Genomic DNA, 72089 nt, shown 5'->3' on the forward strand with positions numbered 1-72089 from the left:
CAACTAACAATTAAGATATGGTAATTTTCAGAATTCCCATAAGAATTACATAGTTTTTTTTTATAACTATCCCACCACCACTTAAGATAATTTAATGATTAAGAATATTAAATTGCATATATTTTTTAAGGATTTACAACATGGGTATAGCACAGACTAGGGATTAAAAGTTTTGTTCCCTATAGTGACCAAAGTTGAAATAAGTTATTTACTACTAACAACTTAAGACAGATTTTTACCTATTTTCAACCCCATACAACACGTTTGCTGTATATTTTTTTATCTTAAATCATGAATAGTTTATAGATAATACAGTTTCAAAGGTTTGTACCAAATTCGGTCTAAATTGGAGGTTCAGAAGAAAATTTACAGGGAAAATAGTAAGGTTTATTATTATTTATTTTTTTTGGACGCCATATTGGAAAAACCCAATTTCCGAGACTCCGATTTTATTAGACTTTTAGTATGTTATTTAACATACTTTTTGGAAATGAAAACCATCAAAAAACCTTTTAGAGCAATTTTTTTAAGGTTAAGGGTGTTTTTTTCATATCTTGACTAGACTATAATGTTGATGTCTGAGGAGATGTTTAACTGTGGCGCAATCAACTCCTTTTGATTTCTTCAACTCCAATGCTTGTTTGTCTTCTTCATATAACCATTTTAGAAGAGTTTAAGAATATAATTTTGGTCTTAAAACACAATATTCTTACATAATATGACCACCTAATTTGTCTTTAAACTTTCCAGTAACTTATTTATTTTTATCAGAGTATAAACAATGGTCTTTACTATATCCAGAGGTATCAAAATATACTTTGATTATCGAAAGAATGTGCCTTGGCGTAGCGGCCGCGCGGCGATCGATTTTAAGTACAAACATTCTATTTTACAAACTTGTGGAAACGTAAAAAATAAAGTTAGAAATTTCAAATAAACGGTGTTTAAATATTCAGTTAAGCACGTTTTCAGCACATGTTTTATATATTTTTTTATCTTATTTCGATGAATTAATATTTGTAGATATATTTGTAAAAACACGAATTCGAATTACATTTTTTGCATTCGCCATGTTTTATGTAGAATAACTGCGACTAGAATCATCGGAAAAATATTTCTTGTTGAGAATTACTAGTCGACATTCTTAGAAACAATATATTAAAAACAAGGATCCCCACGATTACAATTAACGACGTTATTATTTTTTCCGAATGCACTGTTAACTCTGTTATTTTTAGTCGTACATAAATGAGCTTCACGTGACATTTTCTTCAAATAACATTATTTATAACGAATTTAAAAAATTAATTTTTCATGATAAAGGATTACTGCAATGGATTAATATATATAGTGTGACCATTTTATTCGCGCATTCCACTGCCAACCCCACAATCTCGGCCTTTCCTGGACACAAATGGCAACCGCTTCCACGAAAACTGAACCGTTATGCTTACCCTAAATCTGGGGAAAATTTCTTGCTTTTAGTTTAGTACATGCGGTGACTGAGTGATGTTCGTGCGTGTGTTATTATTATTCTTCAGTATAAGTGATAGAATGATATTATTTGGTATTTTAATTGTAATTTAACGTGATTTAAAGTTATTTTGTGAACATATACCTTACTGATTGAGAATGGAGCAACCTAATGAAGATGTGCAAAGGAAAAGTAGAAGAAGACCTAGGACTCGAACGCAAAATAAACAAAATATTTCGGGACGAGGCGTATCTCTGAAAGTACAGTTGAGAGAATTTGTGTGCAAAGTGCGGGAGTATTTTGACAGAGAAAAGGCAAATAAAGGCCCTTTGATTCCAGTTAATATTTCAATACAGCGAACTGCAGCTGCACTTAAAATACATAAAAATACAGTTAAGCGAGTTTGCAAGGAAAAAAGATTTGAAAATATTACAAAATGAAAATAATAATCAACTTTTAACTCCAGGAAACGGGGGAAAACTGTAACAAAACTTAATGTATTTCAGGAAGACGCTATACGAAAACACGTGTATTAATACTACATTAGAAAAGAATATCCAACCTTGAAAAAAACTATTATCATCGTTGGGAAAAGAAGATCTGTTTAACGGTAGTCTGTCTTCCCTTAGAAAGATAATAAAAGATTTAGGATTTATGTGGAGAACATTTTCGGGTAGAAAAGTGATTATGGAGAGAAGTGACATCGCTGCCTGGAGATGCCGTTTTCTTCGCCGAATAAAATACGAGAATTTCGATGGTATAATTTGGCTAGATGAGACTTGAGTCAATGCGGGTCTTTGTTTGAAAGAAGGATGGACTGATGAGTCACTGCAGGGGACAATGGCAACACCTGTGGGAAAAGGTGAGCGGTTAACATTATGCCATGCTGGATCTTCAAAGGGGTTTGTTGAAAATTCCCTCCTACTATTTAAATCAAAAGGAACTGGTGACTACCATGAAGATATGGACCGCGACAAGTTCTACAACTGGTGTTCTGAAACCATGCTAAATAACCTAGAAGAGCAATAACAATAATAATAATAGTAATAATTAATAGTAATGGACAATGCTCCATATCATACAAAGCAAATTGATAAAGCTCCTACAAGCAAAAATAAATAATCAGACATAGTTGAACGGCTAAATATAAAATATATTCAAGCTACAGAAAATGTAAACTTTTGAAGTTAGTGAAACTGCACCAACCACAGAACAAGAGATATTATGTAGATGAATTGATCGAGAGCAGCGATCACAGAGTGATACGTATACACACAAACACCTTCCCCACACATCTATCTGAATCACAATACCAGACCAAGCACAGCACAAGCCGTACTACGGAAAACCTGAGAATCAGAGAGATCCTCGAGCTCCCAACGCACACAAATCTCGGGATGCTCCCCCACCCCAAGCAGCTGAACAGACTAAGCCGTCCAAAGTCACCAAGCCTAAGTCAACTAAGTCCCCCCCCCAACACGCTTACACAAAGCAAGTGCTCAGCAAGTAGACGAGTCAAACGTCTTCAAAGCTTCCAACTTTTATGGGAGGAAGCATGTGCCAGATTGCTGATACCGTTTTTGTTAAACCTATGGTTGTGTAGGCATATTTAAGTAAAAATCAAAAAGTAAAAAGCGGCAGAAGATACAGTGAAAGCACTTCAAAATCGCAATTACTTTGAAAATGTTCTGAAAGGTCAAGATGTTGATGCTGCTTATGGAAACATTTCCAGCAACGAAGATGCAGTGCTAAATAAAAAAAAACATTCTCGACAATCAACACACTATTTTCTCTCATGAAACTTTCCCTGACAATGAAGAAGATGTAAATAAAATAGGCATGGTGTCTGACAACTACAAGCTCAACATTTCCATAAACGAAGATGCAGTTGTAAATGAGGAAAGCATGAACGACCAAGATGAAGTGTTAACTAATGTAACCTTCCCTGACAATAAAGAAGACGTTGATAAAATAGACATAGTCCCTGATAACAGGTTCATTATTTCCGACAGTGAAGATGCTGTTGCAAATGAAGGGAACATTAACTGCAATCAAGAGACTGTTTTAACTGATGAAACCTTCCCTGACAATCAGGATGAAGATGATATACCTATGGTACCCGAGAACCAGGCGGATGAGGAAGGTAAAAAAAGGAGTAAGAAGCCCAATACTTCTACATGGACTCGAGTTTTAAACAAAAACAACAGAGAACTAGGCGAAGAATATTCTGGTATAAAAAAAGTTGGTGATAGATGGCATTATAATATTATGAAACCTGCAAAAAAAATGAAAAGCCACTGTAATTGTTCCATGAGCACGAAAAGCAAAAACATTAACTGCAATTTGTTTACTGAAGAATGTAGGCAGGAGTTATTCAACATGTTTTGGAAGAAAATGAGTTGGGAGCAAAGAAAAACACACATACAAGCTATGATAGACTCTGATTGCACCAAAGACTTGAAAAATCAACAAAATGATGTCTCAAGGCGTAACTCATCTCTGTTTTATCATTTTAAGCTTAATGGGCAACGGATACGAGTATGCAAAACATTATTCACCAATACTTATTGCATAACAGATTGGGTGATTTCAAACTGGCTTAAAAAATCACAGGATACAGTAACTGAGGCGGGGAACAAAAACGTTGAAAGCAAGAAAAGCAAGAAAAGGAAATCTAACAGGAGCGAAGAATATCAATATACATACCAAGGAAGGATCAGTGTGATCTATGCACTAGTTATAATATGAAAAATTGTGATGAAGAGACTTATGAAAATCATCTTTTGAAAAAAGAATTGTAGTAGTGAAGACCATGTTTTAACAGTAGACAAACAAGCAATTCTATTAGCTCCATCATTGAAGGCGTCTGCATTGTATTATAAGTCAAAACTAATTGTGCATAACTACACTGTATTTAACAACAAAACAAAAGATGTGTGTTATGTATGGCATGAGGGGGAAGGGGGGGGGGGTAAATTCTAATGAGTTTGCGTCAATATTAACCCATCACATTGAACACCATTTGCAGCCCTTGCCTCGTGAAACTGCAATTGTATGGAGTGACGGTTGCTGTTATCAAAACAGAAATGCCAACTTGACCAACAGTCTTTTAATACTAGCTGAAAAAAGAAATATCGTTATAGTTCAAAAATACTTGGAACATGGTCACACACAGATGGAGTGTGACTCCATCCACGCCCAAATAGAAAAAAAGTTAAAAAAACAGGGACATTTTTGTACCAGCTAACTACATAGAAATAATGAAAACTGCTAGAAGGAACCCAATGCCATACAACGTCAAGTACATCGATCATGACTTTTTTATGGACTTTTCCAAATCCATAATATACAGCACAATAAGACCTGGCCTTAAAGCAGGAGATTCAAAAGTTACAGATATCACGGCTTTAAAGCATACCCCAAACAAAGAGGTGTTCTACAAATTGAGTTTCGATGAAGAATGGGCATTGCTTACGAAAAGAACCAGAAAAAGTGCTTTATTTGAAAATCCAACAAAACTTTACAAAGAACCACTAAAAGTCAAGCCATACAAGTACCAGCATTTGCAGGAATTGAAGAGTGTGATTCCAAAGGACTTTCATGGTTTCCATGACACCCTAAAACACTGATGGACGCTGATGCACTGACATGCACTCGCTTTTTTACTTATTAACGCTCCTCTCAAGGGTCATAGCAATTTGTAATTTGAAACAATTTTAACAATGTCCAATTATTTCACTCTAAGCATAGTATTTTATAAACAAGGTATTTTATTTGATTCAATGTGGTCAAGTTTCATTTATACAAAACCTCGTATGTCTAATAATCTTAAATGTAAAAGCTTGTATGTCTGGCAACAATAAAAAATAAAAATGTCATCCCTTTGTTTTGTTGCCATAGTAACTGAAACTCTGAAATACTCAATAATATCTCACACTGTTTCCAAAACAAATTAATTTTTTTAAATAATTAAGTTTTTTTAATCTTCTGAAAAGTTGAAGTGTTTGGACTTACAAGGAAGCCATCGATTTGCATTTGAGTAATGGTGGCCATAGACTGCAATTCTTTTCCATTAGGAGTGTTTGTACAGTTGGTGGTAAATATCTATTTGCTGTTTTTATTTTTTCCTAAAGGCATTGTCTCATTCTATTGTAAGCTGAGCATTCTGTAATGATGTGTTCCATTGTTTTTATGCCCTGGTTCACACCAGATGCAGTATGGAGATTGATTTAATGAGTTTAATTGATTTTATGCAACCAATGAAATACACCATATTTTTTGATTATCACAAATTGTTTATTAATTTTAAAATAGCCTGTTAAAAATCCTACTTTGACAGTTATAATTGTGTAGTGTATCACTGATTTTTGTTGATGCTTACTTCAAATTAACTGTTGTCGTAATTGCGAACAAATTTAGGCCGGTGCTCCACTAAGGCCCCGTTTATGCACCAAGAGCGGGAGCGGTAGCGACAGCGATTTCTAACACCATTGAGTTAAATGGGGCTGTTTATGCACCAAGAGCGATAGCGGTTGACCTCCCGCTGCGGTTTCTAATTCGCCCGCCCTGTGACAGCAGATGCATTTGAGTCGGACCGGCTTCATCATGCGCGGCGGCGCCGCAGTCTTTTTAAGTGAGCTCCACTGTGCGGTTGTGCCGTGGCCTGTCTACTCCAAATTGAGCCAGTAGCGAACGTGGTGCTGCACGGTGGTCGTGATTTTGTGTGACGTTTCTGTGCTTTGTTTGTGTACCATGTTTGATGTGGACAAGTTTATTGAACTTATAAAGGACCATCCTTGTTTGTGGGACAAAAAAATAGAGGATTATTCAAACAAAACTTCTCGTGATAAGGTTTGGTTGGAAATAGGTGAAGCTTTTTATGATGGCTGGAGCGAACTGGATTTGAAAGTGAAAGATGAGAAAGGTAAGAAGATAATTTTACTATATTACATTTAATGTTTCAGAGCCCGGACGCTTATACTTGCTAAGTTCTCCTACAAATGATACTTTCCTTGGAAGTGCACTGCTCCAGGACCCATAAAGTAGGATGCAAAGTTATCTCTTACACATTTGCCACTTCCACGAGGTCCATGTCCGAAATTGTTGATATCCACAAATGGATGTGTTTCTGCATCATCAAAGTTTACCCCATCTCTTCTACTTACGAAATTATGCAACACACAGCAAGCTTTAACAATATCATCAATAAAGTATGGTTCAACTAAGATAGGGGTGTGAAACACCCTCCATTTGTTAGATAACACTCCAAAAGCGCATTCTACTGTTCGTCGGCATCTTGAATGTCGATAATTGGACACACGTTTTTGAGGAGTAAGTTGCCGTGCTGGGTAAGGGTATAATAGGTTGGTTAACAGCTTAAACGCTTCATCACCTACCAGAACAAAAGGCTGAGGATTGCTATTTGTACTAGGTAGAGCGCACGGAGGAGTAAAGTCCAATTTCTTTGAATAAAATTTCTTTCCAAAACTGCTGTCTTTGAACACGTTTGAGTCGCCATCTTTACCCAAAGCCCCAACATCTATTGCAACAAAGCTTAAGTTAGCATCTGCTACTGCCATGAGTACTATTGAAATAACTTTTTATAATTAAAGAAATTTGAGCCACCACCACAGGGATTGACACATCGGATGTGTTTTCCGTCTATCGCACCAACACAGTTCGGAAAGTTTGTTTTCACGTAGAATTTTTCTGCAATCGCCAACCACGTTCCCTTTGTAGGTTCTGGCATTTCTACTGGCTGCAGAATAATCCAAATAACTTTACAGCAATGTCGGACGATTTTTGGAATAGTTGATCGTCCAATACCAAATTCATATTGCAAGCTTGTGAAGGTCATTCCGGTGGATAAATACCTGTAACAAAACAAAATTATGTAATCCATGTAATTTTTTTTAAATATAATTTGTTATTTATTTTTTAGTGTAAAAAAGTATATTTTACAACAACTTTTTTTTAAGGGAGAGGAGGGAAAATGCTTTTACGCACACAGGTAGCCAGCCTGTAGTGTGAGACTCCTGAATCTATCGCAGAATACTCACTAAAAAACCCCCTCTACTCTGTTGGACACAGACCTGGAATTGTTTGTCACATTACTTCAAGTCAGGCCAACATGTTACCTAAGCCCTCAGGGCTCTCACTGTTTTTGGCATTTGGATACTTAATGACCTACACCGCATCCCGGTCAAGGTCGAGCTTCTTGGCGCGGAGAATACCCTGGATGTAATGTGACACACAGGTCCAATTGTCCTCACCCTTCGTCATCACCGGTATGACGTGGAACATTTTACAACTACTAGAATGCTACACAATAACAATTCGTAGCGTATTTATAATGTACAATTCGTAATTAAGATAACTTCTAAAAATGGTAAAAACGCATCTTGTCAGACAATCCTTAACCCTTTCCGCTCGTATGTCGCGGTGGCCGCGACATCCATTTTTGACGCTTCCACTCGAATGTCGCGGCTGCCGCGACATTGTTTTAAACGACTCTAAACTCACTTTATATAGTGCAGAAATGTTTAAAATGATAAGAAAAACTGATCAATGGTTTTCTCAATTTATTTTAGCTGCCCTTGGATCAAAGAAAACAACCACGAACGATTTAGTTGGCTTTGAAATAAGTTTGGTTCGTTTCGTGTTTGTTTACTTGAACGTCTGCTTCTGCTAGTTTATATTCTTTGTTCGCAGCGACTGTTATCGCGATTTTTATATTATATTTTACTTGTTTTGGGTAACTATTGTTTAGTAAACATTTTTCAGTGGTTAATTACCGATAATTTAGTAAAGTGAACGGGTAATTATGTTTATTTCACTTTAAAATGGATGACGAACTTTCTTTGTCAGACTCCTTGACCAGTAAATTATTTGAAGGAGGTTTGACTTCTGATGAAGAATCCGATTTAGATTGTGCTCCGGACTTAGATAATGAGGAAATATTGTTATTTGATGACAGTGACTTAGAAGAACTTGGTGATTTGGCCCATGATGTAAACTTTGGAGTTTTAGTACAAAGCCCAGCAAAAGCTGAAACTGTAAGTAGGCCTAAGCCTAGCCTTCATAGGTCTAGTTTTCTACAAGACACCTGCCCTTCAACAAGTCGTAATTTATTTGTTGATGATGACTTGCCTATCTCTGGTGCTCTATTACAAAGCCCAGATGAAACTTTACCTGTAAGTAGCCTACATGAGCCTAATGTTCATCAAGAAATCTAACCCTCAACTAGTAGGGATTTATTTGTCAGTCCAGTTATTGATGAATTACTTCCTGTAGTAGCGGTACCGGTACCACCAAAGCGTAGCCAAGGTAGGCCCAAAAACATACGCAGTTCTAAAACTCCAATTTATTCAAGAAAAAGGCCTACGCCTACGAAAAAGAGTCCAAGAAGCTCACAGCCTAAGCAACCGAAGAAACAGCCTTCCAGTGAAGACAAAAACTATAAACCTTACTTAGATTCTGACCCAGATTTTGATACTTTTCCCTATACTCTATTGTCAGGGTACAAGGCCCCATTGGGGCCACAACAACCTCAAACCCCTTTGGATTTTTTTCAATTATTTCTTACTGGGGAGTTGATAGATCATATTGTAAAAGAAACATATACATATGCATACGAGCACATTTCAATGGCTACCCCCTTGCAGAAAAGATCTATTTGGTCAAACTGGAAAGATTTAACTGCAGATGAGTTCAAAGCTTTTTTAGGCATTGTGATTAATATGGGTCTCAATCCTAAACCTAATTTACAGGATTATTTCTCTCATGAATGGCATAAAAAACAATCCTTTTTTACGGATGTCTTCTCCCGTGATCGTTTTTTTCAAATTTTTTGGTGTCTGCACGTGTCTAGTAAAACTCCAGCTGGCGTTTGCCCATCAAGAGGATCTAAGATTAGCCATTTAGTGACATATTTACAGGCTAAATTTTGTGAATACTTTGTTCCACCCTATGAGCTCTCTATGGATGAAAGCACTGTTTCCTTCAAAGGGAAAGTCCATTTCAAACAGTACAATCCTAAAAAGCCTATAAAGTGGGGCATGAAAGTATTTGTTATATCCGATTCAAGAACAGGCTATGTTTATACTTTTGAACCTTACTATGGTGCTGCAACCACGGCTATTTTGCCATTCCCTGAACATCAGTTCACCATGCGGATTGTGATGCTTTTGGCGGAACGAGTCAGAAATCAGTGTGGGTTTGAGTGCGGGTTCCACATTTATACAGACAGACTATACACCAGCTTGGCCTTAGCTCAGGAGCTCGCCAAAATAAGAATACACCTAACTGGTACGGTCCTAGGGAATCGACAAGGAAACCCATCTTCTTTTCAAAAGAAAAATATGAAGTCAAACAAGATGCAGTTACATGAAGTGCGTGCCTTTCGACACAAGGATAACGTTTTGGTATTGGCATGGAGGGACCAGAGGGACGTTACCATGCTTAGTACTGTGCATAACCCTTCAGTAGTGGAGATAGTGAGGAATAAAAAAGGAAGCACAGAAAAAGAGAAAGTTTTGAAACCCACGGTCATTATGGACTACAATGAGCGAATGGGTGGGGTTGATGCAGCTGATCACTATATATCGTCGTATATGTTTGTCCGCAAGTCCAAAAAATGGTGGAGAAAAATGTTTTTCTGGTTACTGGAAGTAAGTGTAGTAAACAGTTTTTTACTATACAACATGTATCAACAAAACATTGGAAACAAGTGTTGTGAATCAAAGAAGTTCAGGGAGATGCTGTTGTTACAACTTGTTGGGGACTTCCGCAATCCTAGTGGTAAAAGACGTGGTAGGCCTTCCACAAGCGACAAAGAAGAGAGGCTTAACCAAAAGCAGAAAAAGGACTGCGCTGTATGCAGCAACCGGAAAGTTCCTGGTCAAAAGAGGGAAACTCACTTCTTCTGTGAGACGTGTGAACGCAAACCTGGCCTTCACCCTGGTGAATGCTTCAAGCGGTACCATACCCTCAAAGACTACAAACCCTAGGTAGGTCAATAATTTAGGCCTATCTAAATATTAGTAATCTAGAATAACCTCAAGGTTCCAAATCAGAAATAATAGATATATTTGATAATTCAGCGTTTTTTAGCGAATTTATTACCGTAGGTCTCATGGTAAGACTTAGGCCCGGGACCGATTTACTTTTTCATTTTAATGTCCCCAGAGGCCAAAAACACCATTCGTTCAAATTTGTATATATGTATATATATATATATATATATAGATTTATATATATATATATGTGTCCGTGAACACGATAACTTGAGTAATTTTTATCCGATTTTGATGAAATTTGGTTTGAAGGTGTAAGGCGGGATAAACTTGAATGAGTTCGCGATCCAGCATAATCGGACCATGGGAACAGGGTTTTATGGGGGGTTTTATGGGGTAAAAATAGGTTTTTCTCACTTCTTACCCTCAAAACACAAAATTTCCCAATTTTTCTCTAAACCTTCTTAAAGAGCTTAAAAAAACAAACAATTCAGTATATCAAAGTGTTTTTGTACGGTTATTGGTTACGGAGAAAACTAAAAAAATGGTAAATTTAAAATTCCCATGTTATTCTTATGGAGAATATTGTAAAATGTTGTATAGTTTGCTTGTTTATGGATATATTTTGATCAAACTTGGCAAATTTATTTATTTTATAGTAAGCTATCAATATTTTACTAAAAACACACTACTTTATTAGTTTCCTTGTAGCAGCAAACCTAGGTACTCGTTAAACCTAATGTTATTTAAATAGATCAATTGAAAATCAATTCGGCCAAATGGAAATTCGCTTAGACGGCAGGTTTGCTGCGGCGGGGGTATTTTTATATATTTTTTGTTATATGTCGCTGAGATGACTTTCGAGTGGAAATATTAGAATATAAAAAGACAGAGTGTTGAAATAGAAGTAACTGTGTTATATTAAAGATCAGAATAGACTAGTAAACAGCATTTGATAATAAACATTTTGGTTGCTATGGTAACAACTACATATGTTCATAACATTCTCCCCCACTTAATCGCTGGAGAGCTTCCAGAGTCCTTAAGATAGGACGGAACCTTGCGCTGTCTGGAAGGACGAGTTAATTTGTTTTCTTTTTGTTCTGTGGCTTGAGGTCTGTCTAGATTTTCTTCCCTTAGAGTACCGTCTAGTTCTGTTGGATTGTTTGTATTTGATTCAGACTCTGGATGGATCTCTTGTGGTGGTGCTTGACAGTCTATAATAGGAATCCTTCTTGGAACAACAGAACTATCTTGTTTGTTTTGTGTTGTAAAGGTAACTTTCTTCTTGGATACAAGAGTCAAAATCAATTGATTTATGTGTCGTTTTAAACTTCGTCCAGAATCCAATTCAACAATGTAATGGTATTGACCTAATTTTCTCTTGACTGTACCAAACTGCCATATGTCTTTATTTCCCAGGTGAACTCTTGCCTGAACCCTCTCCCCCACTTTAAGAGAGCGGACGCAAAGAGGAGCAATCGATTTTGATGGAAGCTTTGCCTTTGGGTTAGGGAGAAGTGTGTCAAGTCTAATCCGAATCTTCCTGTTCAAATACAACTCTGCTGGAGTCTTGCCTGATGCCAAAGGTGTTGCTCGATATCTGAACATAATGTTTTGTAGCTTTGTGGTAATTGGGGTTGGATCATCGGCAGCAGCAATAAGTCTTCTCTTTAAAGTTTGTATGTTTCGTTCCGCCAGGCCATTTGTTGCAGGATGGTTAGGAGCAGTAAATTTTTGGAAAATCCCACGTTCTTTACAGTAGTTGATAAATTCCTCACTTTTGAATATAGTGGCATTGTCCGAGACCAAGAACGAGGGGTACCCATGGACCGAGAAAATGTTTTCAAGTAGTGCCATCGTCGTTGCTGAGGAAGGAGCATTTCGAAGAATGCGAACTTCTGCCCACTTTGATTTTGCATCTACACACATGAGGAAATAATTTCCATCCAATGGACCGGCATAATCAATATGCACTCTTTCCCAGTTATCACCAGGCTGATCCCACGGATGTACCGGAGCTTTTGGTGGATTGTGACGAACTTTAGCACAAGCTTCACTGCTTTTCACTAATCTTTCTATGTCTTTGTCCATACCTTCCCAATATACATATCCTCTAGCAAGCTGTTTCATTTTAGTAATTCCGAGGTGTGATTCATGGAGCTCATTTAGAATTTGATTTTGAAGACATTTGGGAATTACGACACGATCTGATCGGAAAAGTATGTTGTCTGAGATCGTGTAAGGGCTATCTTTGCGACTGTTTTTCAGTTCATGCAAAAGAACTTGAAGCTCAGGGTCTTTTGCTGTTTCTTCTTTTATCGTTTCTGCGGTTATCACTGTGCTGGAGATTTGAAGTAAGGTTTCTGCATTGATTGTGTTTATTTCTTTGTCAAATGTTAGTTCAGATGAAATTGATGATTGAACTGGGCTTCGAGACAAACAATCCACGTTTTCATTTTCTTTCCCTCTCTTGCATCGAACTGTATAGTCAAGACCACTGAGGAATGAAGAATAACGCAATAAGCGAGATGATGTCATTCGTGGCAGGGCACGTCCTGGATGAAAGATATGTGACAATGGTTCATTATCGGTGACGAGAGTGAATTTTTTACCAAAAACGTAATTGTAAAAATGGGTGACTGCGTAGATGATTGCTAGAGCTTCTCTATCAAGTTGGCTGTAATTGGTTTCAGCCTGGGTCAATGCTCTGGATGCATATGCAATTGGTCTTTCTTGACCATCGATATCATGACTGAGTATTGCAGCAATTCCAGTTGGGCTAGCATCTGTTGTGAGAATAACTGGTTTTGATGGGTCGAAAGGAATAATAACTGTATCACCACAAAGTTCAGATTTCAGATTCAGAAATGAGGCTTCAGCAGCAGCTGACCAAAAGAATTTTTCTCCTTTCCGAAGCAAACATAGTAGCGGATGTGTTTTTGAAGAGAAGTCAGGAATGAATTTTGCATAGTAAGTAACTAAGCCAAGAAAGCGTCTTAACTCATCAACATTTCGAGGGCGAGGCATCTGAGTAACTGCTTCAACCTTTTTAGGGCATTTTTGAATCTTATTGAATGACACCACATGTCCAAGGTAATTAATACTTTTCTTGAAGAAAACACATTTTGTTCTGTTAAGATGTAGATCATTCTTCTTGAGACATTCCAAACATGCAATAAGGTTCTTCCTACACTCTTCGAGAGTTTCACCGTGACAAATGATATCATCAAAGTATGCTTCTACCTTTGATAATCCGTTTAACAGTTGTGACAAAATTCGATTAAACTCAGAAGGGGCTGTTTTTATTCCAAAACTGAGACGATTCATGTTGAACATTCCTTTATGGGTTGATATTGTTTGAATCTTACTTCCCTCTTCATCGACTTTTAGATGCAAATAAGCCTTATGAAGATCCAACTTGCAGAAGTATCTTGATCCGCGGAGACTATGTAGGACATCATCAATGCGTCGAATGGGGTGGTTAGATGAGACAAGTTTTGAATTAACCCCACACTTGTAATCTACGCATAGTCTGACTCCTCCATCCGGCTTTGGGATAACAACCAATGGTGACCCCCAATCACTTGATGCGACTGGAGTTATGATTCCTTGAGACTCGAGGGTTGTAAGTTCCTTTTCTACTCTCTCTCGTAATGCGAAAGGGACATCACGTTCCCTAGTAAATACTGGGTTTTCATTATCTCTGAGTTGGAGTTTGACTTCAACATTTGGAACACATCCGATTCTTTCTTCAAAAATTGCTGAGTATTTTTCGAATATATCCCCTAGAGACGGAACTAAATTAACATCAACTGTATTCATCGGTGATTGCTTTCTGTTGTTTACCTCACTGAGTTCAATTCCAAGTCCACGAATCCAAATTCGTCCTAACAAAGCAGAATGACCTGCAGGTACTATAAATAAACCAGCATTTAGTGATTTTGCATTGTAAGAGACTGAGACAGTTACTTTACCTTTAGGTTTTATTATATGATCAGAGTAGGAGCGAAATGAGATAGGAGTTGGTTGAAGTGGCACTTTAAGTCCAAGTTTATCAAAGTCCGTTTCTGAGATTAAGGAAAATCGTGCACCAGAGTCTACTTCAAATGTTTGAGGCTTGTTGTTGATAGTGACTGTAACCATGTATTTGTCTGAGTCTGGTCCTACTATGTAAAGATCTTCCACATCGTTGATTTGTGTGATTCCATACTCATCTGGGTGACTGGATTCATCTTCTGTGTAGTGAGACAACAGGGTGTTTGTTTTAGAGTTCTTTATTAGAGACGTTATACACACTTTTGATACGTGGCCTTGTTTTCCACAGGAAGTGCATTGAAGATAATTCCGATTAGTTTTGCATTCATTAGACTGATGGTTTGATCGACCACATTTGAAACAAAGTCCATCAATACCCAAAGCTTTGTAGTCAACGTGTCTGTTTAAGCTTTTGTTATGGAAATGTTGTGATTGAGATCTATTGGAACGGCGGTCATCATATTTGTGTGTCTTAAATTGCTTGAAACTTTGATATTCCTTTGTCTTAGACCTTGAATGCCTATCAATTTTGTGTGTATCTGCATTTTCACTTGATGATTGTGTGACAGGATTACAAATTTTATTTGATTCATAGTGGGAAGCTTCTAGGGCAATTGCTTTTTTGAGGAGTGAGTCAAAACTGTTGAGATTAGTATCTTGTAGAAGTTGTTCACGTATCCAATTGTCTTTTAGTCCTCTAATAAATTGAGGGCGGAGAAATTCATCAGCAATTGAAATTTTACTTTCACATTCATTGCAAGAAGTGTAAAAATTACAATCATTCAGGTTACCTTTCAGGACTGTGACAAAATCAGAGATAGATTGATGCAAATGTTGTGAAACACTGAGGAAATAGTGTTGTGCAACAATATGAGATACTGTGGGTGACAACATCATTGTGAAATGTTCAATTAATTTTGAAAAATTAAGGTCTTTTACAGGATTGTCTGGGCCCAAAAGAGTTGTCAGATTATTGTAATGTTCCTTACCAATGGATGAGCACAGGAGTTGAGCTTTCATCTTGTCTTCTTTAATGTTCTTCAAATTGCAATAATTTTCAAAACGTTCCAAATATGATTTGAATTTATCATTATTTGGATCAAAATGTTCAAAAGGATTGATCTGAGGAGTTGAAGTTTTATTACCTAGAGCTGCAGCCAAAACATTCATGAGTCTTTCAAATTGTTCTTCATTCATGGTTAACAAAATACAATTTCTTGAAAATAATAGAATAAAACAAGAATTGATAATAGTTTTTTACCAAATCGTCGCCAACTGAGATGACTTTCGAGTGGAAATATTAGAATATAAAAAGACAGAGTGTTGAAATAGAAGTAACTGTGTTATATTAAAGATCAGAATAGAAAAGTAAACATTTGATAATAAACATTTTGGTTGCTATGGTAACAACTGATTCATATGTTCATAACAGTCGCTAATGAAAATTATATTTTTGGTTTAGTATAACAATTTCGGTGTATTTATATTTTCGGTTTATATGAATAAATAGGCCTACAGATAAATACTGTTTATCTCAGTTTACTAATCCTGTTTGAAAATTACAGGCAAAAGAACTAAGAAACAGAAGTCGCCGTGGAAACCAAAAATTCCAAAAACTCAAATTTTAGAAATTTACATATTTTATTCATAATAATACAAGTAAATGTTTATGTAATTGATATTTTTTGTTTGTTTTTACATAAGGAATGTAAATAATATTTTTTCAATACTCTAAAAAAAGTTTTATATTTTTATTTTGCCTAAATATATGGATTTTGTAAAAATTTATTTTGCTTTTGTTTATTTATGACCATACCAAAAATAAAATTTTAAAACTAAAATTGTAATTTTATGTTTATATTGTATAATAATGTATGCTGAATAAGAATCAATAGCTCAACCTTATTAAATAACTAATATTAGATAAAAAAAAACACTAAAAACCAAAAACATGCCATTTTTCTTTAAATTAAATGCAAGTGTGAGGGAACAGCCATGCAAAATAATTCGAGTGGAAAGGGTTAACATGTACGTTAGTGTATAATTTTACTTGCTATATATGTTTTAGCGATTCCTTAACTTCACCAGGCTTCTTCATGGCAGGCTTACAAAATGAGCCTGAATGTGTTGTCAGAATACGTTACAAACATTTAACACAAAACATGAAACGATTACAGATAGACAGCAATCAATTCGCGCGTGTACATTGCCGCGGGCAAGACTGGAAGTAAACTGAATCTAATGGATACGAAAAACCAAATATTAAAGATATGGAGCACAGATTATGCATGAAACAGTCGCCTGTTGTTGTAGCCTTTGATGAAAATACACCTGTTATTGTCAAGAAACCCCAATTTCTTTCAAACTATACAAATAAACAACGCTTAATATATTTGCTGCGAAACTATTTTCAGAAAATAGGCCACACTGTGCAGAAGGTGATGCCAAGACCCTAATAGTAAAATAAGTTTTAAACAAAGCCAATTCAGATCATGTCACAGTATTAGCTGATGATACAGTATTTTAATCCTGCTCTACTATCACTCTACTAAGACCATTTTAATGCAGTCTGCCACACATTCTGATAAAATTCGTGACATTAAAGCCATTCAAGGAACTATCGGAAAGGAGGCATACAAAAATTTACTTTCTATTCACGCATTAACAGGATGTGACACAACCAGTGCATTATTTGGCAAAAGTAAGTCGTCAGCTTTAAGAGCATCATTAAGTCTGAAGGTTTGTGCAAATTGGCTTCTCATTTTGGATCCTGCGAAGAAGTAACTGAAGAAGATTTGATCATCTTTGGATGTCAAATTATTGTGTCACTATATGGAAGTAATATTGACGCAAGCAACCTAAGTAAGTTTTGAACTATACATCAGGAAAATAGCTTCAGCTAAAAAAAGAGTTTGATATAGCTCATTTGCCTCCAACACAAAATGCAGCAAAATACCATCTAGGACTACTACGAGTAGTGTTTTATTTTGAAAAATCTACATATGATCCCACACTATGGGGCTGGCAGTTAGTAGTTATAGAATTTCAGCCAATATTAACGGACTTGAGCTCAGCACCAGACAAACTATTAAATATGATTAAATGTGCCTGCCCAACTACAGTAGACGAGTCGTGTTATTCCATGAAATTTACATGTCAATGATATGGGCTTCCATGTACAGTTGTTTGTAAAAACTGTTGTGGAAATCACTGTGCTAACAGTTAAGACCAAGACAGTTTAAATCTAAATGACGATAAAGATGGGATTTGAGTTTTTTACCTTGGTTATGTTATTTGGATCCCACTTTAACTATATAACTTGTCTAGTTGCCCTTTGTTTATAAGTTAAACGTTTCTTTATTTTAACATTAAGTGCAAAAACCATACCTAAACTTAGCTTTGTTCATCAGTTCTTTTTATTCTAAATGTATAAATAAAAATTTTAGTCAATATCGCATATGCTATTACCATAGGTGGCATGGTAAAACATAGACCCTTGAACGATTTACTTTTTCATTTTGAAAAAGCACCAAAAAAAGCAGCCAAAAACACCATTTGTTTATATATGTGTGTTCGTGAAAGCGATAACTTAAGTAGTTTTTGTCTTATTTCGATGAATTACTTCAATGTTATCAAATAATCCCTTTCTATAGGTCCCAGGAAAAAAACTCCGAGAATTTCTGTTTTGGATGAGAATGGCATTGTCGTTGATGAGCCATCTGAGGTTGCAAGTATCTTCAACAATTTTTACTCAACAGTTGTTCAAAGGCTATCTTCTCATATTACCACCAGGACATTTTTAGAGAATTCCAATACTCCTTCTCTGCCATCTTACAAAAACTCCTTCTACTTGTTCCGCACAACTGAGACAGAAGTAATGCATGAAATTATGGGATTAAAATCTAAGTCATCATCAGGGTACGATGGATTTTCCTCAAAACTCTTAAAGAAAATCAGTGATCTTATATGCTCTCCTCTCACTCATCTCATCAATTCCTCGTTTGAAGAAGGGGTGTTTCCGACTGAACTAAAACATGCAATTGTTCGCCCCCTCCACAAAAAAGGTAAAAAGGTTGGTATTAACAATTATCGTCCTATTTCCCTTGTTTCAACCTTTTCGAAGATATTTGAAAAGATTTTTCTTTCTAGACTGATATCTTTTATTGATAAACACAATATTCTTTCCCCGAATCAATTTGGCTTCACAAAAAATAGAAGTACAGTTGATGCCATTCACTTTCTAGTCTCATCTTTGACTCAATCCCTTGATTCAGGAAAGGCTACAGCTGGAATCTTCTTCGATCTTAGCAAAGCCTTCGATACGGTAGATCACGGCTTCTTATTAGACAAACTTTGCTCACTCGGGATAAGAGGTGTGGCTCACTCCTGGATAGAATCTTATCTGACCGGCAGAACTCAGGCAGTTCAAATTCCTTTCATTGATGACAACAACTGTTTAAAGTCTGCATTTTCACCTCCCCTGGCAATCACTGCAGGGGTTCCTCAGGGCTCGGTGTTTGGTCCGGTCTTATTTATCCTTTTTATTAATGACCTGCCAAGTTGTGTGCCTGAGTCTGAGGGTAGGGTATGTTTGTTTGCTGATGACACCTCATTGTCGTTGTCTGCAATATGCATGCGCGACCTCAAAAGGAAAGCGATTGGTCAGATCAACTCAATATTACATTGGTTTAACTGCAATAACTTGTTTGTAAACAGTGCCAAAACTCAAATGATCGAATTTCATATCAGAAACAAAGAAAACACAACACCCCTGTCAATTTCCATAGACAACAATCATTTCATTCCGTCCTGTTCAGAAACTAAGTTCCTAGGCGTTCACATCGACAGCCAGTTGAAATTCACACCCCACTTAGATTATGTCTGTCATAAATTGAGTTCTAGTATATTCTTATTAAGAAATTTGTTAACATTCTTGGACTCTAAAGTTCTAGTGGTGGCTTACTACCGACTGGTTTTTCCTTGTCTTTCATATGCAGTTGCAGTTTGGGGACATGAGTGTGTAAATTCTAAAAGAGTTTTTAAACTACAAAAGAAAGCGATCAGAACAGTTTTTAAGAAGCGACGTAGATTTTCCTGTAAAACACTTTTTGCTAACTATAAAATTCTTACTTTTCCGTCAATCTATATCTTAAACTGTCTCGTATTTGTTAAGAAAAATTACAACCTTTTTCAAAATCAGTCTCGCCCTATGGTTTCAGAAGCCATTTCAAACATGTGATTTGGACATTCCAAAGCACAAAACTGCGTTTTTTGAAAATCATTTATTTTACAATGGCATTCAACTGTTCAATGCACTCAATGCCCGCTCCCCTGAAGATGGAAAATAGTGTGGACAAATTTGGCAAAGGGGTTAAGAGTCTTCTTTTGTCACGCTGTTGTTACAGTGTAGAAGACTTCTTAAGAAATCAATGATTTTTAGTTTTTAGATTTTATTTATAAGAAATATTGTTTTTATTTGTAAGAGAAATTTTGTTGACGCTATTATGCAGTTTATAACGACTGTCAAATAAATAAAGATATTTGAGTTTGAGTTTATAACATTTATCACATTCTTGACAGTAATATTGTACCGATTCGTCGTATTATACAACGAATTAATGTAGTAGACGCGAACAAATAGTCAGCTGATTAGACAATAGAAAGACCATACCCACAACGCTAACCACACAAGTGGAAGGGGTAGGGGCCCAGCAACGGGGACACTCGTCCACCTAGTTCGTTCCCTGCTTCCCTTGTGACTAGACGGGTAAAAGTTTGTATCGTGCAAATTAAATTCATTTTGCGGTGTTGGTCGGACAAATCTTTTATTTTCTTTCAATCGTTTAGCCTATATCCCGAAGGGATATAATAGCAACGCGAGTGGAAAATAAAATCAGTTTTTGCGAAACAAGTGTTAAAAGTTTGCTTTACCGACCAGCACAAACCGCCATTGAAAAATTTCACGTTCGTCATCCGAAATCAAATCGATCGCGTCTTTTGGTAAACCCGCCTAGTTACAGTTTCCTTTCCTATCCCAGTGGGTATATCTGTGTTGGACGTCCAAATTTGTAAGTAGTGTATGTTATTTATTGTTATATATTAGTTTTCAGTGAGTCGCACATGGGTAAAATTTTCCTGTCATAGTTTGTTATTTCCTGTTATATTAGCACATGTTCTCAGGTTCTAGTCTTCACCAGTACTTTTAATATCCATTTCTGATAAATCAATCTGCATTGTTTAGTATACTGTGATTCTCTCATTATAAAGGACTAATTAAATTGTATAGGGTTTTGTATTTATATTGAATGTAACTTGTAAATTATTCTACTTACACCAATTCACGACAGAGTCATTGTTCAATTTTGCTGAGATATTAAATTAGAGGTTATTTAATAATATTGAAAGTGGGAGTAGGCAGCTGGTTCGGCTAGATACGGAGGTGTTAATTGAGGTCGTGTGAGTTTGTGAATAGATGAACCGCCAAAGTACCTTCTTAGCCATAAAATAATAAGCAATATACTAGTACATTCTACTGCGATTAAACAGAACACTGTTTAATCAGTTGGACTACGAGACTCGACCTTCGTTTTTAATTCGTTGGCCAACGAACAGGACTTGCTTGGTACTGGTCATCTCAAATGTTAAAGTAAATATCACACCTCTCTTGACATATTCGGGATCAGTGTGTAATCGCGCCACAACTTCCCTTTTGATAAGTCCATTCATCATCTTTGAAAAAGGTTTTAAATAGATTGTTGCACTCTAAGTCAGAATTCAGTTATTGTTTAACCTTGTAAAATAAAATACAATCACACAAATATTTGATAAGTAGTTGCCAAAAACAAAATTAAAGTGTATAAGTTATTTAAATACTGTTGAATAATTGAGGTGATAACAAGGAGAGTGAAAAAATATATTCAAATTATATTTAAATATATAAAAGTAGAAGTCAGAGTTATTTATTTTTCTTTACAAATAAACGTATTTAAATATTTATATTTGAATGTGTTTATTACAAAGTTTTATTTTTCTTTACAATATAAACCATCTTTTCCTGATTTTATTTTTGAAAATTCAGATACATCTTAAACATTTCTTTTCCATTTATTACAGAGAAAAGATAAGTTATAGAGTTTAATTGATTTTCAATAAAATGTATTAAAATTATCAAGCTTAAACTTAACTATAAACACACTTTTTGTAAGAATTTATTGAAAATTGAATCTATTTTAGTAAAGTTTTTATTATTCATCAACAATTATCTAAATTTTTTTGAATTTTATAAATAAATGAATGCAAATGCAATAATTTCAATACGTTTTAAGGCAAATTGAGTATATTTTCAGTAATAGAACGAACACTTTTCTTTCTGTCAAAAACAGAGATTTTACATTGGTTTTCTGAACTCGTACTTTTGTGAGCTAAGAGCCCCATAGTATTATCTACTTATATATATATATGCGTCCGTTAACACAATAACTTGAGCAAAAATTATCCAATTTTGATAAAATTTGGTACAAACGTGCACGAACGAATAAGCAAAATCTCACAATTTCTTACTAAACCATTTTGAAGAGCTTAAAAAAATAGTATATTAAAGCGTTATTATTCGCCTAATGGTTACGGAGAAAAAAATTCCAAAAAATTGTAAATTCAAAATTCCAATTCTATTCTTATGGAGAATAAGTCAACTGTAGTAGTTTGCTTGTTGATGCACATTGTTTGATCAAATTTGGAAAATACATTTATTTCTTACACAACAACAGTATTAAAATTTTTAGATAAAAAAACACTTTTTTACCCTCCCTGTTGCAGCAAACCTAAGTACTCGTTAAACTAATTCTAATTAAATAGGGAATAAATGTGATATTTTTAAAAAGACATTTTAGTGTAAAGACAATAGTTATTTGTGTAACTAGTGGTGAAAGTGGCACTTTGCTGCACACGAGAGCAATGTTTACGCACTCGCCTGCGGCTCGTGCGGAATGATCTCGAGTGCAGCAAAGGCCTTTTTCACTCGTGTTACACATTATATTTTTCCTACAGTCACTATAAAGCATATAAATAATTAGTCTTTCAAACACTATAAAACACGTTTTTAGGTTCAGCTGGCAACACAAATGGTGCCCTAGAGAAAGTAGTACCGCGGTCCGTATCACTCCGCTCACTAGGGAGTTTTAGACACTAGCGCAATCTGTGACTGGCTCACACAACTACATTCTTTTTTATAAAATATTGGCGACAGCTGATCCATATAGATGGGTCTTCTGTATCCAATAGTCAATGCTACAGGTTAGCTCGTTCGCTACGCTAACTCGCCTCCAGGTTGAAGTTTGTTCGCTACGCTCACTCACCTTTTGGTTGTAAATTAGCTGTTGTCATAAATTAAAAAAAAATAATAGTGCTGCACCCTGTTGGTAATCCTTGTAACTTTAATGCTATTGCACATCATAGAACAGAACCAACTTGTTTAATTGAAACAGCTGTTAAGATTCATTAATTCCATTTAAATATAAGCACTCATAAGGTTAACATGGGAAACTCCAGAGCCACTGGGGCGGAGCCCGAGAGTCCGATCAGAATAAAAACAACTTAGTTTTTCCTATTTAATGCCTAAAGAATCAGTGTACCAAATTTCAGCCTCCTAGGTAAATGGGAAGTGGGAGAATTAGTGATGAGTGAGTGAGTGAGTCAGTCAGTCAGTCAGTGAGGGCTTTGCCTTATATATATATACTAGCTGTACCCGTGGGCTTTGCCCCGTTTTACTTCACAAGTGAGCTCGTTCGCATGGCTACATCACGTCCTGGTTGAAGTTCGTTCGCTACGCTCAATCACCTTTAGGTTGGAGCTCGTTCGCTGCGCTCATTTGCCTTCAGGTTAGCTTGTTCGCTACGCTAACTCGCCTCCAGGTTGAAGTTCGTTCGCTACGCTCACTCACCTTTTGGTTGCAAATTAGCTGTTGTCATAAATAAAAAAAAATAATAGTGCTGCACCCTGTTGGTAATCCTTGTAACTTTAATGTTATTGCACATCATAGAACAGAACCAACTTGTTTAATTGAAACAGCTGTTAAGATTCATTAATTCCATTTAAATATGAGTACTCATAAGGTTAACATGGGAAACTCCAGAGCCACTGGGGCGGAGCCCGAGAGTCCGATCAGAATAAAAACAACTTAGTTTTCCTATTTAATGCCTAAACAATCAGTGTACGAAATTTCAGCCTCCTAGATAAATGGGAAGTGGGAGAATTAGTGATGAGTGAGTGAGTGAGTCAGTGAGGGCTTTGCCTTTTATATACAGGGTGATCAACTCAAGGAGGCCACCATTGGGATATCGGAAACGGTTAGAATTAGAGAAACCTTTAAATGGGGGACATTCCTTTATTTTTTGTAGCAGTTAAAAATATGATTTTAGATTTTAGAAATTCAGCCGCCATTTTACAAAATGGCGGCCAACTTTGAAATTTCTTATGGAACACCCTGTATTTGATCATGTTTTCGGATAGAACAGGCAATTTAAAAACTTTTTTATTCTTGACATTTTTTCGATAAACCCACTCGTTTAGGAGTTACAGGCTATGGAAAATGACTTCCGGTGTACATTTTACACCATGTAGCTCCAAAACAAGCAGGTTTATAGCGAAAATGCGGAGATTAAATAAGTCAAATAAGTCTTAAAATTGCATCCACATTCCAAACATACCATAAAATCCGTTAAAAATATGAATTCTGTTGTTTAAAAAATGGCGGCCATTTTCCAAAATGGCGGCAAACTTGAAAAGTGGAAAACTGTGTATTTTATGGTCTTTTTGGAATGTGGATGCAATTTTGAGACTTATTTGACTTATTTAATCTTCGTATTTTCGCTATAAACCTGCTTGTTTTGGAGCTACATGGTGTAAATGTACACCGGAAGTCATTTTTCCATAGGCTGTAACTCCTAAACGAGTGGGTTTATCGAAAAAGTGTCAAGAATAAAAAAGTTTTTAAATTGCCTGTTCTATCCGAAAACATGATCAAATACAGGGTGTTCCGTAAGAAATTTCAAAGTTGGCCGCCATTTTGTAAAATGGCGGCTGAATTTCAAAAATCTAAAATCATATTTTTAACTGCTACAAAAAATAAAGGAATGTCCCCCATTTAAAGTTTTCTCTAATTCTAACCGTTTCCGATATCCCAATGGTGGCATCCTTGAGTTGATCACCCTGTATATAGATATAGATTACAGAATGGTATCTTTTTACGGTCTTTTAAATCTCCAAGGAGTTCTGAGTGCCTAAAAACCCACCATTTAACACATAAAATTTAAAAAAATTAGGTGACAAACTTTTTGTTTAACACTCGGACCCCCTTCCGCTGGGGTCCGTAGTGTCCACAACTTTGAGAAACACTGTTGTAAAACTTCATTGGTCAGATTCTATAATCTAATTCTTTGTTAAGGTATAGACCTTAAACAAAAAATAGACCTTTATTTTTAAAAACCGAACAAAGGAAATGACGACTAGGTTGTTAATTTAAAAAAAAATGTAGTACCAGTAGTTTCCAGTAGCCAAAAATCTAAGACCTCTCTGTGGTAGCACGAGATGATAGTCAAAGCGTACTGCCTGAAATCAAGTTGGGCTGGAGGGGAGAAAAAGTTATTATTAAAATGAAATTCAACGGTTTCAATGTGGAGTAGTGTTAACGTTGTAGAATAGCATCACCTTACAATAAAACGTATGTAACAATATACCAGTATTTTTCAAAAAGATCACATTTTTCATTTTCCTCCTTTTTTATTATATTTTTTTGTTTATTTTCTTATGTATACCATTTACAGGTTACAATAAAAATAATCTGCATTAATCAGAACACTATTGGTAAAAATTTCACTCTCCTGGCAAAGATGTCCCTCTCCTGACATGAACATTATTTAAATAATTATTTTAATTATTTGGACAAGATAAAGTGTAGGCACTTAGGTGTGTTTAGTAATATAACCCAGTCAACAAAGCTAAATGAGTAGGAAAAAATAGTGTAGTCCCGGATTCTTGCACAGTTGTATGGGGATACCCTCCTGAACAACACACTGTACTAAAAATCCTGACCGGTGGGGTGTGAGCTATTAGTGGGTGGGGAGTGTAAGTGCTAATTATTTTACTTCTCTGAAAATTTCTCAAAAAACGGCGCCCTTTAGCGGAAAAATGTTAATGTACAAAATAAAGAGCATTGAATTTCAAACAAAAAAGGGCCTGTTCATTTTGTGCCTAAAGTTAATACTTAACGAGATACAGGGAAATATAAGAAATAAAACGTCCAGAAAAACTAGTTTTATTGTGGTAAAGTGATTGTTTTATATTACATCAAGTGATATAAATTAATAATAAATGTAATAAAAATACTCGTATAAGCAGTACAGTTGTAGTAAAAAGTGATGGAGGAAGGCTGGGGGCTGGAAGCTGAGAGACGAACCAGTGGTAGCCAAAATAACATACTGTAACTAAGATAAACTTACAGAAAAATAGTTTGAACTAATTTTCAAATGTATTAAATTTTATTATTTTTTTACTTTTAGTATTTAAAGGGCTTAAAGCAACGAATGGTGATGACATGTTTGATTTGTGACAGTGTTGTGGTTGACAACTAGGTATAGTAGGATTATTGAATGTTAGCATTTCAATAAAAAAGATGACAAAAGTGATGGTTTCAAAGACACAAAATCGGTGTTGTACATAAATTTTGCAGAAAAATACATACTAGACTGAATGGGAGTACAACATCCTGAGACGCATCTGTACAGTTGCCAACCTGTTCACTGTTGGTGCGATGTACCACGAAGATTGTCAGAAAAAAATGGTATAGCATCCAAAGGAACTTCGAGGAAAAGGGGCGGCCTCAAGATGAAAAGGTTTCTGAAGCAATGGATAAGATTTTCAAAAATATTGAAGCTTATATCGAAGATTACTGCCAGTTTTCTTTGGATCAGTTACTTCATTAAGTAGTTCAGTTGGTTTATTATCTCATTAGGTTTCAGGACCAAAATCTACCTTTAAAAAAATCAAAGATAGGAGGAAGGATAAATACAAGGATCGCATTAATTTCAGCTAGATAAGCAATACAAAAATTGATTGGTGCTATGGGTGAAAACCCCCAGAATGATATGTGGTATGTTTCAAAGTTTAAAGATAGGTACAGAATCAGAATGAAAGAGGATTGTCCAAACCGCAGCCAAAGTAATATTGGAAAATATTGAGACAATGACAAATGAAAATTTTGTTTTTTCACCAGCCAATTCTGTAGTAGTGCAGAAGAAATGGTACCTGAATCACTTTGGGCCTTTCTGGACTGCTTAGTAACAAATAAAAGATCAAAACCCAAAGTAGGAAAGAAGTTGATTGTCATAACTGCTCTGATCGCTGTGATTCGTCCTCAATCTTTTATGTCTCCTCTCCTACACAGTGTTGCTCTGTATATACACAGACAGTTTGGGTCTAAAACCCTTGTTTAACTACTTGCAAGTTTGGGGATGAGTGGAACCTATCATCAGCTCAACAGCTAGAGCTATCAATTGTTTTTGGGAGAAAGAGTAGTGTGATAATATTTTTATACATATGAACTTTTACTATGCCTTATTTAGATTATGAATTCCTTTGTTGTCTGACAGTTGTTCTTGTTTACAATTTTATTTTGTATTTGTATGTTACAACTCTTACTTGACTTATATGATTACAATTGACAAAAATTTCTCAATTTAGTTAATTTTGAAGACTTTAATACATTCTACTATAAGGCCCTGTCCTAGGTGGACGATGAAAAATCTGTCACACCAAAATATTTCAAACAAGTGGATAAGCGTGAGAGCGTCCTAGCTGGGCGATCGACGATGCGACCGACGCAAAACAAACATGTTTGTCTTTGGTCGTGCGGATCGTCCGACCGAATAGTGCGATTGTAGGCCTTGAAGAGTGAACATGTCTGAGTTGAGTGAGTTGTTGATTAGTGAAGTGCAAAAACACCCTAGTTTATGGAACCTAAATCATCCCCAGTATCACAACAGATTAATGAGCGATTGTCTATGGACTTCAGTAGCTGATGAACTAAAAAATTTAGCCCTACTGTTTTACATAATGGCTACTTGATGAAACACATTGTTTTAAGAATCTTTTACTCTTTGTTATTTGATTGCAAGTTACTTAGATCCCTATAATATGTTGGTACAGTGGAACATCTCAAATCTGAAACCCGGAAATCCGAAATCCCGGCGAATCCGAACACGTTGTCAGGAAAGCAAAAAAAAAATAAAAAAACTAGCTGGAAAATGGACAAAACAGATTCAATTACACAATTTTTAAAGGTTTTACACTTCTTAAAAATGTTATAAAATACAGAGGGCGATTAAAATAGAGTGATATATTTTTTGCAAACGCTCGCCTAGCAACAATGACAGATCACTGGAAGTACAGTCGTACACCCGCCGCCAGTCAAGGTCACTGCCCTTCCAATCACTGGGCCACCCTGTCTAACCTCAGTCGTTGTTTTACCGCCAATACCGTGACGTATGTAAGATTATTTCCCGGGTAATACGAACACCCCGAAATCCGAATAGGCTTCAGCTCCAATTTAGTTTGGGTATGAGCGGTTCCTCTGTACGCCTAAAAACAGAAGAAAAAAAATCCTTTAACAAATGATGTTAAATATAGTAATGGGATTAGTAAAAGATAATTTTTAAAAGCTCTTTATAAGAAATTTAATCCATACAGAATCTTATTATTTTACAAATGTTACACAATAAATTGTATTATCGTTTATGCAAATGTAACTTCTCTCTAGACAAGTTTCTGACGCTGCGTAAGTTTATCAAACGGTAATATCTCTCCTAGACAAGTTTCTGATGCTGCATAACTCCCTTCTCATGAATGAAATATGAAGAGAACTTTTCCCTAACCTTCTTCGCTTGTTTCGAAGCGCTGTTATTTTCCCTACATTGTCTGACACTTGTCAAATGTTCAGCCATCTCTTTGAAAGAGTTTTCTTCATTATCAGTAAATCCTTCACCTTCTCTAATTATGTTATGGAGAAGTGTAATCGCCTTAACAATGACTACTGCGTTCTGCACTTTTGTTTCAATGGGTACTGATAGAACATGAAACTTTGAGTTTATACTGCCGTAGGAACATTCAACCACCATTCTAGCTCTAGCTAACCGATAGTTGAAAACATCTTTCTCTCCTCCTTCTACAAGCTGTCTTCTTGGAAACGGCCTCATCAAGTATGTTCTTAATGGGAAACTCTCATCACCTATAAGCACATAAGGTACTTCGATGTTGGTATCTGGTATGATTGAGGGCTCAGGTAAGTCAATAGATTTTTGAGCTTAGGCATTTCAGCAGTTTGGAAGCACCAAATATGCCACCGTCACTATCCTTTCCATAACCACCTACCCTACCTCTACAAAGACATACTTGTAATCTGCACCTGTCACTGACAGTAGATTAATAGAATAGAAACCTTTATAATTTCTGATTCCAGATTTGGCTGGTCGCTTTATGCGGATGTGCTTACCATCCAGGGCCCCGATGCAATTACGAAAGTTCCATTTTTCATAAAATTCTGAAGCGATCCTAATGAAATCCTCTTTCTTTGGAATGGGCATGTATTGCCCTTGCAAACATTTCCACAACGACGAGCTAACTTCTATTGCAATAGCGCTTACAGCGGACTTGGAGATTCGGAATGAATAAGCCAGCTGACAAAACTGCATTTCAGTCACCATATACCTGTAACAAAGGAAAAGCAATATTACAACAATATAATAATTAAATTTAGGCCTATTCTATTGTTATTTTTGTTTGTTTTTCAGAGGATAAGGCGAGGGCAAAACGAAGAAACCTGAGAGATACTTTTAATCGGGAATTCAAAAAAATCCCAAAGCCTCACTCTGGCTCTTCAGCTGATGATGAACCTGTTTATAATGGCAAATGGGTCCACTTTTATTCAATGATGTTTTTAACCCTTCAAGACGTTTTGACGTTCGTGATACGTCAGTACTTCTCCGCCCGCTGCTGCGTTTTGACGTATTGCGTACGTTCTCAGACGTTCTGTCAGATGCTGCTACTTATCGGGGAAATCCGCAAACATCTGGACGCGATCAATATTGCAGTACGTTGAGGGATAGGTGGGCTACATGAAACTACAAAAATACCCGGCTTTAGAAACTTTTGGTTGCCTTTGGTGACGAATGTTTACAGGCGTTTGAGCAGAAAAATTTCACTCGTGTCGTCTTGGTTACGTCGTTGTTTGTTTGTTTACGTATTTAGATGTTTTCTGTTATTATTGAGTGAATTCCGATTTAGATATTATTTTTAATGTTTTATTATAGTTTCTAGTGGTTTTGTGGAGCAGAAAAGTTTTTATTTCAGTGGATAGTGATTGAATTGTAGTGTAAGTTCTCTGTTATGGTATGGCTCGTAGTAGTGAAATAGATCGTTGGCTGCTGTCGGAATTTGTTGATGATGTACAGAGTGATGAAGATGATATAGATTTTGCACAGTTACAAGGTGATAATCCCGAAGATGAAAATCCAGAAAGTGACGATGATTTAGCGATAGTTACACCTAATGTTCCTGTTAGTGAGTTTGGTGGTGGTGAGCCTAGGCCTAGCCCTACGCCTTCACCAACGCCTCTTTCACCTAGGCCTATGTCACCCCCCCAACCAATGGAATTGGACAATGTTGAAATGACAATTGAGGATGTAGTGGCTGGTGCGGGAGGTGACAATCCTCTCTCTGCTAGACGTAGGCCTGCTGAAAATGTACCACAAATGATTTGGGAATCCGTTGAGAATTATGTACCTCAAAAGGAAAATTTTATTGGTATGGGTGAGGTAGGTCCCAAAATAAATTATGAAAATGAATTAGATATTTTTAAATATTTATTTGATGACACAATCATGGACCATATTGTCCATAGTACAAATACCTATGCGGAGCAGCAGCATATGAAGCAGGGAATGATATTCCATCAGTTTTCTCGTACATGGAAGTGGGTCCCTGTTACCAAAAATGAACTGTATGTTTATTTTGGCCTAGTGATGCTTATGGGTAAGACCAAAGGCCTAGTCTTAGAGCCTACTATTCAAAAAATGGTTTGTTACGTACTGATGTGTATCCAAGTACAATGCCGTTGGAGCGGTTTCAGCTCATTTCCAAGTACTTGCATTTTTGCGATGAGACAAAACTCAGTAGTGAGTACAATGGACAGAAAGGTTTATTTAAAATTTTTTCTATCATTGATCATTTAAATAATAAGTTTCAGGCAGCATATGGCCTTTCCCAGAATATTTCAATTGATGAATCGTTAACTTTGTGGAAAGGTCGCTTGGGGTTCAAACAGTATTTGCCGCTGAAGGCAGCTCAGTTTGGGATTAAGTCTTTTGAGATTTGTGAGTCATCTTCGGGGTATACCTGGTCATTTCTTATATACACAGGTAAAAGCATGGTTTTTGACAATCCTATTGTCCCACCAAAGTCAAACAAATCCACTGCAATTGTTTTATCTCTCATGGCGCCTCTTCTCGATAAGGGTTTTACGCTCTGGATGGACAATTGGTACAATTCACCGGAACTTTCAAAGTTATTGAAAAAAAGAAAAACTGACACTTGTGGCACCATGAAACTGACCAGGAAGTGTGTACCTGATGAAGTAAAAAGTCAAAAGTTGGATAAGGGTGAAATAGTTGTATTGCATAGCGAAGATGTCATGATCATGAAATGGCGCGATAAACGAGTTGTCTCTCTTATTTCAACCTTCCATCCCCATGAAATGGGAGTGAAAACTAACAAGAGTGGTAAGCAAGAAATTAAGCCAGTTTTGGTACTTGAATATAATAAACTAATTGGAGGGGTTGACTTGAGGGATCAAATGCTACACAATTATCAGCTTGAAAGAAAGAGGGGGCAGAAATGGTATATACAAATTTTCAAAAGACTGCTAAATGTTACTGTTTTGAATTCCTATCTTATTTGGAAATGTACCAACCAAAAAAGTGAACATTTTGCCTTCAGATTAGAACTGGTAAAAATGTTATTTGAAACCTATGGATCCCAAGTGCAGAGAAATGTAGGTGGTAGACCATCGATCGAACCCAAACCAGCTCGGCTAACCGAAAGACATTTCCTTTACCTCATTCCACCTACTGCAAACAAAGTGAATGCTCAAAGAAGATGTTGTGTGTGTTCCAAGAGAGGAATTAGAAGGGACACTAGGTACTGGTGCCCAAAATGTGAAGCTGGACTATGTTTGGGAGAATGTTTCGAAGATTACCACACAAAACTCAACTTTTAAGGTATGAACAACTTTTATAACTGTCCTAGACTTTTAATGTTGGGCCTATTATATATTTTTTTAAAGCCAGTAATTTGCTGTTTAATTTGGTAAAAGAATTGTTAAAATATAATTATAAATAACAAAGTTATATGCGTTTATTGTACAAATGTTCCGAGCCTGCTGGAAAGCCTAAAAAACCCACGCAGCAGGGTTGGTCTTTATTAAAAAAACTCGCGCGTTGAAGGGTTAAAAGATGTTGCAACTCCAAGGGAGACACAATCGAACCTCCCAAACGCCGATTCTAACGAAAAGGAAACAAACGTGGATGCTTCAGTTGGTTAAGATACGGAAACACAAATGACCGATGTGCCGTCACCTTCTGTGTTGGACAATAACATTGTACAGCAACTCGAGGCGCCCCAAAAACTCGCAAAAAAACAATACTAAAGATCCAGTGTGCGTGACGCCAGATTCACTGCGGCCGTCTAAAATGAAAAGAAAAGGAACTCCCATGTCGGACTTTGAAAAACAACTGTTGATGAATGAAAAAGATAAACTTAATATACTTAAAGAACCAGAGGATGAGGACTTGAGTTTTTTTAAATCGTTGACGCCTTACTTCAAACAAATGACTCCATTACAAAAGTTAAAGGTTCGGTCTAGAATGCCGAGTAGTGATTGATGAATTGTCAGTTTGGCCGATTACCAGCCCAGGCGGGTGGGTCAAACTCTACAGGGTCAGCAGGATCAAATTTTAATATTCAAAACTATAACCATGGACAAGACTATTATTGACACTATGTGATTGCGTCACTCATTAAATCATGTGTTGGTGATTTTTGATTCATATTTTTTTTTTTATTATTCATTAATTAATAATGTAATAAACCGTAGTCATGTTCTTACCTACTACTGTTAATTGATTATACTGCAAAGTTACAAAATGTACAATAAAATGTGCCATAATTAATTAATCGAAATTTCACATTAATTACCAGTCTCATGTCTTTTTAAATATTATGTAATATTGTTTTTCATATTTATTTTGGACTTATCTTAATGTTAAAATGAGGTGTTCTTGCATAGAAATTGGTCGCTGAAAGTTTGTTGTCTTCAATGTAAAGTCCTTCTTCAATTCGGTGATGATGTGGTCAAATGTATCCACTGACATCCTAGTGTAGTTTTTGAAAAGTTCAGGGTACAATCTCAACTTCTAATACAAATGATGAAACTCTCTTCTTCTTGATTTACTTTAAATTTTACTCATTTAATGTTTTTTTGCATCTTTACTCCTTAACCCCCAAAACTTAGGTTTAATGTCAAAATTTAAAGGTTTTTTTACCACTTTTACAAGCCCCATGTTATTCTTATGGAGAATAACATTGAAAGTGGTCGACTTTGGTGTGCTCAACTGAACCACTTAGAAACTTGAAACTTGGTAGTATTGTAGTATGGGATCTTACATTAACGGTGAAATTTGCAAAAGTCCCATTTTCAAATTTTAACCACCCCAAAAATCCAAAATGGCGGACCTCTGAAAACGACAAAACACGTTTTTTTTAAACGCCTATAGCTCGAAAACGGTAAGAGCTAGAAAAGATTTGAAAGAATCTTTACGAACAGGAATTAAATTTTCTACAAAACCCTCTTAGGCGTTTTCCGAAATTCGCACTCCTTAAGCTTCAAAAAACGCCCTACTTTCAATATTTGGTAAATTTCTATCAATTTTTTTTGGATTTTCGCTACTTTTCCCAATCTAAGTAAATTCTTTTTGCAAATATTATTAATATTTTGTATTTACTCTGGTTTACTTAAGGTTTTATCCCCCTATCGTATTTACAACCCCCCCCCCAAATATTAAATCCTTCCCCCCAATGTTATTCTTACAGGTGCATAAGTCTAAATCATGTTTACCCATTTCTAGATTAACTGGGTATCTGAAATCTGGCATGATTGTAGATCTTGCGCCCTTTTCGAAAAGTGACACTTTACAAATATAACTCCCCCCCCCCCACGAAATATAGAAACCCCCGCAATGTTATTCCTACAGGTGCGTCTGTCTAAATCAATTTTACCCACTTATAGATTAGCTAAAGATCTGAAATTTGGCTCAATTGTAGGTCTTACGCCATGGCCTATTTGCATTTACCCCCAACCAAAAAAGGGGGCCTGGGGGCAGACCCCCCAACGAGCCAAAGGCGAGTACTGATAATCTGTGACTGGAGCGAAAATTACAGTTGTAAATACTCTGAGGAAGTACAGGCCATACACTTTGGTGCGTCACGAAACCAAATTTCATTACATACTGGCGTGGTTTATTTAAGCAATGATCAAAAATTGATGTTTTGTACAGTTTCAAACTCAACTAATCATGGAGCAGTGTCAGTCTGGACGCATTTAGATCCACTACTGAAGATTTTAAATAATAAATACCCAAGTGTAAAAATCTTACATTTGTTCACAGATGGGCCAACTTCCCAGTACCGAAATAAAACTAACTTTTACCTAATGTGTAAAATGAGCTCTAGCTATGGGTTTAAGTCATGCTCATGGAATTTTTGGGAGGCAGGACATGGGAAGGGACCAGCCGATGGGATCGGTGGGCTTGTTAAAAGAACATGCGACAAAGCAGTCTCATTAGGGATTGATATAACAAACGCTGAAGGCTTTTTAAAAATAAGAAAAACTTAAATATTACTACTTTTTTAATTGATGAGAGAGATTTTGACAGAATTGGCTCTGAAGTAAAAGGGGGTTGAAAATAATTACTCCCAGTTCCAGGAACATTAAAATTGAAAAGTGTCCTATGGAACCAAGACAGCAAACCATACACAATAATTCTGAGGGAGCAGAGCTGTAGTATTTGCAGAGTACAAACGACGAAGTGTACACATTTTTCCCCTGGTGTAAAGTTAGGCTCAAGCTGGAATTTGATGCCATGAACAAGCAATTTAGACAGTATCCTTTTAAAAAAATTTACTTTACTTCCTAAAATTTTCCATTTGATTCATCCTTGGCCACATAAGAGTTCACCTGATGAACCAGAGGTTTTTCAATGCCGTAAATCAATACCAATCTTTTTGTTTCTCTTAGTAAATGGGTACTTGTCAATTAGCACGCTATGCGAACGAGCTCACTTGTGAAGTTAAACGGGGCAAAGCCCGCGGGAACAGCTAGTCATATATATTTAGTTGGTACTACAGTACTAGATTCCTTGTTTTAGATGTGGTTGAGCTAATTGGCAAGTATAAAAAAATTAAATGTTTATGCCCATGCATGTATTATATTAAAAATTAAATTCACATGTGAATTTATTGTTATTGATGTAGATTTTTGTGGGCTTCACTCACCTTTATTTTTGTTCGTGATGTCCGGGACTCGTCAAAACACATAAACACACATATGTACAACACAAATTCGTCACGGCATCATGTCAATGTGTGTTGTACATATGTGTGTTTATGTGTTTTGACGAGTCCCGGACATCACGAACAAAAATAAAGGTGAGTGAAGCCCACAAAAATCTACATCAATAATAACACCTCGCCTAAAAAGCATGTCGTTCAAAAACAGAATTTATTGTTATTATAATCAGCTGATTGGATTCTTTGGTTATGATTTTTTAGACTCCATAAGCTTACTCCATAGGCATCGTTATATACCACTTTTATGCTTAAAAATTAGTTATTCCTCAAGTTAGAAGTTAACTGTTATGCCAGTCTGAAATCCTTGTACTCTATTTTGTTTGTAATAATAGTATTATGATTATTTTTGACATACCCTTAACAAGTTTTTTCCAGATACAATTACAGCTGATGATAACACGATTTTTAGCAAACCTACAAAAAAGGATGTGATTGACGATTGTGATATATGCAGCGATAGCAGTGGATTGAATTCATAAAATTCATTTAGTATCCTTTTAAAGCATATTCATAAATCATTCTTCAATTCTTAAAAGAGTGGTTTTATTTTTACTTGGCGTAAAATATTTATTTTATACTTTTAGTTTCTTACAATTTACTGTGAAATATAGCTATGTTAGTTTCTTTAACTTATGGAATCAGATAATGAAACCAACACATGATTTAATGAGTGACGCAATCACATAGTGTCAATAATAGTCTTGTCCATGGTTATAGTTTTGAATATTAAAATTTGATCCTGCTGACCCTGTAGAGTTTGACCCACCCGCCTGGGCTGGTAATCGGCCAAACTGACAATTCATCAATCACTACTCGGCATTCTAGACCGAACCTTTAACTTTTGTAATGGAGTCATTTGTTTGAAGTAAGGCGTCAACGATTTAAAAAAACTCAAGTCCTCATCCTCTGGTTCTTTAAGTATATTAAGTTTATCTTTTTCATTCATCAACAGTTGTTTTTCAAAGTCAGACATGGGAGTTCCTTTTCTTTTCATTTTAGACGGCCGCAGTGAATCTGGCGTCACGCACACTGGATCTTTAGTATTGTTTTTTTGCGAGTTTTTGGGGCGCCTCGAGTTGCTGTACAATGTTATTGTCCAACACAGAAGGTGACGGCACATCGGTCATTTGTGTTTCCGTATCTTAACCAACTGAAGCATCCACGTTTGTTTCCTTTTCGTTAGAATCGGCGTTTGGGAGGTTCGATTGTGTCTCCCTTGGAGTTGCAACATCTTTTAACCCTTCAACGCGCGAGTTTTTTTAATAAAGACCAACCCTGCTGCGTGGGTTTTTTAGGCTTTCCAGCAGGCTCGGAACATTTGTACAATAAACGCATATAACTTTGTTATTTATAATTATATTTTAACAATTCTTTTACCAAATTAAACAGCAAATTACTGGCTTTAAAAAAATATATAATAGGCCCAACATTAAAAGTCTAGGACAGTTATAAAAGTTGTTCATACCTTAAAAGTTGAGTTTTGTGTGGTAATCTTCGAAACATTCTCCCAAACATAGTCCAGCTTCACATTTTGGGCACCAGTACCTAGTGTCCCTTCTAATTCCTCTCTTGGAACACACACAACATCTTCTTTGAGCATTCACTTTGTTTGCAGTAGGTGGAATGAGGTAAAGGAAATGTCTTTCGGTTAGCCGAGCTGGTTTGGGTTCGATCGATGGTCTACCACCTACATTTCTCTGCACTTGGGATCCATAGGTTTCAAATAACATTTTTACCAGTTCTAATCTGAAGGCAAAATGTTCACTTTTTTGGTTGGTACATTTCCAAATAAGATAGGAATTCAAAACAGTAACATTTAGCAGTCTTTTGAAAATTTGTATATACCATTTCTGCCCCCTCTTTCTTTCAAGCTGATAATTGTGTAGCATTTGATCCCTCAAGTCAACCCCTCCAATTAGTTTATTATATTCAAGTACCAAAACTGGCTTAATTTCTTGCTTACCACTCTTGTTAGTTTTCACTCCCATTTCATGGGGATGGAAGGTTGAAATAAGAGAGACAACTCGTTTATCGCGCCATTTCATGATCATGACATCTTCACTATGCAATACAACTATTTCACCCTTATCCAACTTTTGACTTTTTACTTCATCAGGTACACACTTCCTGGTCAGTTTCATGGTGCCACAAGTGTCAGTTTTTCTTTTTTTCAATAACTTTGAAAGTTCCGGTGAATTGTACCAATTGTCCATCCAGAGCGTAAAACCCTTATCGAGAAGAGGCGCCATGAGAGATAAAACAATTGCAGTGGATTTGTTTGACTTTGGTGGGACAATAGGATTGTCAAAAACCATGCTTTTACCTGTGTATATAAGAAATGACCAGGTATACCCCGAAGATGACTCACAAATCTCAAAAGACTTAATCCCAAACTGAGCTGCCTTCAGCGGCAAATACTGTTTGAACCCCAAGCGACCTTTCCACAAAGTTAACGATTCATCAATTGAAATATTCTGGGAAAGGCCATATGCTGCCTGAAACTTATTATTTAAATGATCAATGATAGAAAAAATTTTAAATAAACCTTTCTGTCCATTGTACTCACTACTGAGTTTTGTCTCATCGCAAAAATGCAAGTACTTGGAAATGAGCTGAAACCGCTCCAACGGCATTGTACTTGGATACACATCAGTACGTAACAAACCATTTTTTGAATAGTAGGCTCTAAGACTAGGCCTTTGGTCTTACCCATAAGCATCACTAGGCCAAAATAAACATACAGTTCATTTTTGGTAACAGGGACCCACTTCCATGTACGAGAAAACTGATGGAATATCATTCCCTGCTTCATATGCTGCTGCTCCGCATAGGTATTTGTACTATGGACAATATGGTCCATGATTGTGTCATCAAATAAATATTTAAAAATATCTAATTCATTTTCATAATTTATTTTGGGACCTACCTCACCCATACCAATAAAATTTTCCTTTTGAGGTACATAATTCTCAACGGATTCCCAAATCATTTGTGGTACATTTTCAGCAGGCCTACGTCTAGCAGAGAGAGGATTGTCACCTCCCGCACCAGCCACTACATCCTCAATTGTCATTTCAACATTGTCCAATTCCATTGGTTGGGGGGGTGACATAGGCCTAGGTGAAAGAGGCGTTGGTGAAGGCGTAGGGCTAGGCCTAGGCTCACCACCACCAAACTCACTAACAGGAACATTAGGTGTAACTATCGCTAAATCATCGTCACTTTCTGGATTTTCATCTTCGGGATTATCACCTTGTAACTGTGCAAAATCTATATCATCTTCATCACTCTGTACATCATCAACAAATTCCGACAGCAGCCAACGATCTATTTCACTACTACGAGCCATACCATAACAGAGAACTTACACTACAATTCAATCACTATCCACTGAAATAAAAACTTTTCTGCTCCACAAAACCACTAGAAACTATAATAAAACATTAAAAATAATATCTAAATCGGAATTCACTCAATAATAACAGAAAACATCTAAATACGTAAACAAACAAACAACGACGTAACCAAGACGACACGAGTGAAATTTTTCTGCTCAAACGCCTGTAAACATTCGTCACCAAAGGCAACCAAAAGTTTCTAAAGCCGGGTATTTTTGTAGTTTCATGTAGCCCACCTATCCCTCAACGTACTGCAATATTGATCGCGTCCAGATGTTTGCGGATTTCCCCGATAAGTAGCAGCATCTGACAGAACGTCTGAGAACGTACGCAATACGTCAAAACGCAGCAGCGGGCGGAGAAGTACTGACGTATCACGAACGTCAAAACGTCTTGAAGGGTTAAAAACATCATTGAATAAAAGTGGACCCATTTGCCATTATAAACAGGTTCATCATCAGCTGAAGAGCCAGAGTGAGGCTTTGGGATTTTTTTGAATTCCCGATTAAAAGTATCTCTCAGGTTTCTTCGTTTTGCCCTCGCCTTATCCTCTGAAAAACAAACAAAAATAACAATAGAATAGGCCTAAATTTAATTATTATATTGTTGTAATATTGCTTTTCCTTTGTTACAGGTATATGGTGACTGAAATGCAGTTTTGTCAGCTGGCTTATTCATTCCGAATCTCCAAGTCCGCTGTAAGCGCTATTGCAATAGAAGTTAGCTCGTCGTTGTGGAAATGTTTGCAAGGGCAATACATGCCCATTCCAAAGAAAGAGGATTTCATTAGGATCGCTTCAGAATTTTATGAAAAATGGAACTTTCGTAATTGCATCGGGGCCCTGGATGGTAAGCACATCCGCATAAAGCGACCAGCCAAATCTGGAATCAGAAATTATAAAGGTTTCTATTCTATTAATCTACTGTCAGTGACAGGTGCAGATTACAAGTATGTCTTTGTAGAGGTAGGGTAGGTGGTTATGGAAAGGATAGTGACGGTGGCATATTTGGTGCTTCCAAACTGCTGAAATGCCTAAGCTCAAAAATCTATTGACTTACCTGAGCCCTCAATCATACCAGATACCAACATCGAAGTACCTTATGTGCTTATAGGTGATGAGAGTTTCCCATTAAGAACATACTTGATGAGGCCGTTTCCAAGAAGACAGCTTGTAGAAGGAGGAGAGAAAGATGTTTTCAACTATCGGTTAGCTAGAGCTAGAATGGTGGTTGAATGTTCCTACGGCAGTATAAACTCAAAGTTTCATGTTCTATCAGTACCCATTGAAACAAAAGTGCAGAACGCAGTAGTCATTGTTAAGGCGATTACACTTCTCCATAACATAATTAGAGAAGGTGAAGTGTTAATGATAGATAGTATGAGTGATTAGTTTTTACAAAATAAAAGAGATGAAAAACAATTGATGGTTTATTAACATGGTTGAGAACAAAACTGATAAAAGTAAACAAAAAAGTAAATAGATCACAACAATTAATAACATATGATTTTATCCTCAAATGGCAGGCAGTTGATAGTATACATAGTACTTCTAACATACTCCCCCCCAAATTGCAACAGGGAACTGGGCAATTTTATTCTGTGACAGGAAGAGAGCACAATTTTGCTATTATGTAGGAAGCTGTCCCATAAGTTGCTGAGCTCGTTCAGCTCTGTATCGAGCACAAGTGACACACCGTAGTAGTTCTTTCTTAATAGCTGGGCGACCACCGAGAATCCAAAAACGTTGTCTAATGGTTGATAATGTAATGCTTGTACTACCGTGTAGTGTACGAAGGTGGGAATCAGATATTATTAATTTTGAAAGATTAGAATCTTTTGGGAGGAGAAGTGGGTGTTTTGAGTCATACTCAAGAGTGGATTGGTTGAGTCTACCTCCAACTCTGATAAATTTATTTTGATCAAGAAACGGAGTGAAATTGCGGAGTTTACTCAACTTATTGATTGGTTTCTGATTAGTGAGTTGTTTTAGATCTTCATTGAAGGCTTCTAGCTGAACAATACCTGTCCAAAGTAGTAAAGAATCATTTAATTCTTTGGGTGTCAGATAGGGAGTGTGTTCTATACTGTAGATTTTCTTGAGACGATTGATAAATCTTCGACACCATGCTGTGATCCGAAGTAGCTTATTGAGATCAGAGTAGCGAGAAAGTAAGTCAGGTTCTGATTTAGATTGGGATAAATACGTTGATTTCTGACTGCGCTGCTCAGACACGGCTTCCTCTGCAAGTTCGTCGGAACTCATGGGCCAATTTACAGAATCTTCCGCGAGCCACGAGGGTCCTGACCACCACAACTTGTGGTCCACGAGAGCTTTAGGAGATAACCCACGTGAAGCGCAATCGGCTGGATTCTCTTTGCCAGGAACATACCTCCAACGAGCTAATGGTTCTGTTTCCTGTATAATGCTAACTCGATTACAAACAAAGTCTTTCCACTTGGATGGGTGGTTCTGAATCCAAGTAAGAGTTACACGAGAATCTATCCACAACCACAATGGAGCAGATTTGATATCTAGAATTTCTCTAACATATTTTGCAAGACGCACCAACATTAATGCTGCTGTAAGCTCTAGTCTGGGGATACTCATTTTCTTAAGAGATGCAACTCTGGTTTTAGCACAAACAATGTTTACAAAAATACTTGACTCAGACCTTACTTTAATATACACAACAGCAGCCATTGCAGACTGCGATGCATCTGAAAACCCGTGAAGTTCCACACAGCAGGAAGATGATTTGGTGAGACCTAAAAATCTTGGAATTGATATAATAGACAAGTCTTTTAGTTGAGCTTCAAGATTTTGCCAGTGTGCCAACAGGTAGGGAGGAAGAAAATCATCCCAGTTTAACTTAATCAACCATAGTTGCTGCAAAAATATTTTAGCTTGAATTATTACAGGAGCGATAAATCCTAAGGGATCAAATAGTTTTGCAATATGAGATAGAACACTTCGCTTAGTTATCGGAACTGGAGTTTGGAAATCAATCTGGAACTGAAAATCGTCACTTGCTGGTTTCCAAGTTAATCCTAGGGTTCTTACAGCTGTTGATTCTTTGATTGAAATTGAAGCTTCTTTTACATACCGTTCGGGAGATATTGAAGTTAGTGTTGAAAGGTTGTTGCTTATCCACTTTTGTAATGGAAAACATCCTTCCATGCAAAGTTTATCGACTTGTGTTATGACCTCTTGACATTCGTCAATAGTGTCAGCACCCCCAAATATGTCATCAACATATCTTCCTTTTGAAAGAACAGATGCCCCTAAAGGATATTGATTCCCATGGTCGATTACAAGTTGATTCATTGTTCTCAATGCTAGAAAGGGAGCACATGATAAACCATAAGTTACGGTTTTCAACTGATATGTACAAAGTTGTTCATTGTCGTACCATAAGATTCTTTGTAAGTCCCAGTCATCTGGATGAACCATAATCTGCCGATTCATTTTTTCAATGTCTGCAGAGAAGACGTACTTGAATTGTCTGAACCAAATTAAGACATCAGATAAATTAGTTTGCAACTTTTCCCCAGTATGAAGGATATCGTTTAGAGATTTACCCGTAGAAGAACGCTGTGATCCATTGAAAACCACCCTTAGTTTTGTGGTTGAACTGGTATCCCGAAGGACGCCATGATGAGGTAAGTAAAATGTTGGAGTATTTACTAAAGAATCACTTCCTACTTTTGACATATGATCAAGTGATTCATATTCTGAGATGAAGTTAGAATACAGTTTGTGATAGTTAGGATCAGTAACAAAACGTTTTTTCATTGAGTTCAATACATTGAGAGCAGATGTTTGAGAATTCCCTAAATTTTCAGCAGACTCTTTTAGAGGAAGTTTAACAACATACCTTCCAGTTTCAGTCCTAGAGTGCGTTGATTGAAAGTGTTCTTCACACGTTTGATTTTCAGGAGATAAAACCTGAACTGGATCTTTAGCAAAATCCTCCTGTTCCCAAAACTTCTGAAGTAAATCATCTACTTTGTTCTCCAGTAGGCAATGATACATTGATGATTTATTGTCATTGATGAAAAGTCCACACGGCCCAGATAACACCCAACCAAAGATGGTTGATTGAGCGATAGGAGATAGAGGCGGACCCTTGATAAGTCCAGGAAGAATGATACTTCCATAAACATCAGCTCCAAGTATCAAATCTACAGATCCAGGGGTCATGAAATCTTGATCAGCTAGTTGAAGCTCCTTGATATGATGCCAGTTAGATTTACCTGGTGTCATAGTGGGTAAGTTAGCCGTGAGTTTTGGCAGAATATGTGCTGTTAACGGACAGATGACTTTGTCGTTAGATGTACTCCCAATGTTAATGGACACTAATCCACGAGTAGTTGATGATTGATTTCCTCCGATACCGATAAGAGAGAGTGATGATGAGGAGCGTTCAATATGAAGAGTCTGCACTAGATGCTCGCTGATAAAGGAAATTTCGGAGCCTTGGTCTATTAGAGCTCTACATACAATGTTGTTACCTTTCGGGCTGATTACTCTAACTTGAGCAGTAGCTAAAAGAACTGTGTGTCGATTTACAGTGGGAAGAGAGTGATTTGAGGAAACTTGTGGTGTGTTTGATGATTTTCTTTCCGTATTTAGTGGATTTGGTGTTTGATAAGTGGATTTGATTTGACTAGATGTATCAAAAGGTTTACTGACAGCGTCATGAATCAATGTATGGCGGCGATTACCACATTTCACACATGATTTTTGAGATCGGCATTCTTTGAGCAAGTGAGGACCAAGACAGTTGAAACATAACCTTTTACTTGATAAGAAGTCCTTACGTTGAACAGGTGTTTTAGCGAGAAACTCTTTGCAATATACTATGTAATGAGCATGACTACAAAGTTTACACATACCTTTTTCTTTAGATTCTGCTACCAAAGCTGCATTTATCTTAGGATTGTGCTGAGGTTTACCTTGATGTTTTGATTGATTCACCATTCCATTCGAGTGAGACACTTCCCTGGCTTCGATGTTTTCCAAAGCCCGTACACGTCCCTCGATGAAGGTCTGTAGGTCTTGCAGCGATGATGGTTCTGTCGATACGCCTTGGTGAAGCTCCCATGCCTCGTGTGTATCAGGATCTAGACGATGAACAGTCAGATATACTAAGATGTGATCCCATTGATCGATCGGCGAGCCAAGAGATTTAAGTGAGCCCAAACTCTCATTTACAGTTGAGATCAGATGATTAAGACCTTTGGCAGATTTTTGTTTTAAAGGTTGGATATTGAAAATGTCATCTAGATGTTTGTTAATCAAGACCCGTTTGTTTTCAAATCTAGCTACTAGTTTTTCCCAAGCTGGAATAAAGTTTTCCTCATCGATTTGAAAACTAGATATCAACTGAGCAGCCTCGCCTACCAAGCTATTTTTGAGGTAATGTAATCTTGTTACATCAGTTAAATCAGGATTAGAAATTACTAAAGAATCGAAAAGATCGCTAAACGGTTTCCAGGATTGATAATCTCCTGCAAACTGTGGCAAAGATATTTGAGGCAATTTTGGTCTGAGAATAGAGTTGGATTTACTACTTTCTGTAATACTTGCATTTTGGAGAGATGACGTTGAGACTAAGTCAAGGAGGTCCAGCATTTCCGATTTGTTGATGAGGTAAGCTTCTTTTCCGCGGCTGTAGTGGTCTTCATTTAGATAGTCGAGATTTTCTAGCAATTCGGTCTTTGACTCACAGATCCTTTCGTGATCTTTGTCAAACTTTTTCCAGTCTGCTTCCAAAACTTCAAGTCTTGTTTGTAGTTGAGCCTTAGTTATAGTAGATGTATCTTTGTTTTTGAAAAAGGCTGAAGCATTTTCCAGGTGTTGTAATCTTGATTTTTGGAGTTTTATTTTTGATTCCAGTGATGCCATAATGATAATGAATTTTCAAATTTTGGTAGACATAAAATAAATTTTGATGAATAAAATTTCAGTGATATAGATACAAGTGTTTTGATATGTTGCTGTTCCGGCTCGATTTAGGACCAATAATGTTAACACGTTCGCTGCTGAGCACTAGATGCCGGGACGGCGCCAGTTGCTGAACTAACGCTCGGCCGCTGCGTGACATTGCCACCGATACACTGAATTACAATAAAAACAACAGTAGTTATACTGGATGGCAATGTTCTGCAATACAACTGGCTTTGGATATAGTACTAAGTGATTCTGATAGATAGCAGCACTACCCAGGTTACAGTCGTTAAAGTAGTATCGCTATCTAGCAGGAAAGAGGTAAAACAAAGCCCTGTTCCAAACGACCCTGGTGGTGATTTGGAAAAACTATATTTTTTATTGTCAGAAAAGTACGTCCCCACGAGCTGCAAAGAAATATAGAACGCTTGTGACGTGCTGGCTTATCCATAGCAACGTTAAACAACAATGAACGGTGACGTTCTGGAACGTTCTTAGCTCCTGGCGCCGTGGCCCGGCTGACGTTCCGGAACGTCCGTAGCAGCGAACGTGTTAATGATAGATAGTATGAGTGATTAGTTTTTACAAAATAAAAGAGATGAAAAACAATTGATGGTTTATTAACATGGTTGAGAACAAAACTGATAAAAGTAAACAAAAAAGTAAATAGATCATAACAATTAATAACATATGATTTTATCCTCAAATGGCAGGCAGTTGATAGTATACATAGTACTTCTAACATGAAGGATTTACTGATAATGAAGAAAACTCTTTCAAAGAGATGGCTGAACATCTGACAAGTGTCAGACAATGTAGGGAAAATAACAGCGCTTCGAAACAAGCGAAGAAGGTTAGGGAAAAGTTCTCTTCATATTTCATTCATGAGAAGGGAGTTATGCAGCATCAGAAACTTGTCTAGGAGAGATGTTACCGTTTGATAAACTTACGCAGCGTCAGAAACTTGTCTAGAGAGAAGTTACATTTGCATAAACGATAATACAATTTATTGTGTAACATTTGTAAAATAATAAGATTCTGTATGGATTAAATTTCTTATAAAGAGCTTTTAAAAATTATCTTTTACTAATCCCATTACTATATTTAACATCATTTGTTAAAGGATTTTTTTTCTTCTGTTTTTAGGCGTACAGAGGAACCGCTCATACCCAAACTAAATTGGAGCTGAAGCCTATTCGGATTTCGGGGTGTTCGTATTACCCGGGAAATAATCTTACATACGTCACGGTATTGGCGGTAAAACAACGACTGAGGTTAGACAGGGTGGCCCAGTGATTGGAAGGGCAGTGACCTTGACTGGCGGCGGGTGTACGACTGTACTTCCAGTGATCTGTCATTGTTGCTAGGCGAGCGTTTGCAAAAAATATATCACTCTATTTTAATCGCCCTCTGTATTTTATAACATTTTTAAGAAGTGTAAAACCTTTAAAAATTGTGTAATTGAATCTGTTTTGTCCATTTTCCAGCTAGTTTTTTTATTTTTTTTTTGCTTTCCTGACAACGTGTTCGGATTCGCCGGGATTTCGGATTTCCGGGTTTCAGATTTGAGATGTTCCACTGTACCAACATATTATAGGGATCTAAGTAACTTGCAATCAAATAACAAAGAGTAAAAGATTCTTAAAACAATGTGTTTCATCAAGTAGCCATTATGTAAAACAGTAGGGCTAAATTTTTTAGTTCATCAGCTACTGAAGTCCATAGACAATCGCTCATTAATCTGTTGTGATACTGGGGATGATTTAGGTTCCATAAACTAGGGTGTTTTTGCACTTCACTAATCAACAACTCACTCAACTCAGACATGTTCACTCTTCAAGGCCTACAATCGCACTATTCGGTCGGACGATCCGCACGACCAAAGACAAACATGTTTGTTTTGCGTCGGTCGCATCGTCGATCGCCCAGCTAGGACGCTCTCACGCTTATCCACTTGTTTGAAATATTTTGGTGCGACAGATTTTTCATCGTCCACCTAGGACAGGGCCTTATAGTAGAATGTATTAAAGTCTTCAAAATTAACTAAATTGAGAAATTTTCGTCAATTGTAATCATATAAGTCAAGTAAGAGTTGTAACATACAAATACAAAATAAAATTGTAAACAAGAACAACTGTCAGACAACAAAGGAATTCATAATCTAAATAAGGCATAGTAAAAGTTCATATGTATAAAAATATTATCACACTACTCTTTCTCCCAAAAACAATTGATAGCTCTAGCTGTTGAGCTGATGATAGGTTCCACTCATCCCCAAACTTGCAAGTAGTTAAACAAGGGTTTTAGACCCAAACTGTCTGTGTATATACAGAGCAACACTGTGTAGGAGAGGAGACATAAAAGATTGAGGACGAATCACAGCGATCAGAGCAGTTATGACAATCAACTTCTTTCCTACTTTGGGTTTTGATCTTTTATTTGTTACTAAGCAGTCCAGAAAGGCCCAAAGTGATTCAGGTACCATTTCTTCTGCACTACTACAGAATTGGCTGGTGAAAAAACAAAATTTTCATTTGTCATTGTCTCAATATTTTCCAATATTACTTTGGCTGCGGTTTGGACAATCCTCTTTCATTCTGATTCTGTACCTATCTTTAAACTTTGAAACATACCACATATCATTCTGGGGGTTTTCACCCATAGCACCAATCAATTTTTGTATTGCTTATCTAGCTGAAATTAATGCGATCCTTGTATTTATCCTTCCTCCTATCTTTGATTTTTTTAAAGGTAGATTTTGGTCCTGAAACCTAATGAGATAATAAACCAACTGAACTACTTAATGAAGTAACTGATCCAAAGAAAACTGGCAGTAATCTTCGATATAAGCTTCAATATTTTTGAAAATCTTATCCATTGCTTCAGAAACCTTTTCATCTTGAGGCCGCCCCTTTTCCTCGAAGTTCCTTTGGATGCTATACCATTTTTTTCTGACAATCTTCGTGGTACATCGCACCAACAGTGAACAGGTTGGCAACTGTACAGATGCGTCTCAGGATGTTGTACTCCCATTCAGTCTAGTATGTATTTTTCTGCAAAATTTATGTACAACACCGATTTTGTGTCTTTGAAACCATCACTTTTGTCATCTTTTTTATTGAAATGCTAACATTCAATAATCCTACTATACCTAGTTGTCAACCACAACACTGTCACAAATCAAACATGTCATCACCATTCGTTGCTTTAAGCCCTTTAAATACTAAAAGTAAAAAAATAATAAAATTTAATACATTTGAAAATTAGTTCAAACTATTTTTCTGTAAGTTTATCTTAGTTACAGTATGTTATTTTGGCTACCACTGGTTCGTCTCTCAGCTTCCAGCCCCCAGCCTTCCTCCATCACTTTTTACTACAACTGTACTGCTTATACGAGTATTTTTATTACATTTATTATTAATTTATATCACTTGATGTAATATAAAACAATCACTTTACCACAATAAAACTAGTTTTTCTGGACGTTTTATTTCTTATATTTCCCTGTATCTCGTTAAGTATTAACTTTAGGCACAAAATGAACAGGCCCTTTTTTGTTTGAAATTCAATGCTCTTTATTTTGTACATTAACATTTTTCCGCTAAAGGGCGCCGTTTTTTGAGAAATTTTCAGAGAAGTAAAATAATTAGCACTTACACTCCCCACCCACTAATAGCTCACACCCCACCGGTCAGGATTTTTAGTACAGTGTGTTGTTCAGGAGGGTATCCCCCTACAACTGTGCAAGAATCCGGGACTACACTATTTTTTCCTACTCATTTAGCTTTGTTGACTGGGTTATATTACTAAACACACCTAAGTGCCTACACTTTATCTTGTCCAAATAATTAAAATAATTATTTAAATAATGTTCATGTCAGGAGAGGGACATCTTTGCCAGGAGAGTGAAATTTTTACCAATAGTGTTCTGATTAATGCAGATTATTTTTATTGTAACCTGTAAATGGTATACATAAGAAAATAAACAAAAAAATATAATAAAAAAGGAGGAAAATGAAAAATGTGATCTTTTTGAAAAATACTGGTATATTGTTACATACGTTTTATTGTAAGGTGATGCTATTCTACAACGTTAACACTACTCCACATTGAAACCGTTGAATTTCATTTTAATAATAACTTTTTCTCCCCTCCAGCCCAACTTGATTTCAGGCAGTACGCTTTGACTATCATCTCGTGCTACCACAGAGAGGTCTTAGATTTTTGGCTACTGGAAACTACTGGTACTACATTTTTTTTTAAATTAACAACCTAGTCGTCATTTCCTTTGTTCGGTTTTTAAAAATAAAGGTCTATTTTTTGTTTAAGGTCTATACCTTAACAAAGAATTAGATTATAGAATCTGACCAATGAAGTTTTACAACAGTGTTTCTCAAAGTTGTGGACACTACGGACCCCAGCGGAAGGGGGTCCGAGTGTTAAACAAAAAGTTTGTCACCTAATTTTTTTAAATTTTATGTGTTAAATGGTGGGTTTTTAGGCACTCAGAACTCCTTGGAGATTTAAAAGACCGTAAAAAGATACCATTCTGTAATCTATATCTATATATATAAAAGGCAAAGCCCTCACTGACTCACTCACTCACTCATCACTAATTCTCCCACTTCCCATTTATCTAGGAGGCTGAAATTTCGTACACTGATTGTTTAGGCATTAAATAGGAAAACTAAGTTGTTTTTATTCTGATCGGACTCTCGGGCTCCGCCCCAGTGGCTCTGGAGTTTCCCATGTTAACCTTATGAGTACTCATATTTAAATGGAATTAATGAATCTTAACAGCTGTTTCAATTAAACAAGTTGGTTCTGTTCTATGATGTGCAATAACATTAAAGTTACAAGGATTACCAACAGGGTGCAGCACTATTATTTTTTTTTATTTATGACAACAGCTAATTTGCAACCAAAAGGTGAGTGAGCGTAGCGAACGAACTTCAACCTGGAGGCGAGTTAGCGTAGCGAACAAGCTAACCTGAAGGCAAATGAGCGCAGCGAACGAGCTCCAACCTAAAGGTGATTGAGCGTAGCGAACGAACTTCAACCAGGACGTGATGTAGCCATGCGAACGAGCTCACTTGTGAAGTAAAACGGGGCAAAGCCCACGGGTACAGCTAGTATATATATATAAGGCAAAGCCCTCACTGACTGACTGACTGACTCACTCACTCACTCATCACTAATTCTCCCACTTCCCATTTACCTAGGAGGCTGAAATTTGGTACACTGATTCTTTAGGCATTAAATAGGAAAAACTAAGTTGTTTTTATTCTGATCGGACTCTCGGGCTCCGCCCCAGTGGCTCTGGAGTTTGAGCCGACCCCTCGCACCGCCCCCAGACGAACAACTATTGGAAGCATGCCCCCCATAGTGACAGTGCGAGTGGCCGCCCCACATCCCTAACAAAAATGAAAGGCCGTGGGTGAATATCAAAAAACAAACAGTTGTCAACAAAGCCTATATTAATTCCAAAATTCAACAAATAACAATAATCAACAATGTCAGCCATCCAAAGAATTCATTTAAAAATCTTTCAAAAAATTTACCCTTCTGAATTACAAACTGGTACCAGTAACAAATTAGGCCTAACAAGAAATAATTAAAGATGGTAACTGTAAATATACTCTAAACTTTGAAAAAATTAACAATTAAATAAATAACAATACTATAAAAATAAATAACGAAGAATCAATCATTTTGCGGGGCCCCCTTCAAATATAAAGTTTTTTTTTAAAATGTTCGTAATTTCAAAGTATAACTTGCGTATTGCGTGGCACAACTATTATCCTTGCTGGTGGCAGGCGGTGGTGGTGGGTGACGATGAGTAGCTTAATGGTCCCCGGAGAAACTGGGCCATTGGCAGACCCAGGAGGTGGAAGATGGAGTGTCCCCCCGGGCGACCCTCTCCGAGGACAGCAGCAAATCCAAGCCTCCCATCCGGGACCCTTTGAACACATTCCAGGCCTAACTAATAAAAGTCCATATAAACTTCATAACATTAGGCCTACCAAGCTTTTCAAGAAATAATTCCAAAAAACAATTTCCGCACCACTCGTTCACTGACCAAAACTATTACAAATGAGATTTTTATTTAAAATATTTTTCTTTTAATAGGCTTTCCTTTATTCAAAACAGTCCTTAAGAGTTATAATGAGAAAATGACTAGAAAATTATTAATTCAGTTCAATAAAGCTCTAAAACATAACAATAAATAGGCTTTTAAATTTTACAAACTTTAACAACACATTCTTACAGACATTTTTCATAAAAATTTAAGTTGACAATAAAAGATATGAATTTAGGGTCCAGAAGGGTAATATACACTAGTAAAACACAAAACAGTTACATAAATACTACAGTTAATACTTCAAAAAACAGTTTACACAAAATATTAAAATTCTTTGGCTAGAGGTGAATTTTCAGGTAAAACCGGTAATAACTCCGGTTATTACCAACCAAATTTGCTCAAATTGCTTTTAAAAGCTGTGGCACAGGTGCCCGCAGCTTTTAAAAGACATACCCATGCCTACCAACTAGCCTGAGGCTAGGTAGGGGGTCAGTACCTACGGTCACTCAGCAAACAGAAATGCGCTAAACTAAAACTTAAATAACTCGGTCATTTATTATCCAAACTTAATGAAAATTGCAGGGGACAAGTAAGAGCACTAATACTAACTAATTATGACCGAGCTTGGCCCCCAGGAGGCGCCATTACTTAACTAAAAAAAATTAGGCTGAGTGACATGGCCTACAATACAAATAACAAAAAAACACTTTTACAGGGGACAAAGGGACAAAATTTACATTAAACAAGTTGTAGGCCACAATAACAAAACAAAATTGAGCACAAACTAGGCCTTAGGCCTAATAATAAATTAACAGGGACACAGAACAAACGGACCCTAGCCCGCACAAAAGTGAGTTTCAAAGTGAGTTTTCTTGGGTAATATCTGGCCTAGAGTCTCGGGGAAAGCTTTGAAAACTTGGCAACAACAAAAACTACTAAACTAACCAGAAAAACTTGTGGTCTGACCACACAAAGCTTGGCCAAAGGCCCATAGAAACTCTGAACAATTCCAGGCTCAGAAATGGGTCTAGCGCCTTGAAAAACAAGTAATTGGTAATTAAAAGTAATACCAATGCACAGAAGGTGCTTAATACTTGTTTTTCACTAGCCAAAACCCACTCAAAGCCTGCTCAACATGTGGCTGAAGGCCAAAACTAATTCAGAAACTTTCTAACCTAAACAAATCAAAATATTAATCAACTTACTCATCTGACGACTGGCAAAACACTTAAATCATGACTTGAATTGACGACGAACAGAAGAACAAAATTAACAGTGACATTGAAGGATGAACACTGATATTCATCGAAGATAACCAAGTCTTGACAAATCGACAATCGCCGGCCTTCTGGTGAAAATGTGACAGAAGGCGGACATTGACTCTGGGTTGCAGGATTGCTGCCCGACCCAAACCGACTGAGTTCCGGCGCAAAGCCAGTACTCGCACTATAAAAAAAACTGAGGCGTGACATTGGTGGGACGCTTGGTGGGCAAGTCACGGCTCAACCTCCCCCCCCAAAGGAGGACTTCCTCTCCAAAAAAAAAGAAAACAACCTCTCCCAATTCTAGAAGATCTCAACACCACAGATCAACTCAAGTGTCTGAAGTGGGGAACGCCAAAAACCTTTCAACTGGAGGGACTACTCACCCCCAGGGTTTGCACTGGCCAGTGCTGGAAAATTTACTAGGGAAAAATCTTCAGCAGCGCACAAGGGACAGAAGAGGTGATCAAGCTCTCTGGCCCAGTGCACTTCCCACTCAGACACAAGAGTAATGAAAGATGACCTACGGAATTGTTCCCCGGAAAGGCTTCAGATGAGAAATGTGAGCCCTCCGGAAAACTTCTCCAGTCTGCGGATCTCCCAGCCGCACGGAGACAGGAGTCAAGAACTTCAAGATGCGGTGGGGACCTGACCACCGATGAGACAACTTAGCGGCTCTCTTGTCCACGGCCGAACTGACCGGATGAGCCTTGCAGAAAACCAAATCCCCCACCTGGAAAGGATTGTCCAACCGACCTCGATTGTGCTTCCTCCGGACCAATTCCCTAGCTCGGATCAAGTTCCTCCTAGCCGCCTGCCAAGTTGCCTTGACATTGGCAGCACCAGGGGGTGGCAGAAGGTCGCCAATTTTCCACACATTTGCCAAAGGATTATTGGGTGGATAGCCCAACAACAGCTCGAAAGGGACCGCCTTGTGACTCTCATGGTGTGCAGTATTGAAAGCAAATTGAATCCAAGGAAGTTCCTGATCCCAGGTGGTCTGCTTGTCAGCATGAAAAGCTATGAGAGCGGATCGAAGATTTCTGTTGAACCTCTCAGCATGGGAAGGCTGTGGATAGTAAGGAGAAGTGGTCACATGGCGGATACCGTGCCCAAAGCACATTCTTTTGAAAAGGTGAGACACGAACTGAGTTCCGTTGTCGGAGACAATGGTGGCGGGTATCCCAAAGTGTTGGAACAAATGGGTACGAAGTGCCTGCACGGTGAGCTGTGCAGTGGCGTTCCTCAAAGGAAAAAGCCAACAAAACTTGGAGAAGGCATCCACACAAACAAGTAAGAATTTGTTTCCTGACTTGCTACGTGGGAGAGGCCCTACATAGTCTATGAAAACCTTCTCCAAAGGTCTCTCCGCCACCTCAGATGACAACAACCCATACTTGGTATTCTGAGCAGGCTTGCTTAGCGAGCATGTTTGACAAGAACGCACTCGTGCCGCAATGTCCCTGTCCATACCCTTCCAGATGAACATGTCCCTAACCTTCGCAATGGTCTTGTGAATCCCTAAGTGCCCACCCACAGGGGAAGAGTGAAAGTACGCAAAGACCATGGGTACAAGAAGACTAGGCAGCACAACCTTAGGTTTACCTCGCTGTCGGTCTCGACAACAAAGGGCACCCTGGGACAGAAAATATGGGGGGTAGGCTCCCCCATTTTGAAGCTCACCAATGATCTTAGCCAGCTCGGGATCTTTTAGCTGATGTGGGATGAACTCAGAGAAGGCAAGGGGAAACTCCAGGAGCACGGCACACCCTGTGTGCTCCTCCTGATCAGAAGGTTGGTCGTCAGGTGAATGATACATCCTTGATAAAGTGTCAGCAATCACATTCTGCGTGCCTCGAACATGTTGCACTTGGAATTTGAGGGAAGATATCTGGACAACCCAACGACCAATTTTCCCAAGCTGGCGAGGATGTGCAAGGAGCCACGAGAGCGCTTGGTTGTCGGTTTCCAGCAAAAACTCTTTATGTTCCAAAAAACGTCTGAACTTGTTCACTCCAAACACGACAGCCAAACACTCTAACTCATACACAGAAGAGCTTTTCTTTTCGCATGGGTTCAAAGTGCGTGAGGCATACGCAATTGGCTGCCTAACACCATCTACCTCTTGAGACAACACAGCCGCAATTGCGACGGAGGAAGCATCGGTTTGCAAAACAAACTTTCGACTGAAATCTGGCATCGCCAAAACTGGAGGTTGCATGATAGCTTCTTTCAGAAGATCAAAAGACATCTGTTGTGCTTCACCCCAAACAAACTTGGCGCCCTTCTTCCGAAGCTCATTGAGAGGAGCCGCCAACTCAGCCACATTGGGGATGAAGCGCCGGTAGAAACCCACCATGCCAATGAAACGGGCAATGCCTTTGACATCTCGGGGAGGAGGAAACTCCCTGATAGCCTGGGTTCTAGCCGGATCGATACAGACACCTCGAGATGATACTAGATGACCTAGGAAAGAAATCTCAGCCTGAGCAAAACTAACTTTCTCTGGATTTACGGTAAGGCCAGCCCTAAGCAACCTATTCATGACTTCCTCAAGATGAACCAGATGGTCTTCAAAGCTCTCACTGTACACCAAAAGATCGTCAAGATAGTTGAACACAAATTTGAACTTGACGTCATGGAAGATGGAGTCCAGAAGTCTGGTGAGGGTCTGGGCCCCCACAGCTAGGCCCATGGGTACACGTGTGAACTGGTACAAGTTCCACGGAACGCAGAAGGCAGTGAGAGGTCGAGATTCAGGTTTCAAGGGAATCTGATGGTAAGCCTGGTTCAAATCAAAGACGGAAAAATACTTGGCCTTACCGAACCAATCGAACGCCGAGTGCAAATCAGGGAGAGGGACAGAGTCAATTTCAATCTGAGCATTCAACTTGCGATAATCTAGAACCATTCGAGACTTGCCATTTGGCTTTGGAACTAGAAAAGCTGGACTTGCGTAACTTGAGCGAGAAGGCTCAATTACCCCATTTTCAAGAAGCTCATTGATGATTCCACGGAGTGTATCCATCTTGGGTGGAGCAAGTTTGTAAGGATGAGAACGAACTGGACGGGTGTCAGTCAAACGGATTTCGTACTCCAAAAGATTGGTGACTCCAAGCTTTGGCGTCAGCACCTCAGGAAAACGAGAACACAATGTTCTGATTGCTTCAGCCTCACCAGGAGTCAGATGCCCTAAAGGATCAACTTTTGGTTTGCTGGGTGTCTCAGGCTCTACCAAAGCTGCACCATCCACAATTTCATCCGCGAAAGGAATGAGCACCCGTCTTGCGAAACGAAAGAAGCACTGGCCTCTGCCTAAATCCAAAATCAGGCCACAATGCTTGATGAAATCCGCTCCCAAAATGACAGGAATGCAAAGGTCCTTGGCTACCCAAAAACTCCACACCCAAGAAAAATGTTCAATCTTGAATTTCAAACGGGCTTCATAGATGATTGGAAGTGGGGATTTCGATGCAGTCCAGCAGATGTGGGTACTTCGCTCAACTTGCTTGATTAGCCCAGAAGATTTTAGGTTTTCAAACAGGGACAAGGAAATGAGACAACGGGCTGACCCAGAATCCACAAGGGCCTTCTGCACCGTCTTACCTAAGAAGATGTTGAGTCGTGGGCAAGTTGAGCGCGCCGCTTTCACTCCCATGCATGCAAGCTCCCTCATTCCCCGCGACAGAGGCTCCCCAAAACCAGCACTCCCAGAAGGGGCAGTACTCACAGAAACCAAATTCTTACTGACTTTCTCCAAAACAGCTTTCTCACAGGGCGGTTTAGGCAAACTTTCCCCTTGTGAGCTACTCAGGTTTTTGGACAAAGTCCCAAGATTAACCCTCTGACGACACTCTCGTCTCATGTGACCTGGTTGACCACAACCAAAGCAAACAATAGGATGCCTCTGTCTCTGCGGTGTTTCAGGACCTTGACCCACGGAAGCTACAACGGGATGGAGAACAGTCTGGGGAAGATGCCCCGGAACATGCTCCCTCTGAAAATCAGCGTCTTGAACGCTCCGTGAAAGGATGACCAGCCTATCCAGGTCTGCAAAAGAAGAAGGCTTCGGAGCAAAAATCAGTCTGGACCGCTCCTCAGGCTTCAACCCCTGCAAGACAATGTCCACCAGTTGGTTTTCAGGGATGCCCAGCCGTAGGACACGCCACACGCCACGAATGTCACCCACATACTGACTGAGAGTTTCGTCAAATTTTTGAGGACGAAACACCCTCTCAACTTTCAATCTCTCCATGACCCTGAAGGGGACAAAGAGCTCAAGCACTTCACTGTGAAAAATGTCAAAGTTTACTCCCCGTTTCAAACAGTCTAACAATTTGTCACCAAGAGGTCTCAGGCAGAGTGGAACCAGCAGTTCCAACACTACTGAGTCCTCCATGCCTGGGAACTCCTTCAGGTGCAACACCTTTCCCAAAAACTCTAACAAAGGTTCCACCTCTAAACCATCAACCGGGCGAATGTCGCTCAAAACCCCAGCAATGGGATTGGGCAGTGGAGCAAACAAACCCATTTTGCTCTCAGTCAGTCGGTCTACCTTCAAAACACACAAAAATTTTTTTTTACAACGAACAATTCACAAACTTAACTAACTAAAGACTCTGGACTGAAATGCCTACAGCCAGATGAGGTCCCAAACAGAAGAACCTGCCCATACACACCGCCTAAGCCACCAAAACAAAAACACGGACTTACACTCACCACATACACACATACATACATACACTAAACGACAACACCTAACATTTGTGTGATGAGGTAAACACACACACACACACACAGTTTCAATTTTGGGTTTGGCCATGCTTTTGACACTCTTGCTCCCAAAGGATACAAGTCATTAACCAGATTCCACCCGGTGACTCGGCCAAGGGCGAGCTCCTAATAAAAACTACAACAACAGTGTGCTTACCCCAACACGACAACATTTCTTCAAAAAATTCCTAAGACTGCCAGACCAGCATCACCCAAAAATCAAATCCAACCACGGCCCTTCGTGGATAGAGCACAAAAAAACCACGCTCTGCTACCATTTGAGCCGACCCCTCGCACCGCCCCCAGACGAACAACTATTGGAAGCATGCCCCCCATAGTGACAGTGCGAGTGGCCGCCCCACATCCCTAACAAAAATGAAAGGCCGTGGGTGAATATCAAAAAACAAACAGTTGTCAACAAAGCCTATATTAATTCCAAAATTCAACAAATAACAATAATCAACAATGTCAGCCATCCAAAGAATTCATTTAAAAATCTTTCAAAAAATTTACCCTTCTGAATTACAAACTGGTACCAGTAACAAATTAGGCCTAACAAGAAATAATTAAAGATGGTAACTGTAAATATACTCTAAACTTTGAAAAAATTAACAATTAAATAAATAACAATACTATAAAAATAAATAACGAAGAATCAATCATTTTGCGGGGCCCCCTTCAAATATAAAGTTTTTTTTTAAAATGTTCGTAATTTCAAAGTATAACTTGCGTATTGCGTGGCACAACTATTATCCTTGCTGGTGGCAGGCGGTGGTGGTGGGTGACGATGAGTAGCTTAATGGTCCCCGGAGAAACTGGGCCATTGGCAGACCCAGGAGGTGGAAGATGGAGTGTCCCCCCGGGCGACCCTCTCCGAGGACAGCAGCAAATCCAAGCCTCCCATCCGGGACCCTTTGAACACATTCCAGGCCTAACTAATAAAAGTCCATATAAACTTCATAACATTAGGCCTACCAAGCTTTTCAAGAAATAATTCCAAAAAACAATTTCCGCACCACTCGTTCACTGACCAAAACTATTACAAATGAGATTTTTATTTAAAATATTTTTCTTTTAATAGGCTTTCCTTTATTCAAAACAGTCCTTAAGAGTTATAATGAGAAAATGACTAGAAAATTATTAATTCAGTTCAATAAAGCTCTAAAACATAACAATAAATAGGCTTTTAAATTTTACAAACTTTAACAACACATTCTTACAGACATTTTTCATAAAAATTTAAGTTGACAATAAAAGATATGAATTTAGGGTCCAGAAGGGTAATATACACTAGTAAAACACAAAACAGTTACATAAATACTACAGTTAATACTTCAAAAAACAGTTTACACAAAATATTAAATTCTTTGGCTAGAGGTGAATTTTCAGGTAAAACCGGTAATAACTCCGGTTATTACCAACCAAATTTGCTCAAATTGCTTTTAAAAGCTGTGGCACAGGTGCCCGCAGCTTTTAAAAGACATACCCATGCCTACCAACTAGCCTGAGGCTAGGTAGGGGGTCAGTACCTACGGTCACTCAGCAAACAGAAATGCGCTAAACTAAAACTTAAATAACTCGGTCATTTATTATCCAAACTTAATGAAAATTGCAGGGGACAAGTAAGAGCACTAATACTAACTAATTATGACCGAGCTTGGCCCCCAGGAGGCGCCATTACTTAACTAAAAAAAATTAGGCTGAGTGACATGGCCTACAATACAAATAACAAAAAAACACTTTTACAGGGGACAAAGGGACAAAATTTACATTAAACAAGTTGTAGGCCACAATAACAAAACAAAATTGAGCACAAACTAGGCCTTAGGCCTAATAATAAATTAACAGGGACACAGAACAAACGGACCCTAGCCCGCACAAAAGTGAGTTTCAAAGTGAGTTTTCTTGGGTAATATCTGGCCTAGAGTCTCGGGGAAAGCTTTGAAAACTTGGCAACAACAAAAACTACTAAACTAACCAGAAAAACTTGTGGTCTGACCACACAAAGCTTGGCCAAAGGCCCATAGAAACTCTGAACAATTCCAGGCTCAGAAATGGGTCTAGCGCCTTGAAAAACAAGTAATTGGTAATTAAAAGTAATACCAATGCACAGAAGGTGCTTAATACTTGTTTTTCACTAGCCAAAACCCACTCAAAGCCTGCTCAACATGTGGCTGAAGGCCAAAACTAATTCAGAAACTTTCTAACCTAAACAAATCAAAATATTAATCAACTTACTCATCTGACGACTGGCAAAACACTTAAATCATGACTTGAATTGACGACGAACAGAAGAACAAAATTAACAGTGACATTGAAGGATGAACACTGATATTCATCGAAGATAACCAAGTCTTGACAAATCGACAATCGCCGGCCTTCTGGTGAAAATGTGACAGAAGGCGGACATTGACTCTGGGTTGCAGGATTGCTGCCCGACCCAAACCGACTGAGTTCCGGCGCAAAGCCAGTACTCGCACTATAAAAAAAACTGAGGCGTGACATTGGTGGGACGCTTGGTGGGCAAGTCACGGCTCAAGTTTCCCATGTTAACCTTATGAGTGCTTATATTTAAATGGAATTAATGAATCTTAACAGCTGTTTCAATTAAACAAGTTGGTTCTGTTCTATGATGTGCAATAGCATTAAAGTTACAAGGATTACCAACAGGGTGCAGCACTATTATTTTTTTTTAATTTATGACAACAGCTAATTTACAACCAAAAGGTGAGTGAGCGTAGCGAACAAACTTCAACCTGGAGGCGAGTTAGCGTAGCGAACGAGCTAACCTGTAGCATTGACTATTGGATACAGAAGACATCCCATCTATATGGATCAGCTGTCGCCAATATTTTATAAAAAAGAATGTAGTTGTGTGAGCCAGTCACAGATTGCGCTAGTGTCTAAAACTCCCTAGTGAGCGGAGTGATACGGACCGCGGTACTACTTTCTCTAGGGCACCATTTGTGTTGCCAGCTGAACCTAAAAACGTGTTTTATAGTGTTTGAAAGACTAATTATTTATATGCTTTATAGTGACTGTAGGAAAAATATAATGTGTAACACGAGTGAAAAAGGCCTTTGCTGCACTCGAGATCATTCCGCACGAGCCGCAGGCGAGTGCGTAAACATTGCTCTCGTGTGCAGCAAAGTGCCACTTTCACCACTAGTTACACAAATAACTATTGTCTTTACACTAAAATGTCTTTTTAAAAATATCACATTTATTCCCTATTTAATTAGAATTAGTTTAACGAGTACTTAGGTTTGCTGCAACAGGGAGGGTAAAAAAGTGTTTTTTTTATCTAAAAATGTTAATACTGTTGTTGTGTAAGAAATAAATGTATTTTCCAAATTTGATCAAATAATGTGCATCAACAAGCAAACTACTACAGTTGACTTATTCTCCATAAGAATAGAATTGGAATTTTGAATTTACAATTTTTTGGAATTTTTTTCTCCGTAACCATTAGGCGAATAATAACGCTTTAATATACTATTTTTTTAAGCTCTTCAAAATGGTTTTACTTCAAACAAGGGATTCAAATGGAGTAAAACAATACCTTATTTGTCAATTTTGGATAAAAAATAAAAAAGTTACAACAATTTTTCAAAAGTTCTACGTTTTGCCCAAATTAAGCCCGGCAGTCTTAGCACGTCAATATTACAAGTGGTGTGGCATTTTTAGCAACAATGAAAAAAAAAATGGCCGGCAGTAAAAGGGTTAATGCTAGACAATGATGAAGAGTTAAATGCCCTTTTAACCCAAAATGAAGATGTTGAATACAAGGGCAATTGTTTGCCAGACTCAAATCCACCGAAGAACCTCGAAGAACCACCACTCGAACAGTTTAAAATTGATGATTACGTTATTGTAAATTATGAAGGGTCATACTTCCCAAAACCATAACTAGTTTCAATAATGTAGATGGTAAAATAAAAATAAAATTGAGTGCAATGACTCTGTATGGAAAAAACTGGAGATGGTCGGACCAAAAGGATGAACTAGAATATGATGAAGTGGATGTCATCAAAAAGAATGATGTCGTTCATGTAGTACCCGTAAGTTCAAGAGATTTCGAAATCGAAGACTCTTTTTTTTTTAATGAAAAAATGGTATTTGAATTTAGACAGTGACTCTGATGACTCCTAAGATGTGCCCTGAATATCACCAAAGACAAAAAGAATTAAATATAGACCGTTAGCTGTGCTGCGGTTTACCATAGGTTCTGGCGCACACCGCTGGTAGCGCTGTGTAGTTATGGCCTACGCACTACGTAACTACACGGCGCTGCCAGTGGTGTGCGCCCGAACCTATTGTAACCATGGTAACCACAGCACGTCTGACAGTCTATATTTAATTCTTTTTGTCTATGATATTACATACAATACTCTGAACCCCCCCCCCCCTCGAGTTGATCCCTGACCCTAGGCCTATAGGCTAATTTAATATAACTTATTATTTTTTGGCCTACATGCATATGAAATAAGTTTTTTATTATATTTTTCTATATTTCAAGAGCTTTATTGTCTTAAAAAAGGGGGATTGGCTCTAGCTGTGTTGCGTAGAGCAAGATTTTTACGCAGCTGGTTAGACAACTTATTAAAATGTTAGCTTGAAAGTTTTTATTTACTCTGTACTGTTTGAGTCTAAGATATTTTAGTTCAAAATAAAATAATTATAGTTATGAAAGTGTTTAATTATTACCTACAAAAATATACCATAAAATCATTGAACAGGGTCAACGGTTTGGTTTAAGTACCATATATTTGTTTATATTCAAGCTATGATTTTTCACCACTTTTCACATCATCTTCAATAGTTTCTGAGGAGAACAAAGTTGACCAAACACTTCAAATGTTCTTGTAATAATTTATTTAAATGGATTTAATTTCAAGGGGTTAAAGTTAGGTAGGTAGGTAAGTTGGCAGGTAACTTTGACCCCCGATAAAAATATGTGTTTAGCCTTATACAAGTAGTATTAAATTAATATTTGTCTGTATTTAGTAAATACAAACATCTCTGGAACAGTAAGGTGTAATATAAAATATAATACATAATTAATAGCTATTAATACACAGCATAAACCTGTGTGAAGGGGTCAAAGTTGGCCTGAATGACTGTAATCATAAATCCTAAAGAAGCTCAAGCAGGTCGTTAAAAAGTAGATTCCTCCAATGTTAATTAGATATTCGATATTGAAGATATCGATATTTGATAGGCTGGAATCGTTATTGATATCTAATATCGATAGATTGCTGATATCGCAACAACCCTAGTTAAAAGTGTTCCGGATAAGAGAGGCTTACCAAGAATTCAAGAAAAGCCATCCCGATATAAATATAGGCAAATCTACCTTTATTTCTCTCCGTCCTCCATACATCATCAGAGTGGGAGATACCCCTCATGATGTTTGTATTTGCAAATATCACTTCAACGTTATAAATTTAGTTGAATGTATTGGAAAAGTTATTCCTACCTTTCCTCAGTGTCACAAAGAATTGCTACAGAATATAAGCTGTAATGTAGCTCAAGAAAGTTGTATGATTGGGGATTGTAAAACATGTAGCAACTGCAAGCTTGATAGAGTAGGCCTGGATTCAGCACTTTTAGGGAGAACTATTACATGGAAACAATGGGAAGATGTGGCAGGGCGCCCCATTTTGAAGCAATATTCAGGCAGTTGTGATTCTGCTATTAAAGTTCTTGAACAAAAATTAGCCCACTTTAAAATACATACTTATGTAAAACGAGTTCAGTCTGATTACTGCAAACAACTTAAGGAAAAGATAAAACCAACAGAGGCAGTTTTACAGTTCGATTTTGCTGAAAATTATGCACTGATCAGCCAGGATGAAGTTCAATCCGCACACTGGAACCACAGCCAAGTTACTGTGTTTATGTGTTGTATCTGGCTAGAACAGAAATCGGTGAAGTCTTATGCAGTAATCAGCAATGACAGATCCCATTCCAAATATTCTGTTTGGACTTTTCTTTGTAGCGTGATACAAGATATTAAAAGATCTCATGAAATTGAACATTTGTACATATTTACAGACAATTGTGCAGGTCAATTCAAAAGTAAATATACCTTGTTGAACCTGTGCTTTTTCTTGGACGACTTTGGCACCTCAGCAGAATGGAATTTTTTTGCCAGCTCCCATGGAAAAGGTGCTATGGATGGAGTAGGCGGTGTCGTAAGAAGACATGTATGGACTGCAGTCAAATCAAGGAGGGTACTTATTTCAAATGCTGCTGAATTTTATGACTACACAAATAATTCCTTGATTAATGTCAAATGTTTGTACGTTGACAAGAGTGAAATTGACTCAAATGTTCCTTTTCTAGACAAACGGTGGGAATCAACCATGGCCATTCCTAAGATACAATCTTGCCATCATTTCCAAGCATACGACAAAGAGGATATACTAGTAGCTAGGACATCCACTTCTCTCATGTGTATTTAAAAACAATGAAGAGGAACAGGATGAAACACCGTTAAATGTACGCAAGAGGTTGAAGTTCCATGATGTCTATTCTTCCTCAGAGGACTCTGATCCTGATGAAGTTTTAAGTGCCCCTCTACCTTCACAGATTAAAGGCAGGCCTACAAAAATTGAAAAGTTGGATGTGAAGTCAGGTTAAATTTTTCTTGTAAAAGTTGCCAGTGATATGAAAAAAGGTGCACCGTCCTCAATTGAATATAAGTACATAGTAGTCTGCCAAAATGAGTTGGATGAAGAAGGAGATGTGAAGGTTATGTTTCTGAGGAGTGTCAGCCAGAGGAAAAATGTATTCAAAGCTGATGATGACGATGTCGCTTTTGTGAAGCTGGAACAACTAGTCTGCAAACTGCCTGATCCAGATGTGAAGCCACAAGGAAACAGATTGTACTACCAGTTTCAATCAGCTGTTGGTGTTGTGGAGAAATGACTGATGTTTGAGTAGGCCTACATTATTAGTGTTATATTTTAAGCAGATTTTACTCATTTAGCATTTAATCCATGATATTTTCCCCCACATAGCAGTCACTTTATTGAGATGTTTTAAATAATGTCCAAATAAAGAAATTCTAAGTTTAAATAAAATGTCTTGAATGGTAATTTATAAGCACTCTTAGTGCACACTCTTTCATGCCTAATCAATTTATATAACATTCCTACTCAAACATACAGGGTGGTTTAAGGTTTACACTTGTAAACCTTACGAATGGTCAGTGTAGAATCACTTAAAGATAATTATTTGTGATAGAATATATGAATGGAGATGCCTTAGATGTAAGCCTAGACCATTGAACATATCTTAGTCAGGACTCTGATTTATTAATTGCCCTAATAACCAATGAAATCTGGATCCAGTTTTGAAACTTTAGAATATTTTTCAGTTAAGCGAAGGTTTTTAAGTAGTTAGCCTAAGTTTCAATTAGAAAAAAAGGTTTATTCCATGAAGAAAAGGTTTATCCTAGGAAACAATACAGCATATTAATAGATTAAAACTTGTTTATTAAATTTATAAAAACAACTCCGTCAGGTGGCAACACTGTTTTAGCATCAGCTGTGAGTTATTTCGTGCGAGGTGGCTGATGCAATACTTTGTCGTTCTTACTAAAGCTGTCTGTTTACTGCAGTGGGAGGTTATGTGAACGAAGTATGTTTGTGTAACTGTTTGTGTGTGTGATTTATGAAGTATGGCTTTCAAACCAAGTGATACACATTTTGAAGACAATATTATCGAGCTACTAAATAAAAGTATATCGGAGAGGGACAATAATATCGACCTTTCGGATGGTTCTATTCCTACACATGACAATTGCCTATCGGTACGTAGCTTAGAAGACTAAGACAATCAAGATGATGTAATTAATTATGAATTATCGCGTGAGAACATTAGTGGAATCGATGTTTTGGAGGGAAGATCGTGCATAGAAGATGTAAATATCGAATTAGATGTAACTTCTGGTCGTGCTAGTACACCCGTGGTAGCCGACGAAGATGAGGTTCATGTTCGACCAGGACCTTCTAACCTGACTAATATCGAACTAGATGTAACTTCTGATTGTGGTAGTACACCCATGGGAGCCGATGAAAATGATGATGTTTATGATCTGCCAGGACCTCTTAAACCGGGCTAAAGTGCAGGGGAGAAAACAACTAAAGCCGCCTAAGGTTCAGAAGAGAAAACAACAAAATCAGCCTAAAGGGAGGGAGATGAAGAAAAAGAAAAAAACTGGGAAGGAGCAGCGTGAAGAGTGGGACGGTGAATGGATTCACGTAACTGAAAATGATCCAGGGCCCGTAAGTAACGTACCTGTGCAAAATATTGAACAAGGAGTTAATTTACCCTCACATTTCGATGTGAAAACTAAACCCATCGAGTATTTTCACTTGTTTTTTAGGACCTTCTTAAAAAAATATGTGATGAGACAAATTTATTTGCCAACGAAAGGAAGTGAAAGTCCTAAAAGTAGACTTCAGAAATGGGAGGATGTTACATTAGAAGAAATGCATGCATTTTTTGGTGTAATACTCAATATGGGCCTACATCCTCTACCTGACCTAACTGACTATTTTTCAACTAAATGGGTGAATCATTTTGCATTCTTTTCAGATGTATTCCAGAGGGATAGGTTTTTGCTGATTTTTTGGAACATGCATTTTAGCCACGAAGAAGGAAATGATCGAGACCTAAAGATAAGATATTTGGTTAACCATATGACACAGATGTGTCAAACATTTTACAATCCAAGCCCCAATGTAGCAGTTGATGAAAGTACTATATCTTTCAAGGGAAACTGCAACGGTTTGGTTTAAGTACCATATATTTGTTTATATTCAAGCTATGATTTTTCACCACTTTTCACATCATCTTCAATAGTTTCTGAGTAAAAAAAGGCTCATAAAAAAAATATTTAGGTTTTTGTAGTATTTAGAGTCTACAACCCCGACAAACCCACAAAATTCGGGTTAAAGATTTTTGTTTTATCTGATTCTGCAAACGGTTACATCTACAACTTCAGTCCGTATTATGGAAAACCGAAGACCTCCCTGAATCTGATCTGCTAAAAACAACCCAAACTGTCGTCAAGTTATGTGAATCCCTTTTCAAAGACCCAATTATTCCCCCAATTGGACATCACGTGTTTGTGGACCGGTATTATAATAGCCCACAGTTAGCAAAAGAACTTGAAAAAAGACGCATGCTTGTAACTGGCACCGTAATGACATCCAGGAAACAGATGCCAATCTTGAGCACACAGTTGAATGCAGGCGATATTGAGGGACGCAGGAAGGGGAATATGGGGGTGGTTTTTTGGAAGGATAAACGGGTTATTACTTTGCTTACTACAAAGCACAACGTAAGTAAAGAGCATATGGTTGACTTCCATAGTAAGATTCCTAATGTACATCCAACTCTAAAGCCTGAAGCTGTGGCAGAGTACACTAAAAGAATGGGAGGAGTCGATCGAGCGGATCACTTCATCTCCAACTACCAATTTATGCGACGAACAAAGAAATGGTATCGGAAGCTCTTTTTCTGGCTCTTGGAAGTGGCTGTCGTGAATTCTTACCTGCTTTACAAATTTGTTCAGGAACAACACAACAACAGCCTAATGACTCACAAGATGTTCCGGGAATGACTAATCGAGGATTTGGTCCGAAGTAAAATAGAACAGAAGAAGAGAGATCGAAGAAAGCCAGGTCGCCCACCACAAGGAAGAATCCAAAGATTGGATGGAAAGCCACATTTTATGAGCAGGAAAGCACCTCTTCGCTGTGTTGTATGCAACAAAAGAAAACTTCGAAAAGAAACAATCTACTTTTGTAAAACCTGTGACGATCAACCACACCTGCATCCTGATAAATGCTTTGAAGACTACCATACTAAAATGGACTTTTGAAACCAACCTGTAAATATGTAAACTAATCTAATGCATTTTACTTTTGTACCAATAACAATAATAACAATAATATTTTGATGATTTTGTATATATATATTTTTTTTTTATTTCACCCATGTCTTTGAGCTATATTTACGACATTATTACTAATAATAGCATATAATTGTAATTTATTACAAATAAGTAGGTTTTCTGATTAAAATTTTACAAGCGAAGGACTAATATTTACGTAACAGCGCTCATAGCGTGTGACTCATAGCAAGCGTTTGACGTATATAATCGTCATGCTAATTATCATCATAAAAGTCATAAAAAAATTATTTCTTTTATTAAAGTCAAAATAATGGCCTTCTGTTATTAATTAAAAGTAAAAAAACATACTTTTTTCAAAATCTATTTTTTGACCCCAACCACTTACTGAGTTCGCGTACTGAACAGGGCTGGGAAGGGTTAAGTGGTAATTTATAAGCACTCTTAGTATACATTCTTTCATGCCTAATCAATTTATATAAAATTCCTACTCAAACATACAGGGTGGTTTAAGGTTTACACTTGTAAACCTTAAACCACCCTGTATGTTACGAATGGTCAGTGTAGAATCACTAAAAGATAATTATTTGTGATAGAATATATGAATGGAGATGCCTTAGATGTAAGCCTAGACCATTGAACATATCTTAGTCAGGACTCTGATTTATTAATTGCCCTAATAACTAATGATATCTGGATCCAGTTTTGAAACTTTAGAATATTTTTCAGTTAAGCGAAGGTTTTTAAGTAGTTAGCCTAAGTTTCAGTTTGAAAAAAAGGTTTATTCCATGAAGAAAAGGTTTATCCTAGGAAACAATACAGCATATTAATAGATTAAAACTTGTTTAACTTATTACATTTATAAAAACAACAACAGATAAGAGCTCTTTTTTGGGAAGAATTGCTAAGTAGTTTGCATGCGTAACACCCGTTACATTTTCATGTAACACCCGTTACAGTAAAAAATCTATATTTTTCTTTAATTAAATAGGATAAATAGTAGTCTAAGCATGGAATAAGTTAAAGAATATGTCAATTTTGGCACTATATGGTTTTTATTTAGTTCCTAATGTTAAATTCACAGAGTTTTTCAGTTAAAGTGAGTTGTAAATGTTAGCAGGCTCAAATTGGTAACACCCGTTACACCCACTTTTGCAGTGACTGAGAACTTAGTAAGATATTTCTTAAAAAATAAATGTTACTACAATGTTCTGGAAACTCTGCTCTTTATTTTGGTGCAGTTTAACTATATTTTTAATAACAATAAAGGTAACAAAATGCAACTTAAAGGTGTTCAAACGTTACACCCGTTACAATGGAATTGCCCTAAACTAGATCAATTATTAATTTGTAATTTAAATGTGTTTGAAGATAAAAACAGAAGGAATATGTTTCGTGAAGGAAAACAAAAGTATCGATATATCGGGAAAAAAATCATTGATAATAATGAATGTTCCAGGTAACAGGTCCAACCAATCTCAATTCCAAAATATTTCCACCGTAACTACAATGCAGGGTTGCCACCTTAGGTTAGGGAAAAATCAGGACATATGGCCCCCCTCCCCCAGATTAACATAGACTTAAATGCGGGCATAAGGAACTGAAATCAGGAGTGTCCTGGCAGAATCGGGACGGGTGGCAACCCTGCTACAACATCATTCCAGCATCAACGTTACAGGAATGAATTAACTTATCTAATTTATCAAAGAATACATATTATTCAAGAGCCATAAGTTAAGTTTTATTAATATTATGTTAAACAATTCATGATTGCAGTAGACCTACAATGTATGATTTTGTTTAAGTTAGCCTTTTTTTCGAATTTCTGGACTGGACAGGAACTGATTTGACTTAGCTACCTAACTTAGTTCTGAATCAGTTTTCTAGGGAAAGACGGAACATGATTGATTTGAAAATCGCATCAAATACATTTGAATTGTTGAATAACTTACAGTAGGTAAGTTAGTAAGTTAGCCTATAAGTCAATAGGATACACCATCACATTTGTTACCTCATAAGCACATGCTAAAAGAAAGCTGTTGTAGGTATCATGTTACACATGTAAAAAAATAGCCTAGATGGCAAACAGGGCAATATTAATAGCATAAGAATGGTTTAAGCTCACTTGGGCAACCATAAAATACTATCACAGAAAAATTTACTGACTCCGGTCAAACTTATCAACAAACTAAGTTGCAATATGACATTGGTAAGTTTAGGCCTAGGCCTAATTTTTGGAAATAGTGAGGAGCAATTCTCCATAAAAGGTGATAATGTATAAATATAAAGCTTAGGCCTAAGACAAAGGGATGGACACCATCAAAGGAAGTTTTGTACACTCAAGATCCTGTTTTATTTCAAATGGTGACAATAATTGTCACTGAAATATCTAACCCTTACTAAGTTACAGACTAGGCCTAATCATTAGTCTGTACAAGTTAAAGCAAAGCCACTACCTAAGTTATCAGATTACCACTAGCCTAGTAGAATATGTACCTAAGTTACATCACTTCAAACCTAAAAAATAACAAAAACCGACACGCACCGAGCGGAGACATACCTATGCCGTGCCTAATATTACCTAAAAAAAGGAGACCTTGCCGGTTGCCCGTAGTGATGGGAACCATCCGATAGAAACAAACGATTCATCCCGTTGTTGCGCGTCAACCGATTCATCCGATGGTTACGTTGATTTTCATCCGGATGAACCATCCATTCCATCGTAGGTGAATCACCCGAATCATCGCCGTCTATCTATCCATCTACCCGTTCCACGCTTACATTCATAAGTAAAACTATCCGGTCCTTGTTTTCATTCGTTTGAAATGCGAATGAGTTATTGATGATTACCTAGTTTAATTCTTTGTTTGAATAGTGGAATGAATATATCCGTGTATTTGCATATATTTTACCTCACTTAATTATCATCACAAAATTAAGCCATATTTAATACTAGCTGTAACCCGCGGGCTTTGCCCCGTTTAACTTCTTAATTTTCAAGATTATCTCGTTCGCATGGCTCAATCACGTCCTGGTTGAAGTTTGTTCGCTACGCTCACTCACCTTTAGGTTGGAGCTCGTTCGCTACGCTCACTCACCTTTAGGTTGGAGCTCGTTCGCTACGCTCACTCACCTTTAGGTTGGAGCTCGTTCGCTGCGCTCACTTGCCTTCAGGATAGCTCGTTCGCTACGCTAACTCGCCTCCAGGTTGAAGTTCGTTCACTACGCTCACTCACCTTTTGGTTGCAAATTAGCTGTTGTCATAAATGTAAAAGAAATAATAGTGCTGCACCCTGTTGGTAATTTTTGTGACTTTAATGCTATTGAACATCACAGAACAGAACCAACTTGTTTAATTGAAACAGCTGTTAAGATTCAATAATTTCATTTCTCATAAGGTTAACATGGGAAACTCCAGAGCCACTGGGGCAGAGCCCGAAAGGATTTTTGAAATAAGAATATGCCTATATGTTAATCGGGAATGTGAGCTATCATCATGCCAAATTTCAGCCCAATCCGACCAGTATTTTTCGCGTTCACTTGTCACAAACATACATCCATACATCCATACATCCATCCATCCAAACTTTCTCATTTATAATATTAGTAGGATTTAGAGTATTAAATAAATTATTTATTCATTCATCAATTCGCAAGTGAATCATCTGCATAGCACGACAGTATCTATAGTATTTACCCATACGCAAAACTGGTCCATTCCATTCTTAATTCGTCCTTAAAATATTAAACAGTTATTCCTGATTACCGGTATATAATAATTTGCATATTTTTACGTAGAATTAATTTAACTAGCCCTTAGGTATTATTAATAATGCATCGTATTTTTTGTAATACTGTACATCAAAAATATAATTTGGGTTAAGTATATTGAAACACAGTAGTTCACAAACCTGTTTTAACTATAACTCGACAAATTATTTATATAGGTAGCGGAATCTTTAAACCCCTGTTTGTGTTTACTGTAGGTGTTTTATTTATACCCTTAAATTAAATGGAGGAATTCTCTGGAAAGTCCATTCGTCGTAATAATTACACCTACTGTAATTACAACATAATTACACCTCCTTTAAAGTCTTGACTACTGTAAAGAGAATTCCAAAGATTAGTTTTAAATACCGTACTTAAGGAACTTGTAAAACATTGTAATTGATATACTGTATTATATATTTTTTGGCAGGTTCATAATTTATTTTAGTATAAATGTAACGGTAAAACTGTAATAAAGTTGTTTACGATTTTTACAGAAGTTATATCCCCCTTCCCTAATTGAACTGTTGAATTTTCTAAAGAATTTTTTTTTCATTCCGGGTTTGGTACATATAATTGAAATGCTAACAGGTCACACACGGTCTTAAACAATATTTAGTAAGCTAAATCGGCCCTTCGAAGCGAGTGCACTTGACTACGGGAGCAAACCTCGCCGATGTAAAGAGCTAGGAGGCCCGGAAGTCGACGTATCTAGCGTTTCCGGTCACTGGCATGGGAATAAAAATATTGCCATTTTCTCAGGTATTGCTCTAGTAATATTTATGATTTTTTTGTGTCAGTTGAACACTTTGCACTATGCGTGAAGGTTGATTTTCGATTTTGCTCTCAGTATTTCGAGTCTGTGTGTCTCATATTAGTTTAATGTTTTATAGTTTAATTGTACAGTGCGTCAGTGCGTGTGCTCGTGGTTTATTTTTTTTACCATATTTTGATTCATCAAAACTTAAAAAGGGATTTAGTTTTTTTTTTATTTGAATACTTTTACTCAAAGTGATTGTTATTTCTGATGGTACTTTTTAGTTGAATTTCTTTAAATAAGTTAAAAATGGCTCCAAAAAGATCCATCGCTTGGGAGTTCTACAAGAAAATTTGCAATGTAACTGCCGAGTGTACATTGTGTAAAAAGGTTATTCGGTACAGTGGTTCGACAGGAAACTTAATGGACCACCTCAAACGTAAGCATCACCAGTATCTGACACTGCATGCCATGGTCGACGAGATTGGCGCCGATGATCCACCTTCATCTGTTGGACCGGCAACACCTTCGTGTCAGCAATCCTCTGCAGCTGTGTCCACACCCTCGACGTCTACAAGTCAATTGCCCCAACCCCAAGTCACTCAATCATCAAAAAGTGACCAGACACAGGAGGTAAGAGTAGCTGATAATCCTGATGTACCTCTCAGACCTAGGAATGCCGTTCAAAACCCACGAAAAAGAAGCCATCAGATGACTATAACAAGTACTATGAAATTGAAAGAGTTGCCAAATAGCAAACTAAAAGACATTGACAACTTGCTGGTCGACAGTGTTGCTGAAAATTATCTACCATTTTCTGTTGTAGAGAGTAAAAAATTTGTTAAATTTATTCAAACTCTCGAGCCTCGTTACGCACTGCCCTCCAGAAAAACCTTAACGAATAAAGTTTTGAA

General features: G+C 37.4%; 1 protein-coding gene across 1 annotated transcript; it reads right to left on the reverse strand.

Annotated features, from left to right (window-relative positions):
* Window positions 1-11484: 11484 nt before the first annotated feature.
* Window positions 11485-15723, reverse strand: LOC128984319 (uncharacterized protein K02A2.6-like). The gene is made up of 2 exons (XM_054403625.1): window positions 15672-15723; window positions 11485-14726 (listed from the first exon to the last, which is right to left on the reverse strand). Exons 1-2 carry the CDS (start codon window positions 15721-15723, stop codon window positions 11485-11487), a joined length of 3294 nt encoding a protein of 1097 aa, XP_054259600.1.
* Between the last annotated feature and the right edge of the window lie 56366 nt (window positions 15724-72089).

Source organism: Macrosteles quadrilineatus, unplaced genomic scaffold (genome assembly GCF_028750875.1).
Source record: "Macrosteles quadrilineatus isolate MER2022 unplaced genomic scaffold, UCM_ALF_1.0 Scaffold_2__2_contigs__length_208266976, whole genome shotgun sequence".
Lineage (NCBI taxonomy): Eukaryota > Metazoa > Arthropoda > Insecta > Hemiptera > Cicadellidae > Macrosteles > Macrosteles quadrilineatus.

Coding starts and splice junctions, on each gene's coding strand:
- LOC128984319 (XM_054403625.1), bottom strand. CDS start 15,723: ATGAATGAAGAACAATTTGAAAGACTCATGAATGTTTTGGCTGCAGCT. Junction 14,727..15,671: donor TGTTTTGGCTGCAGCTCTAG/GTAATAAAACTT, acceptor CTCACTACACAG/AAGATGAATCCAGTCACCCA.